Source organism: Solanum lycopersicum, chromosome 8 (assembly GCF_036512215.1).
Source record: "Solanum lycopersicum chromosome 8, SLM_r2.1".
Taxonomy (NCBI): domain Eukaryota; kingdom Viridiplantae; phylum Streptophyta; class Magnoliopsida; order Solanales; family Solanaceae; genus Solanum; species Solanum lycopersicum.
The window spans coordinates 32,869,035-32,941,123 of record NC_090807.1 but is presented as its reverse complement, the minus strand read 5'-3'; the positions used below and the strand labels follow the sequence as shown (position 1 = coordinate 32,941,123).

Sequence of the window (72,089 nt, the reverse complement as noted above, 5' to 3'; positions counted from 1 at the left end):
GGTTTAGATCAAGTAGGCCAATTGTTATGATTTTTCATTAATAAATCAATGTTGTTCTTAGCAACAAGAAGATAAGAAATTAATTTAGAATACTTTTTGAAGCCTTTCTCTTGATATTATTTCCGCAAAAGCACATTCGAGGCATAAAAGTGCAGAACGTCATTTCCATCATATGAATCTTACTAACCGTTTATCCACATAATTTCAACTGAGAAGTGATTCTGAACCTGACAATCACTCAATTCTTTTAGGTTATTCCACAAAACAAGTGGATCGTTAAATGTGAGATATTCTATTTTAAAAGCTCGTCAAAATGACAACGCAAGAATATCATAGCAAGCTCAATTCTACTTTGATGCTTTATTTTTTTATTTTATGATGTCTCCAAGACCCATTGCATCAAGGTGGATTTCAACATCCAACAGCCATGAAAGGTAGTTCTTGCCCGAACTATGAAGGGCAATGAACTCTAGTTCCGTAAGATTGACCGATAAAATTAAAAGAGAGAGAATAAATAATACTTTAGTAATTCTTCAAACTTAAAGCTTCACTTTTTTGAGACGGTAAAGTCTCGTGCAAATAACACGTTATGAAATATGAAGAAGAAAGTAGAGACAAGAGAAAACTTATCATTTCTCTTGACGGATGATTTTACAACGAAGAGGACCTCTCTATTTATAGGGAAAATCTAAATTGTTCTCCAAGTTGGATTTCTAACCATACCCTATAAAGACTCCACATAATTGATATTCAGTATAATATAAATTTGTTATAAACATATTTTTTTTATACTGAATGTCTAATTATGTGGAGTCATTTTAAGACATGGTTAGGAATCCAACTTGGGGACAAAATTAGGTTTCCCCTATAAATAAAGGGGTTTTCCTTCATTGTAAATACGATCGACGAATCCTGAATGTAAATTCAAGATGAATAAGAAGTCTTTTCTATTTCCCTACTTTGTTCTTCTACTTATTTATATAGTTTCATAACACGTTATCAAAACGATTATTCCATCCTTAAATAATTATGATAGAAGACAAGAAAAGTGCAAAAGAGATCTTGCATAATTATGCAATAAGGTTCCCATACATTTCTATAAGGTATGATTTATTTACTTTGTTAGCTATAATTATTTTTGTGACGGATCTGGAGTAAGTATTTAAAGAGAATTCTTTAGTTCATTTTAATAATAAAATGAGCAAAATTTAGTGAAAAGTATGTTTTCAACCTTCTATATCTATTAACTACTAAAGTTGATTATAATAAATCAATAATCTCAAATTTGTGTGTTGATATAATACACGATCATATTAAATATTAATGATCATTAAAAGTTATAAAATTACATTTATTTGAAGGCTTGAGGTTGAGCCTCATTGTGGGTAAGACGATGTAATTAAGTTTTACCGCACCAAATGAATAAGACAATGGATAGACTTAAAGTGCTGGTGCACCATGATGAGAAAGTACTAGGTTCAAGTTTCATTTATTTATAGCCTTAACACTTTATATGGACATGAATTTGCGTCTTAATGCACCATATTGATGAGAAGTCATGAAATTACTAATTTTGTTCATTACTTGAAACAAATGTGGTAATAGTACATAATATGTCTGAAAGAAGACAAGTTATTGAATAATACACATGAACATAGAATAAGGTACTAAAGCTATCATAAGATGATACACTCAGATGATTGTGTTCCATTCATGAAAAATGAAAACTTTTTATTAAAAATATGTACAAATCCATTCTACAAAGTGGATGAGGAGTAAGCCACCATTCTAGGGGTGATAAAGATCGCAACCTTTGGTTGTAGATATGGTATTAATTTTTTTTTGGTCGACATGTGTTATTTTTTTATTTGTATTGGACAAGAATTGTCGCAAAATTTTTAGTAAATCAAAAGTTTCCTACTTCCAACACTTTCGTACTTTGACATGATCGTCTTGGACATCATGAGTGTATATCCTCTTAGACATCATGGGTCTATAATGTAATTCAAATAGACATCTACTAAAGAACCTAAAGATTCTTATAAATGGTGAATTTTCTTGTACTATTTGTTATCAAGGCAAGTTAATTATGATACTATCATCAATGTAAGTTGAGATTAAAACCCCTGTATTATTAGAAGTATACGTAGGGATATTTGTGGACTTATTCACTCACCAAGTGAGTTGTTTAGATAATTCATGGTCCTAATAGATGATCCTTCTATATGGACTCATGTGTGCCTACTATTATGTCGCAACTTGATGTTTGCAAAAATTATTGGCTCAAAAATATGATTGTTGTTACAATATGAAAATGACTATGCTAAGTAATGCTTAAACGTACCTAGAATGCATGGATTAGACCGAGTTCACTCGGCTTGTTGCGCGTAGAACCAAAACTCAGAACCTATTCAATAGCCAAGACAAGCAACTTGGTGAGTTAGTTGAGCTATGCAAGGCGATAACCAACAATGCAGGGCACCAAAATTCAAGAAATTCACCCGGATAAGTTTTACTGGATTTAAAAGGGGTAATCTTAGGTTTGGAGGGTCTAGGGGTAAAATAGTCTTTATTAAGCTAGGGGTAGCATTGTAATTCCCCTAAATATTTAATTAATTAATTAATTAATTAATTCATTGAAAAAGGAGGGGCAATTCGGGTAGGGATTGGCCTAAATTGAGTTTTTTCACAAGTTAGGCTTCATTTGGGTTCGAGCCTTTGTGGAAGAGACATTTATGTGAATTAATTGATGATTATAATATGATTTTGTAGGGGATCGGTGGTCATATCTCTTACCCTTTAAAAAACATCAGATTTTTAAACAACTAAGAAAAAGTCCTAATTTGACTAAGTCTCCACCTAATCTTGTAATCCTAAGATAACTCATTCTCACGTCTCTCTCTACTCTCACCTTATTTACACGCTCAACTTTCTGTAAAACAAAAGAACAGAACAAAAAAATATATAAAGTTCATCAAGAACTTGAATTCTTAAACTCAAAAAGCAAAATAAGCTTCAAAACTAATAGCAAAAACCAAGTTCTCTACGGACTGTACTTGTGATTTCGGTGGTGAGACATTGGCTTAGTGGGTGGATTTTGACAGCTTGAAAGAACAATATGAACGGCTTCATGTATGGGTTTTCTTCCTTCTTGGTCCTTTCCCAAGAGACCCCTAAGGTTCAGACTATTCACAATCAAAAACTAAGGCTATCCCCGTTGCATGCCTGATATACCGTGGTGTCACGGTATTATTAATACTTTTTACTTAAGTTTAGTGTGTCCAAAAGACTTTTTGTGCTAATTTTTATATAAGTTTCTCCTTATTTGCAGGAAATCTGTCCAAAGATAAATGAGGAGGTTTTTGAGCGAAGAAATGCAGAAGAGACCACCTACGGAGCTTGTGACGATCCGTCATGCTTGTGACGGTCCGTAGGTGGCAACATAGTGCAGATGCTGAAGGAAGATGGGGAATTCTGACCAAGTGTGGGGTTATGGAAAACGTGACAGACCATTGTAGCCATGACGGTCCGTCCTGCAGGTTCATCATGAAGTTTAGAGAAGTAGTCCCAGTACCCATATTCCAAGAGTTCAAGTGTTTTGGAACGGAGATCCTCGACGGACCGTTGTGCCTGTTATGATCCGTCATACCTGCCGTCGAGGGTAATAAAGAGAGAACCAGAAGAAATTTCATCAAGTATGGGACGACGGAGTCCATGACGATCCGTCGTGCCCACGAAGATCTGTCGCGATGTCCGTCGATCCAGCCTCGTTTTGACAGATTTCCAGCAAATAGAGTTCTTGTTTAATTAGATTTTTATTTTTTATAAATAGTTCAAAAAACCTCATTTTTTAGGTTAGACTCAAGATTTCTAGTAGACTCTGGATTATTAGTTAGACTCTGGATCATTGTTAGACCTTTGAATATTGTGAGACTCTTGATTATTTTGTAGACTATTTGAGAGATTATTGATTATCTTGAGACTTTTATCATTGCTTGTTGGTGACTTTTGCTGATTAATCAAGTGAACTTTCGGATTTTACTCTTTCTCATCGAAGTAAGTGCATGAATTCTTATATCACATATTTGAATATTTAAATTATGACTATGGGTAACTAAACTCCATAACTAGGGTTGTGGGAACCATAGGCAAATAATGAGGTAAAACCTAACTAAAATAACAATTCTAGAATAGTGTCTTGCATGTATTGATAATTGTTTCACTTAGAAGTCTTTTTAACGGATGACCAACGTTAGAACTCGCCTTAATGCTACTTGCCGGACCAAGGAGGTAGATAACAGGAAAAGAATTATCAACATAAATTTAGTGTATACTATCTAATAGGCTAGTATTGATTGGTACGAGGTAATAACTGAGTCAAATATCGAATACAATGCTTAATATGAGGTAAAGATAAGGGTTAGTATAGCAACACACGTAGCCGGACCAAGGTGCGGAGTTAAATTTTCTAGATGCCGGACCAAGGATTTAGAAATACATAACTTATCACTTTGCATGCAAGATAATAGGAAAGAATTGTTATAGTTAGACTTATAAAGTTATGAACCTGTGGGGAACACGTAAACCCTAGTTACTTTGATTAATTGATTAAAATTCAACATTCGAAGCTGTTATTTGTCTTCTTTTATTTCGCTAGTTATTTTAATTTATTTAGGAATAGAAATCCCCCTTTTTATCATTTTTGCTTTCCAAGGAAGTAATTGACTAAACAATAGTAGTAATAACTTGAAGTTAAGTCTAAACTATTTTCCTTGTGGGAACGATCCCAACCTCACTAGTTGAGTTATTTACTTGACACGACCGCTTTACTTCTTATTTGAGAAGTAAGTTTGAGCGTATCAATGCCCCTATCATTAGATCCTTTGAAAGATTCAAGTATGCGTTGGTATGATTTCTGGTAGATGATTTTAGGTGTGGTTGTGATTACGTGTTTGAATGTGTATTCAGAATTATGTAGAAATGAGAGAAGTGTTTCCGAAAATGTGTGGTATGTTAACCTTTGGGTGCACGTGTTTACTGTGATTTTGGTCTCGGCTTGAAGCATGAAATTTGACATGTTAAATTTTTGTATTTTACGTGTATGAATATGTTAAAAACGTGATATTCATATGATTTTAAAGTTGGTGAATTGAATGAAAATTCTTGATTGAAAGTAACCTTGAAAAGGCACCTCAAGATCTCCGTAAAAACTACTCAAAATGTCACGACCCGGATTCTGGAATCCGGATCGCAACCGGCGTTATTGACCTCTAAGAGGTCGTAGACAAGCCTCATCTTACATTCATCACATTCATCTAGTTAAATATGCGGAAACTTTAAAACTTTTTATATTTATGAAGTATACATAGACTTCATATAATTATTAACTAGATACATCATAAACTAAGATCAACATAAGAGAACAACCATCTAATATAAATAATCAATTCGAAACTGAAGATGAATATATCATACATAGTTTGACAAACATAGCCTTATTACAAAGCTTCAAAATGAAGGTGTGAAAGAAACGCTAGGAACAAAATCTACTAGCTTTTTCTAAAACTAAGGCTAGACTAAAACTGAAGCATCCTCTAATCAAGAGGACATACCAAATGGTCTGGAGAAACGCTGATGTCCAAACAGTTACAAGAGTAGTCAATCTGTCCCTTAACCTGCATCCATAAAAAAGTAAATATTAGGGGTTAGTTCACCACTTGTACTAAGTATTGGTGTATGCGCACATACACATAAGGCTATGCATGATCAAAGAAAGCTCTTCCTAAACAACATGCTATTTCTGGAAAGCCTAGTGACTAGACTTTCCTAAATTGTTAGATGTGAATTGTGATATACATATGACGTATTTTAATACATTAAAATCACACAACTCATTTTCTATATGGTTACAAAACATTAGTATCATCCACATAATTTTAGAACAACTCGGGCAAAGATTTGAGATTTTGATCCTCTTAGGACGAGAGCTTCTGTTTATACACTTAGATTATTTTTAAGTCTTTTTATTCTTCTTGTTGTGTAGTTCAATAATTCTTTTGGTCCTATGTTTTACTTACAAGTGCAATGATTCATTGTAGACCCATACCCACAATGAATCGATGTAAGTAATCGAAGGACTAAGGAATGATTTCCCTATCTTATAGTGAGTCATTCTTTACTCTATATATTCCTTACTTTTTATAAGAAATTCTCTATTGATCATGCCATTGATTTCATTACTTTCATGTTTATTTTATAATACATGTAATATACACGAGACTTTGGAATCGTTGATGTAGCATAAGACATCTCAATTGAGGGCCCAACATATGGGACCTCAACCCAAGGGACTTCTTAGCAAACATTGAGTCTGCCTCATTCGTTCTTTTGTACTTCACATTATTCATTTTATTTATTCGTAGGCTGATGTAAATACCAGATATACCTAGGATGAAGTTTAAGACTCTCATCGGGATCATGAAGTGCAATGAAAAAGAATGACCTAATATCTTCACTTGAATCTTATTTCACCTCCTGATTGTATCGCACAAACACCTTCGATATCGTTAACTTCATTAATTTTCATACATTATGGAACTTCAACCTTAACCAACATAGATCATGTGAGCATCATGAAAGTCTACACCACATTGAAAAGAGGTGGAATCATCGGCAAAAGTGACCCAAAATATGCTAGCATACATGGGAATTGAACCCCGCCAAATCCCTATATTAGCAGTATAGGTTCAAAGACAAGGAGATATAAGGATAACCATACCTGGAAAGCCAGACAATCTCATCTCATGAGTGTTACGTGAATCTCCGCCCTTCCCGAAAGAAGGCATCACCGCTCATAGCTAGCCTATCGGTGCTCAGTATAAAGTTCAATTTCATTCAACTCATACGTCATGGAAGTTGGATTCTAGTATGAGGATATCATAGCTCAATAAATGATTTCTCATCTCATCATTAGTATTAAGTATACATCAGTCTCAATACTTTCATTAGAGTGTACATAGAGACTAGTCTCTTCATTAGCTTTATACTCTATAGATGAGTACGTTTTGGTAACATTTACTTACACTATTGATGACTTCTCATACTTTCCTTTACATTTATGAAATGTTAATTTCCCTTACATAACATCTTTGGTGTTAATGAGACTTGTCTCACACATTCTAACACCTTTATTCGTGAGTATTTTGACATAGTAGCTTTGGTGTAAGTGAGGCTTGTCTCACTTCTTTTAACACCTTATTCTTGTCACTTTCCTAACTTATACATCTTTAGTTATGTTATTAATCACGTTAGTTGCTTACTTTCATTTGATAGCTTCATATCATTGTTTATGGACTAGAACTTCACCCAATGAATTACATATATTCATAGTTCATTTGGTTAGGGCATGTTGGGAGTTGTCCCAATGATTGGCATGCTTTTGGATATGGATTCATTGAATTATCTTAGATGTTCTTATATTGTAAGTTGAATACTTTGGTTATATATGATTGGCACAAAATTAGTGTTGACCTAGAAAATTTGAAAACTGACTTCATAACCAATTTATTGGCACAAGCCAATGTTACACTAATTCATGTTTAGTTTGGTATACTTTAGCCATTAGCTAATCTTTTAATTATTTAAACATAACATTATAGAAAATTTCATTCATCACTCTTAGAGGATGTATTGTTAGCCATTTTATTGGCATAAGGTAGGCATTCATTCATGTATAATTTTATTGAATCATTCGCCAATTCTATTACATGTTTTGAAAATAATATTGTATAATAATTTATTGGCATAATCCAAACTTTCCCTACACTTGAACTTTTAATCTTTGATTAACTTACAAGAACAATTCAATGCTTGGTTTGGCCAAGCTACGAAGTTATTTTGGCATTATAGATTCATGAACTAGCTTTGATTCTTTATGAAAGTTATAACTACTTATTTAATGCTATTATGTTCACAAGTTCATGTGGATATGGTATGTTGGGACTTGTCTCATTGATTCTCATACCCTATGTTATGAGTTAACTGATGTAGAGATTGGTATCAAGTTTTTTAGTATAACTTCACACATTTTGGGAGATAATATTTTGGACATAGTTTTGCTAGCCAATTTGTTGGCATAAACAAAACTTTCAGATATGGTGGTCATTTAAACATCATTTGTTGTAAGCCAACCTTTTTACATTCAATTAAATTATAATTATCATTCAATGAACAGTCTATAACAATAGACTCAACTTCATAAACAACTCATAACAACTTCATCTTTCTCGAGCACAAAACTAAGCATTATGTGATTCCTTAATCTGTGTAACTTATCACTCAATCATCCGAATCCAATCTATAGAACTCATTTATCATTACTAAATCAAGAACCTATAAAATCAGTTAGAACCACATACCAAAAACATCATCTAGATTACATCTATATACTTAAAGAATCCAAAACAAGGATAACTAGGGAGATGGACGTTCAACAATATCATTGGGAAACAACCCTATTTTCGAAATTCATGAGTTTTAAACATTTGAAAAGACTCTTGGAGAAAGAATTCCATGAGATAAAACCCATAATTTAATTAGAACTTAATATACGAATAGAATATTTCTTACTGTTTTGTGTCCTTTTTTCCCCTATGAGTTTGAACGTGATTTTTAGGTTTAAGAACTGATCTTAAATTATAAAACTTAGGTTTAATAAGTTAATTTAATAAAATAGTTAACCAATACCAAAACGCCCCTCCCAAGTTGACTAAACATAGGAGAACATAACACTTAGTCAAATCTGAAAATTGCTGTTGACTATGGTTTTGGTCAACATTTTGACTATATATTAATCAATTTAATCCTTAATTTAATTAATTTAGGTACATAGGGTAAGTACTAAAGTACCCTCAAGTCATTGGAACCAAAATTAACCTTTTGGACCATCCTAGGTTAGGTACTTGGATGTTTCTTGAGTTGTACTAGGTTAGTGTAAGAATTTCGGTTTGACCCCTTCAATTTAATTAATTAAATGGATAATTTAATTAATTAAGTGACCTAAGCTAATTAATAAATTAACCTTAAGTATTTATAACCATAACTAATCCTTTGGACCATACTAGGTTAGGTACTAGATTGTCTATTTAACTAGTACTAGGTTAGTGTCAACCCGGTTTTGGTCCTAGGTTATCGGGTGAACAAAAGGTTCCAATTCGGTTTGTACTAGGTTACTTAGTTATTTGGGGAAGTAGGTTAGAGTCTAAAATTGGTTAGTAATTTAGGCTCCACTTGGAGTGGTCCCTTATGCACGTTTTTGTCCCCTTAATTACTGTAAACGAATTCGATTAGGGTGGTCCCTTCCTTTGGTGCTTCTTCACATGTCTTGCAGATGTGCTTTCAGATGGGTTGGTTGTACTTTCCTAACTAAATATTAATTTATGGTTCCTTTGGGAATGTTTAATTATTTTTCCAAGGATCCTCGCTATGTTCTTGGGCACTATTTAATCTACATGATCATTTTAAATGATCATGTGCTATAGTAATAGGCTTGACACTTTGATGCCTAGTACTTTGTGTGTAATATAAAGTAAAAAAAAATTAGCTTATGCTCTTCATTGCAGGTATATATCTTAAACAAGATCATTAATACTTAGAAAAATTGGCTAACACCCTTTAAGCCAATATTTTCTAATATGCTCAATATTTTGCTTATTTGGGTATTATATAGAAATTTGCTAATATCCCTTAGCCAATTTTCTATACTATGCCCGATATTTCTCTATACTAGGCATTGGAATTCCTATGTATCCCCAATATGCATTCTTAAAGACCTATTGAGCTCTTCACTAGACATGTATTTATCCGGAATGTTACATTATCCCCCCCTTAGGAGCATTACTCACTGAATGACAGTTACAATCATTTAAACAAAGAGGGTGATTTTCAAAAGTTACTTTATCATGCTTAAACTTTTCTCTTTTGTGAATATCTGATTCACACTTATTTGGATGATGCATAACATTCAAGCTTATTTGAAGCTTCATATTTGACATTGAGGAATTTCCTTCTCAACCGCACTTAACTTAATGCACACAACTCATGCAATACAAAAATCATGTCTATGCTACACAAAAATAGCAACATGAAATGCAAGCATGACTTAATTTTAACTCACATAGTGCTATTATAAGACATACGATTAGGGACTTTCAACCAAATCGACTAATGCACTAACACTTACAGTTTCTTAAACATAAAACTAGACTTAGGAAGATTATATCTAACCTCAAGAATTGAACAAATGAGGGTAACGGGATCTCATATCGTCCTCAGCCTTCCATCTTTCTCCCTTAACAAGGTGGTTCCCCCATAATACTTTTACAAAGGCAACCTTCTTGTTCCTCAATCGTTTCACTTGGAGATCTAAAATTTCAACGAAAAAATCTTCGTAAGAAAGGTTCTCATTGACTCCTAACCCCCTAGATAACATCTTGTTGGACTTAAGATTTGAAACTATTTGGCTTATTGGATTTGAACCACGCCCTTCTCATTTTATCCCAACTTATTTGGAAACTGAAGTCTTACTACCTTGTTTCTATAATCTATTATAGCATAACACTTATGAAGCAAATCCATGTCTAAGCCATATTCTTGAGTTGATATGCAACCAAAATAGCCTTATCCTCCTCATAAATACTCATAGCAGACTTTTAGGCATTACCATACATTCACCTCCATGCGAACAACCACACTCACCACACATCTTTCGTTCACGTTGGGCATTTCTATTATGACCCCTTCCTGGGAAGGCCAGATCTTGAGCCTGGTGCTTTAGACAACTTGGCCATCCTAATTATTGTGTGTATTATTCTACGCATTCACACAATAAGGAAGTTAGACACTTATATTGACACAAAGTGTCAAATCTCTAGATAGCACGATAAAGAGTACAAGAAAGGAGAAATTCCTATAATCGCATAGTCTCTAAGTCATGATTGTCGCACTTCACAACCATGAGCTAGAAACTACATAAGGTGGTTGTGTTGAGATATAGATCCTAGGTAATTTAACCTCATTCTCTGTTACCAAGTTTGTCACAACCCGGATTCTAGAATTTGGATTGCAACCGACGTCGTTGACCTCTCAGAGGCTGCAAACAAGCCTCATCTTGCATTTATCACATTCATCTAGTTAAATTTGCAGAAAATTTAAAACTTTTTATATGTATGAAGTACACATAGACTTCATATAACTATTAACTAGATACAAAATATACTAAGATCAACATAAGAGAACAACCATCTAACATTAAGAATCAATTCGAAACTGAAGATGAATATATCATAAATAGTTTGTCAATTATGGCCTTATTACAACGCTTCAAAATGAAGGTGCGAAAGAAACGCTAGGTACAACATCTACTAGCCTTTTCTAAAACTAAGGCTGGACTAAAATTGTAGCATCCTCGGATCAAGAGGACCTACCAAATGGTCTGGAGAAATGGTAATGTCCAAACCGTTACAAGAGTCGTCAATCTGTCCGTTAACCTCTATCTATAAAATAGTAAATAATAGGGGTTGGTACACCACTTTTACTAAGTGTGGGTGTATTCACACAAACATATAAGGCTATGCATGATCAAAGAAAGTTCTTCCTCAACAACATGCTATTTCTGGAAAGCGTAGTGACTAGACTTTCCTAAATAGTTAGATGTGAATTGTGGTATGAATATGATGTATTTTAATGCATTCAAATCAGATAACTCATTTTCTATATGATTACAAAATATTAGTATCATCCACATAATTTTAGAACAACTCGGGCGAAGATTTGAGATTTTGATCCTCTTAGGACGAGAGCTCCTCTTTGTACACAGATTATTTTTCAGTCTTTTTCTTCTTCTTGTTGTGTAGTTCAATAATTCATTTGATCCTATGTTTTATTTACAAGTGCAATGATTAATTTTAGTCCCAAACCCACAATGAATCGATGTAAGTTATCCAAGGATTAAGGAATGATTTCCCTATCTTATGGTGAGTCATTCTTTAGACAATATATTCATTACTTTTCATAAGCAATTCTCTATTGGTCCTGCCATTGATTTCATTACTTTCACATTTTTTTATATAATACATTTAATATACACGAGACTTTAGAATTGTTGATGTAGCATAAGACATCTCAAGTGAGGGCCCAACATATGGGACCTCAACCCGAGGGCCTTCTTTAGCGAACATTGAGTCTGCTTCATTCTTTCATTCGTACTTAACATTATTCATTTCATTCATTCATAGGATGATGTAAACACCAGCTATACATAGGATGAAGTTTAAGACTCTCATCGGAATCATGAAGTGCAATGACCAAGAATGACCTAATGTCATTATTTGAATATGATTTTACCTCCTGATTGTCCTGCACAAACACCTTCAGTATTGTTCATTTCATTATATTTCATACATTATGGAACTCCAACCTTAAACTATATACATCATGTGAGTATCATGAAATCCAGTGTCTACCGCACACTGAAAAGAGGTGGAATCATCGGCCAAAGTGACTTAAAACATGCTAACGTACATGGGAGTTGAACTCTGTCAGATCCCTATATTGTCAGTATAGGTTCATAGACTAGGATATATAAGGAGATCTATACCCAGCATGCCGGAGAGTCTCATCTCATGAGAGTTACGTGAACTTCCGCCCTTCCTGAAAGAAGGCATCACCGCTCATATCTAGACTATCGGTGCTCAGTATAAAGTTTCATTTCATTCAACTGGTACATCATGGAAGTTGGCTTCTAGTATGAGGAAATCATAGAATAATAGATGATTTATCATCTCATCATTAGTATTAAGTATACATCAGTCTCAATACTTTCATTAGAGTGTACATAGAGACTGATCTCTTTATTAGCTTTACACTCTCATAGGTGAGTACTTTTTGGTAACATTTACTTACACTATTGACTAATTGTCATCCTTTTATTTACATTAATGAAATGTAAATTTTCCTTGCATAATATGTTTGGTGTTAATGAGACTTGTGTCATACATTCTAACACCTTCATTCGTGAGTATTTTAACATATTAGTTTAGGTGTAAGTGAGGCTTGTCTCACTTCTTTTAAAACCTCATTTTGGTCACATTCTTAACTTAGACTTCTTTAGTTATGTTATTATTCACGTTACTTTCTTACTTTTATTTGATAGATTCATATCATCGTTTATGGACTATGAGAACTTCAACCAATGAATTACATATATTCATAGTTCATTTGGTTAGGGCATGTTGGGACTTAACCCAAAGATTGGCATGCCTTTTTATATGGATTCATTGAATTACCTTAGATGTTCTTATATTGGCAGTTTAATACTTTGGCTATATATGATTGGCACAAAATTAGTGTTGGCCTAGATAATTCGAAAACTTACTTTATTGCCAATATATTGGCACAAGCCAAAGTTACACTCATTCATGTTTAGACAATTAGCTAATCTTTTAATTATTTAAAGATAACATTATAAAAAATTTCATTCATCACTCTTAGACGATGTATTGTTAGCCATTTTATTGGCATAGGGCAGACAATTCATTCAAGTATAATTTCAAGCAATCATTAGCCAATTCCATTACATATTTGTAAAATAATGTTGTAGTTAAATCTATTGACATAAGCCAAACTTTCACTACACTTGAATTTTTAATCTTTGATTAGCTTACAAGAACAATTCAATGCTTGGTTTGGCCAAACTATGAAGTTATTTTGGCAGTATAGACTCATGAACTAGCTTGGATTCTTTGTGAAAGTTATACCTACTTATTCAATTCTGTTACGTTCACAAGTTCGTGTGGGAAGGGTATGTTGGGACTTGTCTCATTGACTGGCATAACCTATGTTATGAGTTAACTGATGTAGAGATTGGTATCAAGTTTTTTAGTATAACTTCACACATTTTGGGAGATAATATTTTTAGATAGTTTTGCTAGCCAATTTGTTGGCATAAACCAAACTTTCACATATGGTGGTCATTTAAACTTCATTTTTTGTAAGCCAACCTTTTTACATTAAATTAACTTATAATTATCATTCAATGAACAACCTATAATAGTAAACTAAACTTCATAAAAACTCATAACAACTTCATTTTTCTCGAACACAAAACTAAGCATTATGTCATTCCTTAATCTGTGTAACTAATCACTCAATCATCTTAGTCCAATCTATAGACCTCATTAATCATTAATAAATCAAGAACTTATAAAATCAGTTAGAAACACATACCAACAACATGATCTAGATTACATCTATATACTTAAATAATCGAAAACAAGGATAACTAGGGAGATGGACGTTCAACAATATCATTAGGAAACAAACCTAGTTTCGAAATTCATGTGTTTTAATCGTGTGAAAAACCTCTTGGAGAAAATTTTCAACTAAATAAAAAACATACCTAAAGTAACTTAATCTACGCAGACCATCCTGAACGAAAACTTAGAGGAACCTTGAAATCGCCTAGGAGAATCAATGGAATTTTCTATTTTTCTTTCCTTCGCTTGCTTACTGTTTAGCGTCCTTTTTTTTACTATGAGTTTGAACATGATTCTTAGGTTTAATAAATGATATTGAATAATACAACTTAGTTTTTATAAGTTAATTTAATAAAATAATTAACCAATTACCAAAACGCCCCTCCTAAGTTGACTAAACATTGGATAACATAACACTTAGTCAGATCTGGAAATTGGTGTTGACTACGGTTTTGGTCAATATTTTTAATTTATATTAATCAATTAAATCCTTAATTTAATTAATTTAGGTACCTAGGGTAAGTACTAAAGTACCTTCAAGTCAATGGAACCAAAATTAACCCTTTTGGACCATCCTAGGTTAGGTACTAGGATGTTTCTTGAGTTGTACTAGGTTAACGTATGAATTTCTGTTTGACCCCTTTAATTTGATAAATTAAATGGATAATTTAATTTATTAAGTGACCTGGGATAATTACTAAAGTACCCTTAAGTCGTTATAACCATAACTAATCCTTTTGACCATACTAGGTTAGGTACTAGGTTGTCTCATTAACTAGTCTTTGGTTAGTGTCAACCCGGTTTTGGTCCTAGGTTGTCGAGTGAACTAATGGGTCCAATTCGGTTTGTCCTAGGTCACTTATCTATTTGGGGAAGTAAGTTAGAGTTTAAAATTGGTTAGTAAGTTAGGCCCCACATGGAGTGGTCCCTTATGCACGTTTTTGTCCCTTTAATTACTGTTAACGAATTCGGTTAGGGTAGTCCCCTCCTTTTGTGCTTCTTCACATGTCTTGCACATGTGCTTTCACATGGGTTGGTTGTACTTTCCTAACTAACTATTAATTTATGGTTCATTTTGGAATGTTAACTTATTGTTCCATAGATCCTCACTATGATCTTGGGCACTATTTAATCTACATGATCATTTTAAATGATCATGTGCTATGGTACTAGGCTTGACACTTTGATGCCTAGTACTTTGTGTGTAATATAAAGTAAAAAAATTTAGCTCAGGGTCTTCATTGCAGCTATATTTCTTACAGAAGCTCATTAATACTTAGAAAAATTGGCCAACACCCTTTAAGCCAATATATTCTAATATGCCCAATATTTTGCTTATTTGGGTATTATATAGAAATTTGCTAAGACCCCTTAGCCAATTTTTATACTATGCCCGATATTTGTCAATAATGGTCATTGGAATGCCTATTTTTCACCAATATGCATTCTTAAAGACCTATTGGGCTCTTCACTAGACATGTAATTATTCGGAATGTTACACAAAATGTCTTAATGTTTAACTTAAGGAGGGTGAGAAAATGGACTGCAAAAAGGTGATTAAATTCCCGAAAGATACCATGAAAACTCACCTAAAGATGAACTGTATTCTACACGAAAATTTGTCCTAAATCTAACATTATAAAGTTGAGAAAATGGACTTCAAAAACGGTGAACAAATTTCCAGCATTCTGGAAATTTGTTTTTGGCATCTTACTGTTAAAAATGTTGCTTTTAAAAATAGTTTTTTAATGCATGAGGTCCGTGGGGATTAAACCCAAGACCTAACCATATACAAGTTATAAAAAAATTAAATAATAAAATGTGGTAATAGGGATTCGAAATGGGGTAAAGCTCAAGTGAAAAGTTAGGAGAAAAATGCAAGAAAACGAAATGGGGCGTGTGGGGTTCAAACCCACAACCTCTTCGACGGATGAAGGAGAGAGGAGAAGAATGTGATACAAAAATAATAAAAATGAGGTATGTGGCATTCAAACCCACAACCTCTTGCCCGAATGAGAAAGTAAGGAGAAATGCAATTAAAAATAAGGTGAGGCTGTGGGTTTTTGATCCCACACCTTCTTAGTCTAAATGAATGGATTAAGTAAAGAAAGAAAAAGAAAAGAAAGTGGGGTTGGGGATTCGATCTTGGGTCCCCTGGGCCGAAATGTTTAAGGAAAAAATCAAGAAAAGAAAGAAAGGAAGTGTAGGTGTGGGGAATTGATCTCGGGTTCCCTAGCCAAGATGTTTATGTCAACGAAAATCATAAAGAAAATTTACTAAGTGTATACAAGGGATTTGAAATCGGGTTCCTTTGCCCAATTTCGTATTGACACATAAGTCTTGCGTGATTAAATAATTAATGAATGCTTCCTATAGGAATCAAATTGAGACCTTGGCATACTTACAAGACGCATAAGTCTTGTACTACATAATCTTGGGCAATATGAATCACTTATATGAACAATGAATTAAGCCTCATGGCTTGTGTATGTGGACTCATAAATCCAACATACATTTATAAAATAAGTGAACCTAAGATGTAATGTGTGTCGCGCCCCATTTTCGCAGAAAACAGGTTTTGTGCACGACCTAACAACACTTTTGGGATTTTGAGTTTGGAGTCGCCACCTAACGAATTAAGGCGCGTTAGGGCACCTATCTAACCTAACTAAGTCTAACTAAGGTCAACAACTAGAGAATTTGGGTAAGGGTTCAAATTACCTCGAGGGGAAGGTGATAGGCATCCCTCGAGGTCCACAAGTGTGGGTCCCGGCCGTATCTCATGCAATCTATGTGGGGGTTACAATTAGCAAACAAAGTCACTTCATTTAATAGTTTATTTAATCTTGCTAAGTGATAACAAATACAAAATAATTAATACTATTTTTCATTAATTTAAGCATGCAAGGCTACGTGATAGCAATAAATAAATAATCAAGTTTTATTTATATTTAAGCATGTGAGACTATGCTATAAACAAAATTTTGTAAATATTAAACAATTAAAATGTGAGAAAGTAAGATTTTGAAAATTGAGCAAGTTTTGAATATGAATTTTTATAAAAAAAAATGTTTGTTTCTTTATAAGGATGATGCCACGATATTGTTGATCGCACTCCTCCACCATAGAAACAATTTTGATTTGAGGTCGGTCTAAAAAATAGTTTATGTTTTTGAAAAAATGATTTAAAAGATTTAGTTCACACGTAGGCACATAAACATTTACATATAAATGCACATAATTTCTGTTGAAATCCATGGGTAGGTGGTACTTCCGGGGATGCGTCGGGTTTAAAAAAAATTGGAACTAGACCTCGTAGTTCCTTTGACTTTCCCACTAACGATAGGTTAGGAGATAGTACTTATAAATATTTTTTCAAAATAAACAATGTCATAATCAATCCAAAGTTTTAAAGAAAGATTGAATAATGACTTTTTAAAGAAAATTATTTTGCAAGGTTTTGATATGAAATATTTTTTAAAGCCAAGTAATTTGCCAAATGCATGAAATGATTCTAATTTAGTGTTACTAAAAAAATTTGCATCATGAATGCGGAAGACAAATAAGATTATTAATACTATTAACCAATTTTGGGGGAAGGGAACAAATATCCACAAACAAATTTTATTTTTACGGATATGTTACAAGTTATTTTCAAGCCTATTGACATGAATTTCTAGGTGTTTTAAAGAAGGAGTAACACATATGCATGCTTTTGTGAATCTAAACGATATGAACAAATTAAACCTTAGGCATGGTTTCTACATGACAAGATGATGCTAAAAGATATAACATTGTTAAAGCACCTGATCAGCCTACTAAATTATTATGATTTGTTTTTAACATTAAAAATTAATGAAATCTAGTTTATTATTTTTTAGACTTATTAACAAAGCATCAAACAATTGATTGGATTATAATACCTACAAATAATAATTCTAGGTGGTTAAAGACAAACCTATAGGCATGATTTCTAAAAATTTATAATGAATTGGTAAGCATATAAATCCCCCTCCCTTAGACGACCCCCCAAATAAATTTATATATATGATCTTTAGAGTTAAAATTGTTACAACATTCGAATAAATAAAATAGGCGAAAATAAAATATATATACATTCAAATAAACAAATAAATCTTTCTTCAATTAATCTTCAACTTGAACTTCAAGTTTGAAACCTGTCAAAGTAATCAAATAACTACACAAGTAATCACACTTATTAGTCAAGGAGACAATATGCAATTGTTTAATGACGAATTCTGCATATAAAAAAACAGACAATAGCTTATACAAATGTGTGAATGTAGATAGTATAAATGTTAAGAATACTAACCAGTTAAGCAAAACAAATTGATTAGACTTTTACTCGAACAAAGTAGCAAAATAGCGAAGAAGAACACTTGAATATTTACCGGAATATTAATGTATTGTTAGAGTAGCAAGAGAGCAATGAGAGAAGAGAGAGTGATGAGAGAATTTTTTATTGAGAGTGAATGAGTGTCTCTGAGTTGATGAAGGGAGGGGTCTTATTTTTATAGCAAAGAGGGGGAAACAAATAAGGAAAAAAGATTTTTAAAAGAGACAATTAAATATATTATTTTCCTTATTAAAAAGGAGATTCAAATCAGCCAAAATAAAAATATATCACTTCCAAATATAAGCAAGAATAAATTAGGAAGAGAAATATTATTAATATTTATCTTAAATAAGGAGAGAATAATCAGATTTTTTTTATTTAATATTTCATTACTAAAAAAATTGATGAGTAAGAGTAAAGTAAGGAAGACAATACTCTTTTACTTTAATAAATAAGAGCCAAAACATTTTAATTGAGAAAATCATTTAAATTTTAAAACATTTGAAATTCATTAATAATTTTAAAATATTATAATATTTACGATAATTTTATAAAGTAAAACATACTAAAATATATAATTTTCAAGCAAAGTCGACTAAAAATTCTAAAATTTAAAATACGTATTTAATCGAATGATTTCTAAAAAAGTTCAAAGGTCGGTCAAAATTGGTTGTCAACAGCTGCCCCTTGGTTGATTGAGAATGAAGAATGAATTGTCCGGCAACCAAAGTTGACTTAGTAGCCGATTTTTGTTCGACCGACGAGAGATGTCAGTTGGATTAATTGAAACGATATAGAGTTGAAAAAGGGTACGACCGAGACTTTGGTTTTAAGTCGCGTACATATCTCTGGTTATACGAGAATCAGGTCGTGTGTAGTTCTAGATTCAAGAGCAAATGAAACTCTTAAAAGTTGAAAGAGCGCTAAGGTATTTGAAAGGCACGATATCGGCTTGAATGGATAAGATTAGAGTAGCGAGAAAAGAGAGATAGAGGCTAGAAGAGCGTGATAGAGAAGCAGCATGTCAGCATTTGAGCACGGTTCAAAGTATGAGTAGCAAAGGATTGATAGAGTCGTTGTTGTGATAGAGGACAACATGATAATTGTAATCAAGGGCGATCGATCATATCTGCAAATTCTAGATAAAATGTTAGCTTATAAATAGATAAAATATGACCAATACTGATAAAATATGAGTTCTAAATAGACAAGAGGTGATAAAAAGCGTATCTGTTTGAGACGTATCGCAAGCCTTGAGAGTCTTTAACTTCTTGAAGGATTGAAACCCATCTCTGAATAATGACGTCAAACTCTAATTGATTTGATACTATAAAGATATAATAATATAGACAAAATCTCTTGTTGTTAGGAAAGTCTAAACGTCATTTTAAGGCGGACGAGCCTAAGTATCATTTTAAGGCGGACAACCTAAATATCATATAAAGCGGACGAATAAATGTCCTATGAGGCGGACAAGCCTAAATGTACCTTTAAGGTGGACGACCTAAATGTCCTATAAGATGGACAAACCTAAATGTCGTTTTAAGGCGGACGAGCCTAAATGTCCTATTGTAAGGCGGACGAGCCTAGATGTCGTATTGTAAGGCAGACGAGCCTAGATGTCACATTGTAAGGAGGACGAGCCTAGATGTCACATTGTAAGGTGGACGAGCCTAGATGTGGTATTGTAAGGCGGACGATCCTAGCTGAAGAGATATAAAGTCACAGTGGCGAGTAAAATCTGAAGATATCTTCATGATAGCCTGAATGATAGATGAGTAGCGAAATGATAGTGCGAGTAGCCAAGAATTTGTCGGAGCCTTTGTTTTGTAAACAAGTAAACAGCCGTTCAAACGGTGACTTTGTCTATAATCTGCATAACTGTAACTTGTAATAGAGTAATTAGAGCAGAAAAAGCGGTAAATGTAAACATGATGCAATTTCCCATATTGACCATGAATGTTTGCCTTAAGACCATGCAAAATGACGTCTTAGGCTATGATGTCTAGGGCCATGATATGCAGGGTGTATCCTCAGGTCATGAAAATGTTGTCTGTAGGCCATGAAAATGACGCCTTTAGACTATGACACCTTAGGATCATGATAGACAGAAATTAAACCCTTAGGCCATGATATGATGTCCGTAGGCCATGAGGATGATGCCTTTAGACTATGACGCCTTAGGAACATGACATGCATAAAATAAGTCCTCAGGCCATGATATGAAGTCCGCAGGCCATGAAAGATGATGCCTTTGGAGGATGACGCCTTTGGGATATCAGTAATGAGTAAAGAGAGCGTATCTGTTTTTGACATCTGTTGATACTTATGACTTGATTTGATTCGGGCATATGTAAACTTCGAGCACGATGAAATCTTAAGCTTATGCAAATTTCGGGCACAATGCAGTCTCGAGCACAATGCGATGATGCATTTCTTCGGGCACATGCAATATCGAACACATCATATGATGCATTTCTTCGAACACATGCAATGATGCATTTCTTGGGGAACATGCAGTATTGAGCACGTGCAATAATGGATTTCTTTGGGCACAATGCAGTGATGCATTTCTTCGGGCGCAATGCAATGATGCATTTCTTCGGACACATGCATTGTCGAGCACATGCAATGATGCATTATTAGGCATATGCAATGATGCATTTCATCGGGCACATGCATTATCGGGCACATGCAATGATGTAATTCTTCGGGCACATGCAATGATGCATATCTTCAGGCACAATGCAATGATGCATTTCTTCGGGCACAATGCAATGATGCATTTTTTCGGGCACAATGCAATGATGCATTTTTGGGCACATGCATTATCGGGCACATGCTATGATGCATTTCTCGAGTATAGTGCGATCTCGGGCATAATGTAGTCATGCATACCTAGATCTCAGGCATAGTACAACTTCATATTGAATGATGAGGGTATGTAGTAGTTTGGACATTCGCCTTGTTGGAAGGGTCGAGTGTCATTTGTCAGGCTCAAAAGTAGTATGTTGATTGTTGAAACTGCCTTTGTATATGTACCTGTATTTTCTACATTCAAAGAAAAATAGTTAGTTTGAAGGGGAGGTTGATCTGTATCCATGATTTGGCACAGCGTGCTTCATTGGTGTCTAATAGAATGCTCTTTGGAGTATTGTTGAAAATTTTGAGATTTTCTCAAAATTTCTGCCCCAGTGTAGAACTTCTGTTATTCTGATCTGTTGTAATTGTAGCTCTATTGTTGGATTTTTCGAGATTCTCTTAAAAATTTCTACTCGGTCTTGATTTTTAGTAATTTTGAGATCCTCTCAAAATTCTGCCCCAGTTGTTGAGAAGATGTTTTTGATGGAATTTTTGAGTTTACTCAAAAATTCTTCCCAGTATGGAGATGCGCAAGAAGAAATCTTGATGGAATTTTTGAGAACCTCTCAAAAATTCTGCCCCAGTTATCAATAGAAGGGGAAAATAAAGGTTTTATTTATGATAAGACCGAACCCCATGGGAGCGCCTACGTATCCCCTCCTAAATGGGAATCAGGTCAGACGTAGTTCCAAAAGATATGGCATAGGAGGCCTTTGGTACAGAGACATTTGATATGGACGGTTTGGAAATGGCATGAGAGGTGCATGATGCCAAGGAACTTGGCGCAGAGGTGTTTCGTATTGAGGAGCTTGCATAGTGGGATTATGCGGGTGTAAAGTAAGATGTTGAGGTTTAAGAGCATATGCATGGTGTTTGCGGAGGATATGGGTGATTTGGAAAGTAGATGTTTTTAGAAGCATTTGAATGGAGCTCGGTTGACTTTGAGAGGTAGAGTAATACGGAGGAAGATTATTTTGGAGAGTGAATGTTCGTCTCCAAAGTTTGATTGGCAGAGAGTAAAAACTTTTCCCACTCACGCATGTCCAACAACTCTTCTTCTAACTTCTTTATTTTCTTCTCAAGGTTTGATACCAACTTGTCTGAAAGACACTTTTTCAATAGTTTTGCACATAACCTTAGCATTAGTCCCTTTCACTTTTTCCTTTGCAATTCTCAGTCGCAAAAAGAGGAAATGACCTTTGATCGCGTGTGCTAAACCATGGTCTACAGATCAACCATTGGGAAAGGGTAAAATAAATAAAAGCAAAATAAAGCCCAAGTTAGAACATTGCATAAATTGAGATATCAAACACGTTATTTAAGATAAACGACCTAAATGCAAAAAAGCCTCGTTGAGCCAGAGGTAGGCCTAAGCGACACATAAGTGATGCACAATAACTAATTCAAGCCTTATTTTTCAATTTGGAGTTTAGAGTTAGACAATAAAACAACTTTCAATTATTGAAATAATTTCTATTTATTACATCAATCTAGAGATAACTAAAGGGCTAGGGATAACACATGGGGAATAAAAAGAATAATAATAAAAAACTTCAATTATGTTGCTCTCCAATATTAGGCACAATCTGCTTCCTCATTTTTGGGATAATGTCATAATCGGTGTTGAGGAGGTTGCTAGCCCATCTTCTCTCTGCCTTGATTAAGTGACGATCTGAGTCTACGGAGATCAAAGCAGTGAGGCCGCCTAACGGTTCATTTGCTTCTAACTCTCGATTTTTTTGAATATCTTTCCACCAAGTCTTCAAAATGGGATTAACTTTGACCACCATTTGCATTTTTGGAAAGTGAGGGTGAGTTATGACTCTGCAAACAAAGTAACAAACGACTTCTAAACTCCATTTTGACAATGTTGGCTTGATTTAATTATCATGATCACGTTGACACATAAATATGCAATTTGTCTAAGGGTGTTGGGGCCCTTTAGACAATAGGGTGGCTACTAATTATGTGGATTGACACCAAGGGTCAAACCACCTAGGTTTTATGCAGCATGTATGACTTAACCAGGACTTCTAAGAGTGGCTTGACACGGACTTGAAAGGGATTCTATGCAAGAGGCTCGTGGCTTCGCGGTAGTAAAACTATCCACTACGTCCACGCATATGCCGACTCTCTATAATGGGTATTTGAATAAGATTGGAGTAGTTGTGAGAGGTGCAAAGACACAACATCATGAGAACAAAATAAAAAAAAGGAAGAGGGTCCCAATTGGGGGAAGTATGAGCGGGATGCCAATTATCAAAGCAATAAACATTTAGCATTTAAATTGGAAAGCGGTACCATATAGGCAGCTTATAAACAATAAATAAATAAATAAGCATGAATAAAGGAAATTAAACATATAAAGATATGAAAACTGCACAAATAAAGCAGGAGAATACGAGACTAAACATTTAAGCAAATAAGGGGAAAGGGAAAAGGTGAAACATGATAGATAATAAACAATTAAGGAAAAGGGAAAGGGTGGAACATGGAGAGAAGACAATAAATAAGAAAACAAAATAAGCTAAACATGGTAAGCACCTAACAAATAGTGAAATGACAAAAATAAAGTAAACCCCACATTAATAAGCAGTTAACACGTGATGGTAAGAACCTAATATCCCCAGCGGAGTCGCCATTCTGTCGCGCCCCATTTTTGCAGAAAACAGGTTTTGTGCACGACCTAACAACTCTTTTGGGATTTTGAGTTTGGAGTCGCCACCTAACGAATTAAGGCGCGTTAGGGCACCTATCTAACCTAACTAAGTCTAACTAAGGTCAACAACCAGAGAATTAGGGTAAGGGTTCAAATTACCTCGAGGGGAAGGTGTTAGGCATCCCTCGAGGTCCACAAGTGTGGGTCCCGGCCGTATCTCATGCAATCTATGTAGGGGTTACAATTAGCAAACAAAGTCATTTCATTTAATAGTTTATTTAATCTTGCTAAGTGATAACAAATACAAAACAATTAATACTATTTTTCATTAATTTAAGCATGCAAGGTTAGGTGATAGCAATAAATAAACAATCAAGTTTTTTTTATATTTAAGCATGTGAGACTATGCTATAAACAAAATTTTGTAAATATTAAACAATTAAAATGTCAGAAAGTAAGGTTTTGAAAATTGAGCAAGTTTTGAATATGAATTTTTATAAAAAAAAATGTTTGTTTCTTTATAGGGATGATGCCACGATATTGTTGATCACACGCCTCCACCATAGAAACAATTTTGATTTGAGGTCGGTCTAAAAAATAGTTTATGTTTTTGAAAAAATGATTTAAAAGATTTAGTTCACACGTAGGCACATAAACATTTACATATAAATGCACATAATTTCTGTTGAAATCCATGGGTAGGTGGTACTTCCGGGGATGCGTCGGGTTTAAAAAAAATTAGAACTAGACCTCGTAGTTCCTTTGACTTTCCCACTAATGATAGGTTAGGAGATAGTGCTTATAATTATTTTTTCAAAATAAACAATGTCATAATCAATCCAATGTTTTAAAGAAAGATTGAATAATGACTTTTTAAAGAAAATTATTTTGCAAGGTTTTGATATGAAATATTTTTTAAAGCCAAGTAATTTGCCAAATGCATGAAATGATTCTAATTTAGTGTTATTAAAAAAAAATTGCATCATGAATGCGGAAGACAAATAAGATTATTAATACTATTAACCAATTTTGGGGGAAGGGCACAAATATCCACAAACAAATTTTATTTTTACGGATATGTTAAAAGTTATTTTCAAGCCTATAGACATGAATTTCTAGGTGTTTTAAAGAAGGAGTAACACATATGCATGCATTTGTGAATCTAAATGATATGAACAAATTAAACCTTAGGCATGGTTTCTACATGACAAGATGATGCTAAAAGTTATAACATTGTTAAAACACCTGATCAGCCTACTAAATTATTATGATTTGTTTTTAACATTAAAAATTAATGAAATCTAGTTTATTATTTTTGAGACTTATTAACAAAGCATCAAACAATTGATTGGATTATAACACCTACAAATAAAAATTCTAGGTGGTTAAAGACAAACCTATAGACATGATTTCTAAAAATTTATAATGAACAGGTAAGCATATAAATCCCCCTCCCCTAGACGACCCCCAAAATAAATTTATATATATGATCTTTACAGTTACAATTGTTACAACACTCGAATAAATAAAATAGGCGAAAAATAAAATATATATACATTCAAATAAATAAATAAATTTATCTTCAATTAATCTTCAACTTGAACTTCAAGTTTGAAACCTGTCAAAGTAATCAAATAACTACACAAGTAATCACACTTATTAGTCAAGGAGACAATATGCAATTGTTTAATGACGAATTCTGCATATAAAAAAAACAGACAATAGCTTACACAAATGTGTGAATGTAGATAGTATAAATGTTAAGAATACTAACCAGTTAAGCAAAACAAATTGATTCAACTTTTACTCGAACAAAGTAGCAAAATAGAAAAGAAGAACACTTGAATATTTACCGGAATAATAATGTATTGTTAGAGTAGCAAGAGAGCAATGAGAGAAGATAGAGTGATGAGAGAATTTTTTATTGAGAGTGAATGAGTGTCTCTGAGTTGATGAAGGGATGAGTCTTATTTATATAGCAAAGAGGGGGAAACAAATAAGGAAAAAATATATTTAAAAGAGTCAATTAAATATATTATTTTCCTTATTAAAAAGGAGATTCAAATCAGCCAAAATAAAAATCTATCACTTCCAAATATAAGCAAGAATAAATTAGGAAGAGAAATAATATTATTATTTATCTTAAATAAGGAGAGACAAATCAGATTTTTTTAATTTAATATTTCATTACTAAAAAAATAGATGAGTAAGAGTAAAGTAAGGAAGACAATATTCTTTTACTTTAATAAATAAGAGCCAAAACGTTTTAATTGAGAAAATCATTTAAATTTCAAAACATTTGAAATTCATTAATAATTTTAAAATATTATAATATTTACGATAATTTTATAAAGTAAAACATACTAAAATATATAATTTTCAAGCAAAGTCGACTAAAAATTCTAAAATTTAAAATACGTATTTAATTGAATAGGATTTCTAAAAAAGTTCAAAGGTCGATCAAAATTGGGTGTCAACAATGTGATAAATGATGAGACCCCAGAAGGGTTAAGTAAGAGTGTGAAACACACTAAAAGTCCAAGTGCATTGACATATGATAAAGTTAAGATTCACATAAAAAGGTGTTAGTAATTATGAAGGGCAAGTTTGCTAATACAAATGAATGCGGTGACAACATGATAAGAGGCTAATGTGAAGTATGAGAGCAATCTCAAATGATCCTAAAAGTAAATGTTACCAAAATGTACTCACCTATGATAGTGTAAAGTTAATGAAGAGACCAGTCTCTATGAACACTCTACTGAAAGTATTAAAGTTAATGCATACTTAGGAATAATGATAAAAATGAGAAATCATCTAATGAGCAATGATGCCCTTATGCTAGAATCCAGCTTCTATGATGTATGAGATGAATGTAATGGAACTTTATAAGGAGCACCGATATGCTAGATATTTGTGGAGATTCCTTCTTTCGAGAAGGCAGAGGTTCGTGTAATTTTCATGAGATGAGACTGTCATTCCAAATGGGTATGTGTCTCCTTATATCTCTTAGTCTTTCAACCAATGCAGCCAACGTAGGGATCTAGAAGGGTGCAAATCCCCTATATACGCTAGCGTGTTTTTTGTTTCATTTTGGCCAGTGATTCCACCTCTTTTCGGTGTGGGGTAGGCACAAAATTTCATGGATCTCCCATGATATATGTCGGTTAAAGTTAAAGTTCCAAAGAAAGAATGAGGCCAGCCTCATGTGATGCACACAATGAAATGAACAATACCAAAGGTGTTTGGTTAGGATAATCAAGAGGTGAACTAGACTTGTGTAATGACACAAGGTCATCCTTAGTCATTGCACAGTGAACCTCATAAGAGTCTTAAACTACATCCTAGGGATAGCTGGTGTTTAGAGTAGCCTATGAATGAAATGAAATGAAGTACGTAGGAATGAATGAAGCGGACTCTCTATTTGCTAAAGAAGGCTCGCTAGTTGCGGTCTCATATGTTGAGGCCTTATTTTGGGAAGTCCTAATGTTAAGTTCATGATTTCAAGGTCTCATGACATATGAACGAATGAAATGAAATATGATATGTTCTCTATGCAATATGTTATGTGCTGTGTGCAATATGGTATGCATGATGATGCATGTTACTCTCATGGCATGACTTTCCTAATCCGATTTTGGCAAGTCCACTGACTTGACTTTTCATAACTCATATCATTAGGAGAGATCTTTTCTAAATCATGCATGTCTGTGGTGTTTGCTTGCATATACCCATACTTACTACAAGTGTGTACTAATTCCATACATATAAACCCATACTTACTACAAGTGCATACTAATTCCATATATTTATTTACTTTTAGGTGCAGGTGCAGCTGGCCGTTAGAGCTTATGAGTCAATGCAGAAGTTATTCGGAAGTGGAGCTTTCATCCAGATTAAGACATTATGCTTTCGAAGATGCTTACTGATTTATTCTAGCATAGACGTAGGCATGAGCTAGTGGAGTATGTTCCAATAGCATTTCTTTCTTATTTACTTTCTGACGTTGTATTGGTGCCATTTTGGAAACTCTATATTTATGATTATATCTTTCATTTGATTATCTTGATTTAGATAGTTGTTGTGAACGCTTATGAATTTTTACGTAGATGAAGTAATTATGACGTATGTAGGCTTGTCTGTGACCTCTGAGAGGTCAATGACACCGGTCTCGTCTAGGGTCTAGATTTTGGTTGTGACAATTTGATATACCATGGTTTCACGGTATTATTAATACTTTTTCCTTATGTTTAGTGTGTCCAAAAGCTTTTTTGTGCTAATTTTTATATAAGTTTCTTTTTATTTTGCAGGAAATCTGTCCAATGACGAATACATAGATTTTGAGCGAAAAAATGCAGAAGAGACCACCTACGGAGCTTATGACGGTCCGTAGGTGGGAGCGTAGTGTAGCTGCTGAAGGAAGATGGGGGAAGTCTGACCAAGTGTGGGGTTATGAAGCTTGTGACGGTCCGTCATGTATATGACGGTCCATCCTGCAGGTTCGTCATGAAGTTCAGAGAAGTGATCCCCAGTACCCATATTTCAAGAGTTGAAGTGTTTTGAAACGAAGGCCCTCGATGGACCGTTGTGCCTATGACGGTCTGTCATACTTGCCTTCGAGGGTAATGAAGAAGAGTAACTGAAGAAATTGCATAAGTATGGGACGACAGAGTCCATGACGGTCCGTCGTGACCATGACGAACCGTGGCGAGGTCCGTCGACCCAGCCGCGTTTTGGCAGATTTCCAGCAGATAAAGTCCTTGTTTAATTAGGTTTTTATTTTTTATAAATAGTTCGAAAAACCTCGTTTTTGAGGTTAGACTCTTAGACAGTTAGACTCTGGTAGGTTTGACATCATATTATTGTGAGCCCTTTGTATTAGTGTTAGATTATTGATAACTTTGAGATTTTGTGAGATTATTGATTACTTTGAGATTCTTGCAAGTGACTTTTGGTGATTAATCAAGCAAACTTTCGGATTTTACTCTTTCTCATTGAAGTAAGTACATGAATTCTTATTTAATATATTTGAATATTGTGATTATAACTATGAGCAACTAAACTCCATGACTAGGGTTGTGGGAACCATAGAAAAATAATGAGATAAAACTTAACTAAAATAACAATTCTATAATAGTCTTGCATTATTAATAATTCTTTCACTTAGAAGTCTTTTTAGCGGATGACCAACGTTAGAACTCGCCTTAATGCTACTTGCCAGACCAAGGAGGTAGATAATAGAAAAAGAATTATTAACATAGATTTAGAGTATACTATCTAATTGGCTAGTATTGATTGGTATGAGATAATAACTTAGTCAAATATCGAATACGATGCTTAATATGAGGTAAAGATAAGGGTTAGGAAAGCAACACACGTAGCCGGACCAAGGTGCGGAGTGCGATTTTCTAGATGCCGGACCAAGGATTTAGAAATACATAACTTATCACTTTGCATGCAAGATACTACGAAAGAATTGTTATAGTTAGAATTATCAAGTTATGAACCTGTGGGGAACACGTAAACCCTAGTTACTTTGATTAATAAATTAAAATCCAACATTCAAAGTTGTTAAGTGTCTCTTTCAATTGTGTTAGTTATTTTCATTCATTTAGAATTATAAACCCCCCTTTTATTGTTTTTTACTTTCCAAGGAAGTCATTGACCAAACAATAGTAATAACAGGTTGAAGTTAAGTCTAGACTATTTTCCTCGTGGGAACGATCCCAACCTCACTTGTTGGGTTATTTACTTGACACGACCGCTTTAATTCTTATTTGAGAAGTAAGTTTGATCGTATCATAATTGCAAGCTCAATTTTATTGGTAATCAGATTAATCTATTCAATTATGAGATCATGACTCACCTTTAGAATAGGTAAATTAATTGACAATTTTTTTTGAAATTTACTCTTGGGACCAAGTATTTTTCATCTGAATATTTTTATATGTAGTATATAAGCAGTGAATATACATTGATGCACAAAGACATATTATTCTTCAAAATATTGAGATATATGTTAGTTTGTTTAATATAAGGGGAAGATTAGAAGCTACAAAAGAGTAGTAAATACTCCTATTGAATGTCCATTATGGATAGAGTTTACGACATGCATGAATCACGATAGACTAATCAATTCTAAATAAAATAATCCTTGAAGGAGGATCAAAGATTCAAAATGATCATAATAAGGAGACAATGTGCTCTTAGAGATCCTATGACATAACACTTTATGAAACCTCATGAGACGGGTAGCTACTTAAAAATAATGAAGTAATGAGATCTCAATAAGTTAAGTCATATTTAAAAAGATGCAAAATGATATTCTGTTAACAGTATCTTTGATACAATAGCACGCAATATTATAAAATATTATGATGATATAAATTATACCACTATTAAATCATGTTGGTGTAGAAATAATTATTAACTGAAAGTGGAATGATGCATCTTGATAAGCGTCAAACTTATTTTACTTGCTATCTAGGCACTAGAAAATGTCATGCACTTAATATTGAATGTTGTCACTTGACAAAATTAATATGAAAATATCCGTTGGGTTCAAAACCTAAAGAATATACAAGGGTTTGGAAAACTTGTTTATCATTCTCATAAGGATTAAATAGATTCAAAATGAATAGAGCCTATACAGGTACTATTATTCAAGTTGATTACTAGAATTTAAAGTCTTGAAGAGTTTTGAAAAGACAAAAGATTATTTGTTTAAAGGAATTGATGTAAGGAACTTGCAAAAATCTTTGACCTTGAAGGGAAGATTAATAAAAGGAGATAGAAGGAAGTATATTTTGTTAAAATTTTTCTTCACTCATGAGCTCCCAAGAATGGTAATGTCAACATGCAACAGATGGCGCACAAGTTTGGAAAATGAAGATTCATGTCTATGTATTGATGTTCTCATTAGGGGGAGTTAATACATGATGTACTCTTTTTTCTTCATGAGGTTTTGTCCCGTTGGATTTTTCTTGAAAAATAAGGTTTTTAATGAGACATCCATAATATCATTATTTGATATATGCACTTTTTTTCCTTCACTAGATTATTTTCAACTGGGTTTTATCTAGTAAGGTTTTAATGAGGCACATAATCTGCTAAATTTTAAGGGGGAGTGTTATCAACATATTTGTATATAGTGAATGTCTATTTATGTGGAGTCTTTTAAGATATGGTTAGGAATTTTAATTTGGCACTATAAATAAAGGTAATTGATGAATCATGTTTATACTTCAAGATGAATAAGAAGTTTTTCCTCTTCCCGCACTTTGTTCTTCTACTAAATTTATATAGTTCCATAACAAAATTTATATAATTGCACATTTATTTTTAGTATTAAGATTCACTATCTGTAATTATGTTCAATTCGAAATTAATAATATTTTAAATTTATTTATTGAGTTACTTACAACTAACGTGATATAATAAACATCGACTCGTTCTAAAGAAACTGATGCAGTGATTTTTATCAAAAAACTGATAGGCCAAAAATTGCTCCTTTCTGCTTCAAAATAAAAATAATATAAAATAGGGGTTCTTGTAGTTTTGCGCATGAAATAATGATTATATTGCTATAACAACATCATTCTCGTTATCAAGTCACCACTGTAGAGACAACTTACATCGCTATACCGTTGGTAGCACCTGTATTGTATCGTGGTTTCGCAGTACATTCCTTTTTTTTTTAAGTTAAGTGTGTGTTTAAGGAATTTTTGTATTGATTTTTATGTAGTTTTCTCTTTGTTTGCAAGAAATCTGTCCAGAAGGAGAACATGGGAGAATTGTGCTGAAAATTGCAGAAGTGACAACCTACGGAGCCATCGACGGTCCGTAGGTGGCCACCGTTGTACGAAGAAAAAGGTTGCTAGAAGAAGTTGGGGAATTATGACTAAGTGTGGGGCTACACAGTCTCTTGACAGACCGTCATAGCCACGACAGACTGTCCGGCACATCCGTCAATGTTAATAGAAAGTAGCCCGGTACACATCTTTATAAGATTCTATGTATGGAGGAGCGAAAGCCATCGACAGACCATTGTGCACGCAATGGACCATCATCCATGTCCGTCGATGGTAACAAAAAGTTTGTGAAGAAAGCAATAGAAAAAGAAGTTAAGTATTTAACGACGGAGGGCCTCGATGGTCCATTGCTCCAGTCGTCGACTCAGACCCGTTTTTGGGCAGATTTCCTTAAATATATTTTCCTTTTATGCTAGGACTTGTCTATTGTAAATACTTGTAAAAACATCATTTTTGGGGTTAGACTCTTGGGTATTTTTCAGTTTTTATTGTTCTAGTTGTCAACTTGAGATTTTGGGAAATTATTCTATTTTCTGAAAATTATTTATTGCAAGCTTATTGATTAATTCAAGTTATTTTCTGGATTTTCTTCAATCTCATCAAAGTAAGTACATGAATTCTTATAAACTTAATATGAATTGTGTGATTATTAACATGGTTAACTAAATCCATAGCTAGGGTTGTGGAAACCTTGGGTAATTAACAAGGTAAACACTAGCTAAGATAATTATCTTAGAATCGTATTTTGTATGTATTGATAATTCTTTCGGTTAGAAGTCTTTTTAACGAGTGCACGCGTTAGAACTCGTTTTGTTGCTACTTGCCAGACCAAGGAGGTAGATAAAAAGAAAAGAATTGTCAACGTAGAATTAGTATATCTAGTGTCGATTGGTGTGAAGTAACAACTAATCCATATATCAATTATGATGCTTAATATGAGGTAAAAGTAAGGTTTAGTAAAGCATACACACGTAGCCGGACCAAGGTGCGGAGTGAAATTTCCTAGTTGTCGGACCAAGGAATTAGGGATATGTAACGTGACACTTTGCATGCAAGATACTATGAAAGGATTTTTATAGCTAGAATTACCACAGTATGAATTTGTGGGGAAGCCCTAGTTACTCTGATAACTTGATAAAAATCAAATCATTAAACCTGTCACTTGTTTATTTATATATAGTTAATTACATTTGTTGCTTTAAAACCCCCTGTTTGTTACATTTTTTAAAAGTCTTGACTAGATAGAAGTACTGATAGATTAATGTTAAGTCTAAATCATTTCCTCGTGGGAGCGACCCCAACCTCATAGTTGGATTCTTTACTTGATACAACCGCTTATACTTCTTTTTGAGAAGTAAATTTGAGCGTATTAAGTTTTTGGCGCCGCTGCCGGGAATATCGCTTTTAGATTAACTTTGAGCTTATTACAAAATTTTAGTCAACATTTTCCTAATATTACTTTTTTCTCTTTTTTTTGTCTCTTGAAGATCTAACTTCCGTGTATGCCAAGTACGCGAAGTGGATGAGTATTATGCCAAGATCTAACTGGAGCGTACACTGTGCAGAATGAACCAAAATTTGGGTATTCTGGATTATGATCACAACGCTGTACTTCCACCACCGATGTATGTTCATGATAAATTATTACCTGAAAATCGTGGGAAAGGTGAAATACGGAGGCAACCTCCCGCTGCACGCCCTGAAGAGTATTATAGGGGATATGATAATATTACTGACTCTGACGAGCCGCTTTTCTTTCCTCCCGTACCACTCGGCCATACTTTTGTGGTAACTACTAGTCTGATGCAAATGCTTACTGCTAGAGATTTATTTTCAAGGCTACCTTCTGAGGATCCACATGCTCACATCTTCAAGGTAAGGTCGGTTTGTAAGATTTGTGTAAGGAGGCCTAATTTGAATATGGACGTACTAGGGTTGAGAGTGTTTTCTCTCTCACTGATAGGAGAGGGCGCTATATGGTTTACCGAGTTCCCCTATAACTCAATCTACACTTGAAATCAATTGAGGGATGTGTTCTTAGCATATTACTACCAGTTCCAAAGATGCTAAACCACAATGATAGGGTGAACAACTTTGTGGCACTACCGGAGAATTAGTCAGTAGTTCTTGGGACATGTTCACTTCGTTCTTGAGAAGTGTACCTATCACCATATCGATGATGAGTCACTAAAAGAGTACTTTTATTGGGAAGAAGATGATAATAATAAAGCAGTACTGGATACGATAGCGGGTGGTGCTTATGGGGAGTGTCCTTATGCAGAGATTGCTGAGAAGATGGAGAAAATCGCACGAAATAATAAAGCTTGGAGCACTAGAAAGTGAGATACTGGGAGAAACACTTTTGTAGTGCAATCCGCACACAAACCAGTCACAAATGAGATTCATGAAGAAATGGCTCAAATGAGAACTGAGCATGGGTTGGTGTTGAAAGACGTCACTAAGGGGCGTAGAAAAGGTAAATACGGTGAACTACTTGTCTTAACCACCATCGCCGACTGATGAGTATTACTATAACGAGGACTCTTATGTGGTAAATGAGATAACAGGGGGTTTCAGACCAAACGCCCAAGGCTCCAATCAGGAGAATTTGCGCCAAGTTCAAAGAAATCAAGGTTGGAACTATGATAATTATAACCAAGAGGGTCATTATGTCCAAGATGGGAATTACAACCGCGACAACAACTTCAACTGGGGTAACTATGGTAACTAAAATGATAGTAGTGGGCCCTATGTTCCACCTCAAAATCATGAAGTTGCTCCTATGGATGGTGGAGGTAGTATGGCGGGAGTTGAGGATATGTTTCAGAAAATGATGAGGAAGTTTGATGCTAGTGATGAGCACACTAAAGAGTTGAGGAGTGACTTAGTGAGTGTTGGGCAAAAGTTCCATTCACATGCAATCTCGATCAAGCATCTTGAGTTGCTAATGGCCTTATTGTCTTCGACTCTGAACCCACGCCAACTGGGAACTCTTCCTAGCAATACTGTCCAAAATCTGGAAAATGATGGACATTGTATGGAAGTCACAACTCGAGGTGGTAAGCAAACGATTATCCCACCGATGTTTTCTGGTGTAGAAAATTTCATAAAAGGCGATGATAAGGTAGTGGATGTTAGTGGTGAGCTAAAAGGAAAAACGTGGAAAGAATATAAGGTACCCCAAAAGATAACCCCCATTCATAGACCACCACCTCTATTCCCAAAGAGGTTAGTCAAAAAGATCGAGAATGGTAAATACTGGCATTTTATCACTATTTTCAAACAACTTTCTATCAATGTCCCTTTAATAAAAGCTTTTGAAAAAATTCCTAGTTATTCCAAGTTCATGAAAGATATGGTCACTAAGAAAAGATCGGCCAGTTTTTAGGATGATGATAGAATGCAACATTGTAGTGCTATTGCTACAAGGTCTCTAGTGCAAAAGAAAGAAAATCCGGGTGCCTTCACTATTTTATGTATAATCGGGTTATTGCACTTTGCCAAAGCATTATGTGATCTTAGGGAAAGCATAAATATCATGCCTCTATTTATTTACAAGAAGTTGGATTTGAGTGACACAAAGCCCACTGTGATGCGGCTATTGATGGTCAATCGAACGATAAAGAGGCCTATTGTGATACTCCATGAAGTGTTAGTAAAGGTGGAGTCATTTATATTTCCGGTCGATTTTGTGATTCTAGATTTTGAGGTTGATTTTAGGTGCATATTATTTTTGGGAGGCCATTCCTTGGTACGGGTAAAGCCTTGGTTGTTATGGAGAAAGGAAAGATGAAATTTCGGCTGAATAATGAAGAAGTGACTTTCAACATTTGTAGGTCCATGAAACGGAGTGGTGAGATTTAATCGGTATCTTCCATATCTTACAGGGTTGAAAGGTCTTCTGAGGTACCAAAAGAAGAGCGTCTGGGTGTAGAAGCACTAGCGGCAGTGATCATGAATTTTAACAGTTATTGTATTGAAGAGTATTGGTCATTGGTCGTGACACTCGATTGAGGTGAGTTCTTGTTTAAACCAAAGAAGTTGGAGTTATATATGAAGCATCGTGAGAGGTGGCATTTAGGGGAGGCTCCAAAAGTAGAACTTAGGTCTCTACCACCTCATCTAGGGTATGTATTCTTTGGAAGAGGTGGCATTTTGCCGGTAATTATTACATCAGATTTTAATGTGCATCAAGTTGAGAGTTTGGTGCAGGAGTTAAAAAGGTTCAAAAGAGATATTGGGTAAACTATTGCAGACATTATTGGGATCCCTCCCGGGATTTGTTCACATAAAATCCAACTCATGCCCGATCATAAGACAAGTATTTAACATCAGAGACTTTTAATTCCACCCATGCAAGAGTTGGTGAAGAAGGAAATCATTAAGTGGTTGGATGCTGGAGTGATATATCCAATCGCCGATTGTAGTTGGGTATGCCCTATTCAGTTTGTACGTAAGAAAGGGGGAATGACTGTGGTCCCCAATAAGAAGAATGAGCTTGTTCCGATGAGGCCGGTGGCTGGATGAATGGTATGTATGGATTACCAGAAATTAAATGCATGGACCGAGAAAGACCATTTTCCTATGCCGTTCATGGAACAGATGTTGGATAGACTTGCAGGAAAGGGGTGGTACTATTTTCTTGATGGCTATTCGGGTTATAATCAGATTTCTATTGCAACGGAAGATCAAGAAAAAACCACCTTTACTTGTCCTTATTGGACCTTCGCGTTCAAGAGAATGCCATTTGGGTTATGTAATGCACCAACCACATTTCAGAGATATATGATGTCGATATTCCACGATATGGTGGAGGAAACTATTGAGATGTTTATGGATGATTTTTCAGTGGTTGGTGACTCCTTTGAGCGGTGTTTGAGTCATTTGTCCGATGTTCTTAAGAGGTGTGAAGATTGCAACCTTGTGCTAAATTGGGAAAAATGTCAATTCATGGTGAAATAAGGTATTGTATTGGGTCATCCCATTCCAGATAAGGGTATAGAGGTTGATCGAGCCAAAGTTGAGGTGATAGAGCGACTTCCTCCATCTCTGTAAAAGGTGTGAGAAGTTTTATTGGGCATGCAGGCTTTTACCGGTGGTTCATAAAGGATTTTACAAAGATTGCACTTCCTTTGTGCAAGTTGCTCGAGAAAGAGTGTAAGTTTCATGTTGATGAATCTTGTCTTAAGGCATTTGGTGAGTTGAAGGAAAATTTGGTGTCTGTACGTATCATCATTTCTCCGGATTGGAGCAAGCCTTTTGAGGTGATGTCTTATGCGAGTGGGGTTTATCTTGGTGTGGTAATGGGACAAGGAAGGGAAAAAATCCTTTATCCTTTTTACTATGCTAGTAAAGCCCTTAATGAATCCCAAAAGAACTACACCGTGACTGAACAAGAGCTCCTTGCAGTAGTCTTTGCTTTTGAGAAATTTTGCTCCTATTTACTTGGCCCTAGGGTTATAGTGCATACTGATCATTCTACTTTAAATATTTGATGAAAAAGAAGGATACAAAATTGCGGTTGATTTGTTGGGTATTACTATTGCAAGAATTTGACTTTCACGTAAAAGATAGAAAAGGGAATGAAAATCAAGTTGTTGATCACTTGTCCCTATTAAAAGATGAATCAATGAGCGAGTTGGGTGAAAAGGCTGAGATTGATGATACCTTACCTGATGATCATGTATTGGCTGCCTTCTACGACTTGATTCATAATTCACAAATTTTGCAAATTATTTGCCTAGTGATATTGTCCCAATAGACTTGTCCTTTCATCAAAGGAAAACATTCATGCATAATGTGAAAAAATTATTTTGGGATGAGATATACTTATATAGGAGTTTTGGTGATGGGCTTATTCAATGTTGTGTGCCGGAAGTTAAGATTTTGAGTGTTTTGGAGGCATGCCATTCTTCGCCTGTAGGTGGGCATCATAGTAGTATTCAGACTGCTCACAAGATCTTCCAATGTGGCTACTTTTGGCCAACCATCCACCAAGATGCTCATGAGTTTCCCAAGGCATGTGATAGATGCCAAAGAGATGGTGGCATTTGCAAAAGCAAGAGCTCCATCTAAATCCCATTCTTGTGATTAAGTTGTTTAATGTGTGGGGCATTGACTTTATGGGCCCTTTTTGTGAGTTTTCATTGGATGAAGTACATTCTTGTGGCAGTAGATTATGTGTCTAAATGGGTGAAAGCTATTGCACTCGCGAATAATGAAGGGAAGAGTGTCACCACGTTCTTGAAAAAGAACATATTTTCCATATTTGGCACCCCAAGGGATATTATTAGTGATGGGGAATCTCACATTTTCAACAAGCTGTTTGAGGGATTATTGAAAAAATATGGTGTTTTCCATAAGGTGTCCACTCCTTACTATCCTCAAACTAGTGGGAAAGTTGAGGTGTCAAACAGGGAGATTAAGCAGATTTTGGCAAAAATGGTGAATGCTAGTATAACGGATTGGCTAAGGAGTCTTTATGATGATCTTTGGGCATACGAGACAACATACAAGACTCCCATAGGTATGTCCACATACCAACTTGTATTTGGGAAGACTTGTCACTTACTTGTTTAATTAGAGCATAAGTCCATGTGGGAAATGAAGAAGATGAAAATGGATTGGAATGAGGTTTTGGAACAGAGGTTAAACGGGTTGAATGAGCTTGATGAATTTCTTTTGAAGGCATATGAAATTTCAGCCCTCTACAAAGAAAAGATGAAGAAGTAGCATGACCAAAAGATTGAGAAGCACAATTTTTTGGTTGGGAATTTGGTGTTTTTGTTCAATTCTAGGTTGCATTTGTTTCCGGGAAAACTCAAGTCCAAATGGAATGGTCCCTATTTTATCACCCAACTATTTCCTCATGGTGCGGTTGAGTTGGAGAACAAGGAGGGTGAGGTTCAAGGTTAACGGGCAGTAAATAAAAATCTATCTAGGGCATGCTGAAACAACGAAGGAAGTGATCCAGGAATACCATCTTGATGAAGTATGAGTAATCAAGAGTCCTACATCCTGCCGCGACGTTAAATCAATCGCTGATTGGGAGGCAACCCAATACGTATCCTCTAGACAACTATAGTTTTTTCATGATTTGCTAGGCATAGTAGCATTATTTTTGCTTTTATTTATATAATGTTTTGTCTGTCTGCTCTTTATGTTTCGTTAGTAGTTTTGGTTAGAGCATAAATTAGGATCTGTGTCCAAAAAAAGTGTCCAGAAAATACAAAAAGATTAGATTAATGGGTTTTAAATGTGCAGGTATCAAATCACCAGAAATCTGCAGAAAATTGGTCTGCTGCACCCATCGACGGACTGTCGTGTCATTGACGGACCGCCAGTGGGATCTGTTTTGCCCAGGTATGTCTTTCAAATTTTCCAAGTTAGGTCACCCTCGACGGACCCCCATAACAAACCGTCTACCTGTCACAGTCCATCAACGGGGAATTGTCGCGTCTTTACCTACCAACCTGACCCAACTCATTTGGCTGAATATTAAAAGTTTTAAACCTTTAAAGTTCCCACCTCTTCACATAACCCCTCATACCTGTTTCTCTCCTCATTTTCTACCATTTCTCCCTACTTCATCACCATTAACTCCCATTCTCTCTCCATCCTCTTATTTCCCACATTTCCCCCAAATTCCCACAGTCCCTTTCTCTCCCAATTCTCCCAGTTTCTTCATTCCATTGCCGGTCGATGTTCATGGTGTTTGTGCTGCTACTCAACTACCACTATCTTACTTCTTCTTCCTCTACTCCTATTATCATGTATGTTCTTCTGATTCGTGAATTAATTATCGTTAATTTTTTGATTTCTTCTTAAACTTTGATGTCTTACTGTGTGGGTCTCAAATTTTAGACAATTATTGCATGCTAGAACTCACCCCCATAGTCCTAAGTTCCCATAGAACACTGATATTGAAACGGAATTGGGGTGTTTTGTTGAAAAATGGCGTGTGTTTTTTGATTCTGTTTTTGACCTAGTGTTGAAAGGCTGTTGAAAATTGAATGCTAAAACTCGAAAAATTCTTGCCCTATGAATGATGGGATATTGGGTAGTTGCTTGGGAATCTTAGGTTTTAAGGATACTTCACATTAGTAAGTTAGGGGAACTAATTCAATGACAGTACGAGACTGCGTCGACGACCGTCATGCCCTTGACGAACTGTCATGGGGGTCCGTCACTCCCCACTTCTCATTCTTAGGCCAAGTGTACCTCAAAGGACCCCTATGATGGACCATCGTGCCTTCGATAGTCCGTTCTACACAACCATCGACCATGTCGGAACCTTTGTTTCTGATGTTTATAAATATTAATCTAAGTGTCCCTCGATGGATCCTTTTGACGAATTGTCGTTCCTTCGACGGTTCATCCTGCACAATCATCGAGATTATCAGAATTTTTGTTTCTAATGTTTAAATTTTTTAGTTAAGTGTCTCTCGATGGACCGATATGACAGATTGTCGTGCCTTTGACTGTCCGTCCTGCACGACCATCAATACTTTAAGAACCTTTTTTTTGATGTTCTCAAATTTTAGTCGAAGTGTCCCTTGACGGACCCCTATGACGGACCGTCGTGCCTATGACGATTCGTCCTGCAGAATCGTTTCGAGTATCAAAACCTTTGCTTCTGGTGATATACAAAAATTTCACTAAGTGTTCCTCGACGGACCCCCATGATGGAGTGTCGTGCCTCCGACAGACCGTCTATGGGTCTGTCATGAAGTGCTGCAACTGCAGCACTACGATTCCATTTATGTTTATGCTTTGTTGCTTTCTTCTATTGCATTTAGTAGTGCTAATTACTTTTCTTTGCAGTTACTAATGGCACAAAAACAAGACCACGTCTACTCACAAGGGCGTTCTAAGTTCATCGCCCCATTCTTTTGGATGGTCATAAGCTCAGATGATGATCGTGACTCGGAGTACGTGCCACCAGGAACTCTCACTCCCACCCGTGCTGTATGCACCACCAGAAACCGCCCAAGAATGTGGCGCCCGACAGAATCATTGCCTCCATGTCTGAAGATGAGCGCATACTTACCAGCACACTTTTTGGGTTTGCTGCACAGTCTGAGGGAGCATATGGCTCTGAGGATACTTCCAATTCTTTGGAGGTCTCTGGTTCTAAGGAGGCCTCTGCTCTCGCCACCGCATTCCAGTCTTACTTGTGTAATGAGGCTGATAGTGATGACTCTAATCTAGCACCCCAGACCGGCGTCCCCACCCCGGTTCCTGATTATCCCAATCGGTGGTGTGTTGAGGGGCAATATCAATTATACACCAACGCCAAGCTGCCGAATGACAAGGAGGTTATGACCCGGACCTTGACAGTAGAGCGGCGGGTTCTTACAGGGAGTCTACGCACCATGCCGGCTATTCATGAAATATTCACCAGGCATCGGCTGGAGTGGAAGGATGAGGATGTAGGCCGCTAAAGTGAGGAGATGATCTGAGAGTTTTATGCCTCCTATGTGGCGAATCTCCGATCTCAGCTAGAGAGGCGGGAAGCCCCATCCAAACATGCTTCTTTGAATTACGTATTAGTCCGCGGCAAGTGTTTTTACATTTCCTTGCCGGCCATCCGCAGGTTTCTACATGGCACGGATGTTGATTTCACCTGGACACCTCTCACCGTCGAGTTCGACTATCGGTGGAAGTTGATTAAAGACGGACGGTTCCAATGTGAGACAGAGTTTAGAGAGACCACTAAGCGGTGGATTTCAAAGTACCTTTCCATCGATGGTGAGGCTGCTGATTGGGTACTTGAGACCAAGGGAAGTATCAAGAAAGCTAACCTTACCTTCACAACTAAGTTTTTGTTGTTACTAGTCTGACATTGCCTTTCACCCATTGTAGTTGACAACATTGTCACTTGGGATCGTGCAATACTAATGGCAGCGATGATTGCGCGGTTCAAGTGGATATCACATGGCTACTACAAGAGGTGATGCACGAGAGGGCCTTCAAGCCACTACTACTTACCCTTTCCCGTGCATGGTTTTTGCTTTGTGAAGGTTAGCAGGAGTGTTTGTGTGGCACATTTATGTGCTCAAGACCCTGCCTTGTACAGTAGATATTGGCCTCATTCGTGATAAAGCCAATGAGTTGACTCCCCACAAAGGGCCCCGTCCGGAAGTACAACTGCTTGGTGAGAACCTAGCGGCAACGTTAATGCAAGACCAAGCGGTTAAACCGGCTACATCTACTCCTACCACACCACTCAGTTCGAGTCTATCCTGGGTGGTAGCACCACTCCAAGCTCCTCCAACTGGACTCCATCTGCTACTCTGGTCCCACTTGCTAGGGTCTAGAAACTTGAGGCTAAAATGGCCACACTTCTGCACCACATCAAGCCTTTGATGCAGAGGTATTTTGCTGAGGCAGAGGATCTCTTAGAGAGAAAGATGGCCCAACACAGTGAACGTTAGGTTATGGAGGCCAACCAGCGCTTGGAATCTTTTGAGCTGTGGGTTCTTGCCCGACCAGGCCCTGTAGTGGATGTGAAGGCTCTCCAGACTGCTATAGGGTCTTAGAGCAGACTTAGATACTATACTAGAGGCTCGGGTGCCAGAGTTTGAGGCCCTTTCTGCAGAGCCCGCTGAGAACACAGTGTTGGCAGCCTTGTTCTCCATTTCCACAGTTCCACCACCTCCCCCATGAGATCGTGCCAAGAGGCACAAATTTAGAGATGAAGAGGAATCTAGGGTGCGGAAGAAAGAGCGGCATGAGTTGGAGGCTGCAAGGAGAGGCACACTTATTGATGAGGAAGCCCACCAGTTGAGGGCTATATAGTTGGCTGCACGGGTGTCTATCTACAGAGTTGTTGAGGCTTAGAGGAGAACTACTGATGGTGCTGTTGTTGTTGAGGACACTATTGAGGGTGTCCCGACTAAAGAGGGAGCAGGTTCTAGGCAACCGGACTCGCCAACTTATTGATCGCCGGCGCTTTGCGCCTTAGGTTTGCTTCACCTGCCACCCTATTCTAAATACTCGTATGCATTAGGGACAATTGAATGTCTTTTTGTTGGGGGTGGGGTGAATGGAAAGTTAGTGCTAGGGTAAAGTCTGAGTAGCCTAACTCACGATCCTCTCTTGGGGTTTTCTTTCCTGTGTTCTTTTTCCCCAAGAGACTGATTATTTTTATTGTTGAACCGACATGTTGGTATCTTTCGTACATAGTATAAAAATGGACTCTGAAGCATGATGAATAAACATAAAGATATCCTGATTTAAAGAAAATGCTGTATGAATGGGCATAATAACTGATAAAAGTGAGGCTCTAAGAATGACATAGAGTTACACCACTGTATTACCTTAAATCTAAAACTCGAACTAGGTTTCTGATAATTTGGTAGAGTTATGAGATGTCAAGTGAGTGTGAGGAAAATTTGAATATTCCACCATTGGTACTGAGCTAGTACTTTCGTGGTTAGTCTTGCTAAAAGTGAGCCATAATAGACAATAAGGAATGAATATAGATTCTTATTCAATATAGCCAATCTTTAGCCTAAATAACAGAAAGCCGAATGAAATTAATCCCTTCTTGATCCAAATGATTTTAGATTAAAATAGACCTTTCTTTTTCACCCCAATTGATCTTTTCTGGGAATAATGTGTTGGCCCTAGTCCCTCCTTGGACATATGCACCTCTGCTTATGCCAAAAGCATAAGTTGACAGTGGCTAATGAAGAAAACAACCTTGTTGTGGCCCTGACCCAATTTTGGGTATTGTGTACTTTGACTCATGGCAAAGCCATGATTTGAGGGTGACAATTATGACGAATGCTCTGGAAAATTGGGGTTGAAAGAACAAAGAGAGAGAAAGAACAAAAGAAAAGTGACACAAGAAAAGTATGTTTTTTTTGAAAATGTGAAAATACAAGCAAGAAAAGAATAGAGTCATTTACACAAAAGAATAAAGAAGGGAGAATAGCAAGGTGAAAGAACACAAGAAAATTAAGAAATAGGGTAGAATAAAATGATGATAAGGTAGGAAGCTTAGACATTATGTCAAGGAGGGAAAGTCACTAAAATACATCCAAATGTACTCTACCTGATCCTGACCCTAAGTTACAAACTAAGAAAGTCCTATCGTGATCCTAAGAGTCTATTATGGTGAACTTGAAGAAGTGAAAATAAGGGCAAACCTATGAGAATAAGTATAAATGAAGTGTGAAGCTAAATGAGAGCGAGTGTTGAAAAATAATCCTTCTACTCAAACTGAAATCATTGTGTGAAAAATGAGGGTGTTGTTTTGAAAAAGGGTACTAGTTGTAATACCGGAAAATTAGCACCTTGGTGAGAGATCAAAGAGGATAGGTGTCGGTGTGTGGTGAGTCTGTGTCATGGTCTGATCCACATGATCAAGTTTAGTGCTAGCATGTATAAATCAATTTGAGAATAATTGGGATTGATAGCCAGATGATTTCAAAAAGCTAAAATAAGGATACTCATGTACAAAGATTTTGTGGTGAGTCATAGTGCGTTGCTTGAGGACAAACAACGAATTTAAGTTGAGGGTGTTGATGTACCGTGGTTTCACAGTACTTTCAATGATTTTTTCTTAAGTTTAGTATGTGTCTAAAACCTTTTTGTATTGGTTTTAATATAGTTTTCTCTTTGTTTGCAGGAAATCTGCCCAGAAGGAGAAAGTGGGAGAATTAAGCTGAAAATTGCAGAAGTGATGACCTACAGAGCCATCGACGGTCCATCGTGACCTCTACGGTCCATAGGTGGACACTGTTGTACGGAGAAAAAGGCTGCTAAAGGAAGTTGGAGAATTCTGTCTAAGTGTGGGGCTATGGAGGATCTCGATGGACTGTCGTAGCCACGACGAACCGTCTTGCACATCCGTCATTGTTAACAGAAAGTAGCCCCAGTACCTATCTTCAAAAGATTCTAAGTATGAAGGAACGGAAGCCATCGACGGAATGTTGCGCACGCAACGGAACGTCATCCATGTCCGTCAATCGTAAGAGAAAGTTGGTGAAAAAAGCAGCATAAAAAGAATTTAAATATGGAACAACAGAGGGACTCAACGGTCCGTCGTGACCTCGACGGTCCATCACTCCAGTCGTCGACTCAGACGGGTTTTTGGGCAGATTTTTCTTAAATTGGTTTCCCTTTTATGTTAGGACTTGTCTATTATAAATACTTGTAAAAACCTCATTTTTAGGGTAAGACTCTTAGGTATTTTTTAAATTTTATTGTTCTAATTGTGAACTTGTGAATTTGGGGAAATTATTCTATTTTCCGGAAATCATTTATTGCAAGCTTATTGATTAATTTAAAGTAATTTTCTTGCTTTTCTTCAATCTCATCAATGTAAGTACATGAATTCTTATCAACTTAATATGAATTGTGTGATTATTAACATGGGTAAATAAATCCATAGATAGGGTTGTGGGAACCATGAGTAATTAACAAGGTAAAAACTAGGTAAAATAATAATCTTAGAATAGTATTTTGCATGTATTGATCATTCTTTCGTTTAGAAGTCTTTTTAACGAGTGCAGGCATTAGAGCTCACCTTGTTGCTACTTGCCGGACCAAGAAGGTTGATAATAAGAAAAGTATTATCAACGTAGATTTAGTATATACTATTTAATAGGCTAGTGTCGATTGGTGTGAAGTAAAAACTTATCCATACATCGATTATGATGCTTACTATAAGGTAAAGGTAATGTTAAGTAAAACATACACACACGTAGCCGGACCATGGTGTGGAGTGAAATTTCCTAGTTGCCGGACCAAGAAATTAGGGATATATAACTTACCACTTTGCATGCAAGATACTAGCAAAAGGGTTGTTATAGCTAGAATTACCTCGTTATTAACCTGTGGGAACAGTTAAGCCCTAGTTACTCTCATTACTTGATAAAAATCAAATCTTTAAACCGGTCACTTGTTTTTTTTAGAAATACCGAATTACATTTATTGCCTAAAACCCCCCTGTTTGTTACTTGTTTTTGGAAAGGACTTGACTAAAGAGAAGTAATAATAGGTCAAAGTTAAGTCTAAATCATTTTCCTCGTGGGATCGATCCCAACCTCTCATAGGTGGGTTCTTTACTTGATATGACTGCTTATACTTCTTTTCGAGAAGTAAATTTGAGCGTATAAACATGTATAGAGATACTATTTTTACTATAGAAAGGTCTACACATTCTTCACGGATAAACCTCTGAAAATAGTCCCTCTTTAACACAAACTCTTTTTTTGTCAACCTCGCTCATATCTTTCGCACCAAATTAAGTTTTAGGAGTTCTACTAATCCGAATTTGATTCTGAAAGACCTTATGGATTTTAATTGTATACATCATTCAAATCTATTTAAAATTCCTCATACTTTCCCAGATGACCTTATATATCACCTGGCCAAGATTCCACCTAAGATTAGCCTAGACAAGAATTTTCAAGTTACTACCCGAAAAGTTTCCTGGCCCAAATTCCTTCCCTATGGACCTATTCTTAATGACCGGTTCATGTCATTACAATAAATACCAATTCAACCATCCGTTTCCCCCAGTTACAAAATGAGAAAACTAGGATAAAATAGAAGAAAGAGTAGTATATGAAATTCCGAACAAGTGAGGATACTTTTCTGTTTCTTTCTCCCAAGTAGCCTCCTCAAATACATGATGACTCCATTTAACCTTCATTTATTTTATCTTATTTTTTCTCAATTTCAGGAAATCCCAACCAAGAATTAACAACAACTAATTTCACTTCATACTGCATATATAAGACCTGAAAATGCTATAGGTGAAGTTAGAGACTAAAATGGTTGTAATGATGGTATAAGGTCCTAAAATATAAAATGTTGTATAGAGTCAGTGTCTAAGTGTTTAGGCGCATTGAAAGTAAAACGTCAAGGGACGACCAAGAAGTTCGACGACTAAGTCATGTATCTGCCTCATATGTGGTTTTATGTGTCTATTTGTGATTCATGAGATTATAAGGTCCTTAAATGATCTATTATGTTGTATATAGGCACTGTGTCAAGTTTCGTGAAGTTTGGAGGTCAAACATCCAAGAACGTCCATGTCGGTTAAAAGATTTGTCTTGAAACGACCTTGTCTATCTATACATGTTTGTAAGATTTTACGTGTTCGTGTTAGATGAAATTCATGTGGGAGGTCCTAAAATATTATATGAACATATTTTGGTTCTAAACGTATTCGTATGACTCCATGTAGTACCCACAAGGGGCCCCAAAGGAGGACCCCAACTTGGAGCTCAACAATGCCAGGCAGTGGCAATCGACTGACCAAAACGATGACCAGTCGACCAGGAGACGACCCTTCGATGGGTGTATTATATGGAGACACTTGTACTGTAGGTTGAGGAGTTTCAGGATCAACCAAAGAGACCCCATCAATAGAGCATGGGTGAGACCACGGACCATCGATGCTGGGTGTCGAAAACTGGTAGCTCTTCAGTTAAGACTTGGGGTTTTTCGAAATTTACCCCAAGTCTTATAAAAAAGGAGTACGGTTGTTTTGAGAGTTTATGGGTATTTTAAGAGTATATAAGTCATTAAAGTCTCATTTAAACCCTAAAACCTAACACATTCCCTCCCAAAGTTTCTTCAAAAACTCCATCAGAGCGCAAGGTGAAGATGGAGCTTGAAGATGGTTCTTCAATGGAGTTTATTCTTCAATTATTATTGAGTTCTTCTAATTAGGTATCAGAGTTCTTCATCTAAGGCTTGCTATCACTTTAGATTCAATTTCAAAGATGATTTTCAAAGATTTCAAAAAGATGAAAAAGTCAAATTTCTACTTTAAGTCTTGGGTTCTTACATGAAAGGTTTTAAAACATTAAGATATGATATTATTGATGTATAATTGATGTTTTCTGTTGAAATTCTCCATGAATCCTTGATCTTCACAAATCTCTCAATTTGACTAAAATATGGGTTATGTGATCCTGCTTTGATATTAATGAATTCACGTGTAGATTGTTATAGTATTTTGATTTATATGCAGATTATGATTGATTTGTTTAGAGGATGTTTCACTTTGATCAATTGAGTATTGTATATTCTTATATCTATTGAATATTAGGTTTATTGAATTGATATTGACTTCATCTTATGAATTCTAGTGTAATTTTCTATGGGCTGTCAATTGATGTAATAATTGTAGTAAATTGATATATAGGTTGTATTAGATTGATGAATATGTAGTGAATAGACCTAGTTGCATTACGTATTGGTATGATTCCATTGAATTATTGGTTATGGCCATGGGTAAGGGTCATACAGTATCGAATTGGACAATTTAGCTTTTGAATCGAAGTGGTAAGATGGATTTGGGGTATGCTGCCCTAATTCCCATTATTTAACGATAGTAAGACTTAATTTATATTTTTATTGGTGTGGTCCACTTATAGTGGCGGTGCTATGCGAATTGATGTTGCCTTGCCAATGTTAATTTATGCAATATGATAATCGTGGCCTTGTTGGATATACTTGAAGCATTATGAAGATCTATGTAGTTGATTTATGTGAAGTATGAGCATATATATCTACATGTGAAGTAATGTGAAAGTATGTGTTCTTTCTATGTATGTTAGGAGATTATGTAGACTATGGCTATGTTCTTATATGTGTAGTCTTAGGGTTGATGCATGGTTGTTCAAACTTGACTATATGAGTGTATGATGGATGCATTGATGATGATACGTTAGTGCATAGGATTACATAAATATGATAATTATTATTCCTAAGTTACTTAAAGGATGACATGTAATATGTGTTTAAGTTAAGTATGTTGTGTCTTGTCTTGGTTGTGTGTCCCTTACTTGATGCATTTATAAAAGTGAATATGTGATGCCTTGACTTAGGATGATAAAGCCTCTGAGACTTGAATGTATGAATGATATGTGAACTTAAATGATGTTAATAGGGTATTTATGTTAAACCTTGAACTTATTGGTAAGGTTATTAATGTTGAAGTCGAAAGCTGTAATGGTATCCTTCAAGTAAAGGAATGATAGACTTAAGGTTGATTGACTGGAATGGCATCTTATAAAACCGTAGGCATGATTAGCTTCTTATTACCATTGGAAGGTATCCCTAGAGGACCTCTTTGGTAGGGTAAATAGATTGGGTTATGAACTTGATATGGAACCCCTTTATATGAACCTTTAATGAAAATTACTCTATGAAAACAAAGGCTAGAACCGAGTGAGTATGATAAGGGAAGTAAGTCTACTTACAGGATGAGACTAGTGCAAAGTACACCTTTCATATTCCTTAACCACGTGCGCACATGGGATGTGTCCAAGTTCTACCATTGGCAAGTATAACACCCTTATCGGAGTAGGTTAGAACTCTGGATTCCATGCTTTGCTATCATGTTCTATGTCGGTTATTGCCTATTCTCATCATATGAGATACCTACTAGCATTAGAGAAGTTCTATGGAGTTGATGTGGTGGTATGATATGTTATATAGACATTGCACAATAGGCTTTGAAGGTGTTAGTGAGAGTCCCTAGGTCTTGTCCAATACCAATATTTGAATGTATTAAGGTGATGAATGAGTCTTAAATGAACTAATTGATGTAATGAATTAAGTTAAGGAAGTATGTTAAATTAATAAGTAATCATCTAGAGTAGTCAAGGGTTGTCTAGTTAAGATGTGAAGGGGGCATAGGAATGATTAGTTCGTATCTTACCTAGATAAGTCTTAGGAATGGCTCTAGTTAGGGAAGTTGTTTGAATTATATAGACATGATCCAAACTTAGGTATTCTTAAGGATTACTTAGGTAATCTTGAAGAGGTCAATCATGGACATTATCATCTTGATTTACTTAAGTAAGTCTTTCGATAAACTTTGTAGGGGAAAATGTCATGTTATATGTATATAAATGTGTTAATTGGGAATAATTCTATCTTACGTAGTCCATAGGATCTCTTAAGTGTGTGTTAAGGGATTTTATGGGTGTTCTCTTCACAACTCACTCAAGTGAACCTTAGAATCATCTTTGGTAGGAGGATATCATGTTCGCGTATCGCATTATGGGTGGTCTTAAGGATCATTTAGGTGTTCCTAGAGAGGGAGTATAGGCGGTCTCTCTTTGTCCTACTTAAGTGAGTCTTAGGAAAACTTTTAGTGAGGGGATTATATGCTAGAAGGTGTTTGAAGCGAAGTTGAGAAACTTCACTGTAACAATGAAGAAGTTCATTGTATAGTGAAGTGAGCTCACCATAATATTTCTTAAAAATGTGACTATTTGATTAAATGATTTCTTATGTGTTTCTAAGTTTTTAAATGTTGTGCTTACGATTATAATATGTCGTTTTAATAAAAATTTATGAAAAGAATGTGATTTTCTAAATGTCCCTTTTTCATGGTTTTTGCATGATTTCCATAGTGCATCTAATGTGCTAACCCCTTCATTTCCCTTTTTGACTAAAGTATAAGGAATTGGAACTTTTGATGTGCCATAGAGGATGGATAGCTTCTTCTAAGGGTTGAAGATGAAGTATTGGTGAGTGCTTATCGATTCAAGGACAATATCCACACGTGTTCCCTTATGTCTTAGTCTTTATTTTATTTTAATGTATGATCTTATATGTAAAGTATTGTATACTTTAAAGTTTAGATGATTGAAGGAGATGTTTTAAAGGTTTTAGTATTTTAAATGAAAGTCTTCCGCTTGTGTAATGATTATGGGAATAGTTCTTCGTGTGTTAAGAAAGTTTTAAATTCTTATTCATTTTAGTATGTTTATTAGGCAATGAATTATACGAGTGGATTAGATGATACCTCTTAAATTCTAATTTGCTGTTTGGCGACATAAGTACACTCTAACTTTTAGGGTGGAGTTGCGGGTCTTGACAAACTTGGTATCAGAGCATAAGGTTAGGGTGTGTATTATTTGTCTCAAGATTCACATCTAGTAGAGTCTTGTTTATAATGTGAAGCTCGCCACATTATAAATAGGAGGCTATTGGGTGCTAGGAAAAGTTTCACTTGTTCATTCATCTAATCTTGCCTAAGAACTTTGTATATGGTGTCTTTCCCTTGTTTCCCTTATATGTTGGTCCCTCGAAGGTGATTTTATAAATATTTGATTGAGTGAAAGAATAAATGAGATACGACTTGTTAGATGAGGTGTGGTAGATGGTGTTTTTGGCCTTAGGTTGGCTTGGTCCCCTTTTGAAGGTTATCTAGATTTGAAAAGAATGGTAAGATATATGGTATTAGAAATATGAAGGAGTGGTTGTTGAGATAGTTTGAAGTTGTTTTAAGACCCAATCATAGAAAGGAAGGTTATGAGATTTGAAAGAGTAAAGGTGAGTTCTCCTAGTAAGGGGGAAGTAATGGTTAGATGATTAGACATTTGAGAGTCTTTAGTTTTTATGAGATAGACCTTGGTAAGAAAGTGTTAGTAAGGTTTGAGGATCCTTAAGGGAGTTACTTGTAGTGGATGTAATGTTGACCTTAGAATAGGTTTCTCCTATGTGGGGGAGCATGATGAAGAGTATTGTTGTTTGGAGTGAGGTACCCTTAACTTTTCTTTATGTGTTTAATAAAGAGTTCTTAGTAGCTTGATTTTGTATGAGTCTTTGTGACAAGTGAGTTCCAAATATTCTCCTTATGATATGGATGTTTTGATTAAAGTTTGTTGAATGAGAAATGAGTTTCATGCATGGTATCTCCTCATGATTCATGTGCGTCTAGTGTAGGTTTCTAACTATTTCATGAAGAAGAATAGTGAGCATGTTTTAATTATTATATGAGGTTGATTTGTTGATAATATATAAGGAATTTCTTGAGTGTTGCATTGTTAGATTGTGAAGCATGTTCAATGTGAAGACTGCCTGCTCACTGTGACACTTTTTGAAAATTGATTAATTTATTATTTGCTCGAATATTATTGTAATGTGGTTATAATTGAATAATATAAGCATGATAATAAATATAAAATGAGTTTTTTCTAATTGGAATGAAGGATATGAGTTTTATAGCATGATGAGTTGTATAATTCATTCTAATTTCTTGTTGTTATGTGAATCTCTTGATCTTGTGAAATAAATGTTTTTCCTTGATTGTGCATTGTATAATGTGTTGTTTTGTAATTTCATGAGTTTTCAAGTTGAGTCTCTATTGTTGGAAGTTTTTGGAGAGTGGCAAGTGTCATTCGAGGATGAATGTTTTCCAAGTGGGGGAGAATGTAAGACCCCAAAAATGATTTAGGTTAAGTAGAGCCTAACGTGGTTGTAATAATCGTATAAATTCCTAAAATGGTCTAAAATGTGATATAGAGTAAGTGTCTAAGAGTTTAGGTGCATTGGAAGTCAAACATCAAGGGATGACCAAGACGTTTGACCACTAAGTCACCTATGTGCCTCATATATTTAATGTGTTTAAATGTGATTAATGAGGTTATAATGTCCTTAAATAATTTATTACGGTGTATATAGGTAGTGTGTCAAGTTTCATAAAGTTTGGAGGTCAAACGTCTAAGAACGTCCATGAGGTTCGAAAGGTTTCCTTTAAAACAACCTTGTGTGTCTATGCATGTTTTGTTGAGTTTTACGTGTTTGTTTTGGATGAAATTCATGTGGGAGGTCCTAAAATTTTATACAAACATATTTGGGTTGGAAACGTCTGGGTAGAACTCCATGTAGGACCCACAAGGGGCCCTAAAAGAGGACCCTAACTTAGAGATTAACACTGCAACGCAACGGCAATCGACTAATCAAAACGACGGCCAGTCATCCAGGCAACGGCCCATTGATGGGTATATTCAATGGAGACACTTGTCCTGCAGGTTGAGGAGTTTAAGGATCTACCAAAGAGACCCCATCGACGGAGCGTGGGTGAAACCACGAACCATCAATACTGGGTGTCGATGGTGTCAAAAACTGGTAGCTTTTCTGTTAAGACTTGGGTTTTTGGAAATTCACCCCAAGTCTTATAAAATAGGAGGACAGTTGTTTTGAGATTTTATGGGTATTTTAAGAGTATATATGTCATTAAAGTCTCATTTAAACCCTAAAACCTAAATAAGAACACATTCCCTCCCAAAGTTTCTTCAAAAACTCTATGCGATCTCAAGGTGAAGATGGAGCTTGAAGATGGTTCTTCAATGGAGTTTCTTCTTCAATTATCATTACGTTCTTCTAATAAGGTAGCGGAGTTCTTCACCTAAGGCTTTCTAACACCTTATAGCCAATTTCAAAGATGATTGCCAAAGATTTCAAAAAGATGAAAAAATCCATTTTCTACCCTAAGTCTTGGGTTCTTACATGAAAGGTTTTCAAACATTAAGATATGATATTATTGATGTATAGTTGATGTTTTATAATTAAATTCTCCATGAACCCTTGATCTTCACAAATCTCTAAGTTTGACTAAAATATGGGTTATGTGATCTTGCTTTGATATTAATGAATTCAAGTGTAGATTGTTATAGGATTTTGATTGATATATAGATTATGATTGATTTGTTTTTAGGCTGTTTAAATTTGATTAATTGAGTATTGTATATTCTTATATCTATTTAATATTAAGTTTATTGAATTGATATTGACTTAAGGCTTATGAATTCTATCGATTGATGTCATAATTGTATTAAATTGATATATAGGTTGTATTAGATTGATGAATATGTAGTGAATTGACCTAGTTTCATTGAGTATTGTTATGATTGCATTGAATTATTGGTTATGGCCATGGGTAAGGGCCGTATGGTATCGAATTAGATGATTTAGCTTTGGAATCAAAGTGGTAAGATGGATTGGGAGTATGCTGCCCTAATTACATTTATTTTATGTTAGTTAGACTTAAATTATGTTGTGATTGGTATGGTCTACTTATGGTGGTTGTGCTATGTGAATTTATGTGTCCTTGTCGGCACTATTGGAAGTATTATGACGATTGTGTAGTTGATTTATGTGAAGTATGTGTGAAGTATGCGCATACCTATTTATATGTGAAGTAATGTTAAAATATATGTTCTTTCTATATATGTTAGGAGATCATGTAGACTATGACTATGTGCTGATTAATCTTAGGGTTGATGAATGGTTGTTCCTACTTGACTATATGAGTCTATGATGGTTGCATTAATGATGATATGGTAGTTCATAGGATGACGTTAAGATGATAATTGTTATTCCTAAGTGACTTAAAGGATGACATGCAATATGTGTTAAAGGGAAGTATGTTATGTCTTGTCTTGGTTGACTTGTGTCCCTTACTTGATGCATGTATGAAAGTGAATATGTGATGCCTTGAATTAGGATACTAAAGCCTATTATCCTTGAATCTATGAATGATATGTGTCCTTGAATGATGTTAAGAGGGTCTTTATGTGAAATCTTGAACTTAGTGGTAATGTTTGAATGTTGAAGTCGAAAGTCGTAGTGTTATCCTTCAAGTAAAGTAAGGATAGACTTAAGGTTGATATGCTGGAACGACATCATATCAAACCTTAGGAAAGTCATGATGATCTTTTGGTTTCGATTGGAAGGTATCCCTAGAGGACCTCTTTGGTAGGGCAAATGTGATTTGGTTTTGAACTTGATGTGTAACCCTTTATATGAACCTTTAATGAAAATTACTCTATGAGAACAAAGGCTTTGAACTTGATGTGGAACCACTTTATATGAACCTTTAATGAAAATTAATCTATGAGAACAAAGGCTAGAACCGAGTGAGTTTGATAAGGGAAGTAGTTATAGTTAAAGGATGAGACAAGGATACAAATCACACCCTTCATATTCATTAATAATGTTCCTACATGGGATTTGTACAAGTTCTACCATTGGCAAGTAGAACAGTCTTATCGGAGTAGGTCAGAACTCCGGATTACATGCTTTGCTAGATGGTCTATGCATGTGATTTTGTATTCTCATAATATGGGATACTTACTAGCATTAGTGAAGTTCTATAGAGTTTAGGTGGTGGTATGGGAAGATATCTAGACATTGCACAATAGGTTTTGAAGGTATTATTGAGAGTCCCTATGTCTTGTCCAAGACCATTACTTTAATGTCTTTATGTGATGAATCGGTCTTAAATGAAGTAACGTAATGACTTAATTTAAGGAAGTATGCCAAATTAATAAATACTTATCTTGAGTAGTTAAGGGTTGTCTAGTTATGATGTGAAGAAGTCATAAGAATGGTCACTTCGTATCTTACCTAGATAAGTCTTAAGAATGACTCTAGTTAAGAAGTTGATTGAATTATGTAGACAAGATCCAAACTTAGGTATTCTAAAGGATTACTTAGGCAATCTGGAAGAGGTCTATAATGAACATTATCTTCTTGATTTACTTAAGTAAGTCTTTTGATAACCTTTGTAGGGGAGAATGTCATGTTATATGTAGGTTAATGTGTTAAGTGAGAATTAATCTATCTTAGGTAGTCTATAGGATCTCTTAAGTGTGTGTATAAGGGATTGTATAGACGTTCACTTCACAACTAACTAAAGTGAACCTTAGAATCACCTTTGGTAGGAGGATTTCATGTTCATGTGATTGATGTATTTGTAAGTATGCGTATTTCTTTATGGGTGGTCTTAAGGATCATTTAGGTGTGCCTAGTGAGGGTGTATGAGCGATCTATCTTTTTCCTATTTAAGTGAGTCTTAGCATAGCTTTTATTGAGGGGATTATATGCTAGAAGGTGTTTGAAGCGAAGTTGAGAAACTTCACTGTAACAGTGAAGAAGTTCACTGTATAGTGAAGTGAGCTCACTGTAATATTTCCTAAAAATGTGACTATTCGCTCAAATGACTTCTTATGTGTTTATAAGTTGTTAAAGGTTGTTCTTTTGATTATAGTTATGATGTTTTAATCAAAATTCATGAAAAGCATGTTATTTACTAAATGTCCCTTTTTAATGGTTTTTACATGGCTTCCATACTAAGTTTATCTAATAAGCTACACCCTTCTTTTGAATTTTTAATTAAAGTGTAGTGAATTGGAAGTATTGATTTGCCATGGAGGATGGATAGATTTCTAAGGGTTGAATATGAAGAATTGGTGAGTCCTCATCGATTCTAGGACAATATCCACGCATGTTCCCTTATGTCTTAGTCTTTATTTTATTTTCATGTATGGTTCAAGGAGATGTTGTAAAGGTTTTGATTTTTTAAATGAAAGTCTACCGCTTGTGTAATGATTATGGAAAAAGTTCTTCGTGTGTGAAAAAACTTTTAAATTCTTACTCATTTTTGTATGTTTATTCAGCAATAAATGATACGAGTTGATTAGATGAGACTTCTTGAAGTCTCATTTGCCGTGTGGTGACACAAGGACGCTCTAACTTTTAGGGTTTACTTGTAGGTCGTGACGTTGCAATTCCTTTTCGAACACCATTGAATCTGATTTAATGATGTAACTTCCATCCCTATAGTACTTCTTCAACATAGAAACATGAATTAATAGGTGAACCTAGACAGGTTGGGTAGATATGATTACTTGTAAGCCACTAGCCTCAATAAGAACCTCAAATAAGCTAATATAACGGGGGCTAGTTTACCCTTCTTACCAAACGGAGTGACTCATAACAAAGGTGACACCTTCAATAGAACTTGTTTCCATACCTGAAAAGTCACGTTTCTTATCTTGCTATCCACACTCTGTTTTTTTCTACTCTAGTCTGCCAACAATTTAGCTTGAATTTGCCTCACTTTTTTTGATATTTCCTAACAAAATACACATAAAAATATTCCATATATCCATCCTCAAACTAATCTATGGGAGATCTGTATCCCTACCATAATGTTCCTCAAATGGTTTCATATCAATATTGGAGTGATAACTATTGTTATAGAACAACTCACAGATGGATATTAATTGGTCTCACGGGCCTCCAAGATCAATTAAACAGACCCTCAACTTGTTTTTATTTACTTCAGTAGGTCTCTCTGACAGTCCAGTAGTTTGCAGATGAAGAGTTATACCAAAAGTGACTTGCGTATTCATCACCTTAAGTAACTTGCCCCAATAATTAGTAGTAAATAGAGTACAATGGTCCGAAATAATTAAAAGGGGCACCCGATGTAAATGTACTATCTCTGTCACTCCCCGAGCCTAAACCTTGGATGTGGTCGGTACCCAATGATCATTGCTGGCCTTGAGAGAACCCTTGACCTGGCATACTTAACTTAGTGAAAGACTTATGTAAATAATAAAACAAAAAATATTTATCATTAATAACTTAAATTAACGTCTTAGCCAAAATGGCACTTAAGTCTCAAAATATAATATGTGAATGCAAAATAAAGAGAGACTGAACTCAGACTATCTGACTAACTATCTGTCTATGAAGCCTCTGTAATACTAAGATGAATGTTAGGACATACCCCAAAATATTCTAATAAAGAAGAGGTTGGAAAACATAAAAAAGATCCTCCTAAATGTAAGGAGGATCACCACTGACTCTCAGTGCTCAAACTGGATCAACGAGGCACTAGATGCTGATCCTGGTTACATGCGTCTAGATCATAAGACGATGTAAACAAAATTGCATTAGTACATTGAATGTATGAGTATGCGAGTTGGAATGCTAAACAACAACTTAAACTTGATGAGAATAAAATGAAATTACATTGTCTTTGCATAACTCAAGAATTACTCAACTCAATCTATGTATAGAAAGCAATTTACAATGCATGCATATATGGATATATAAAGCTTGTAAAATAGTATAATAATGTAGTCCATTAAATAAAATGCAATAGAAAACTTAACTTTACTTATATATGAAAGTAATATAGTTCTGTGTGAGGTTTTAAACCGACAATCACCAGTATTAGACTAACTGGTGATACAACGTATCGCCCACGCTGCCAGAACAATCCTATACTTTGCCTTCGCATAGACCTCCTTAACATAGTGGATACACTAGCTTAACTTATGTGATCATCTAAAAAGTCTGACCCGTTAATACCAATGATGGCTATATGGTTTACATGGAGACTTGAGTTAAAATGAATTTTCATACCCACATCGGTTCTCAATACTACTCTCAAAATATACTTTAGCTCATGCTTTTAAAATAACTTCCTTCCTTTGGGTTAAGATCCTTTTAGATTTTAAAATCCCTCTTGGAATCAATGTTCCCTTTTTTTGTTCAAAAATCTGTTGGGAAATCTTAGTTTTCTCTTAACCTAAATGTAAAAACTTTATAAACTTTCTAGGGAATACTTAGTTCCCTAATATCTTTTTTAGAAATGAACTCAACTCTTTACTCTTTGCTTGACTTGAAACTTTTGATCTTAATCAACTCTTTAGGGAATACTTAGTTCCCTTATACTTCTTTGAAGGAAAAACTTCAACTTTTACTCTTTGTTTAACTCGAAACGTGAGCCTTAAGATGAAGTTAGAACATTTGAATAAGACTCCTAGAAACTTTAAGAAACTTTAACATACTTAATATCTTTAGACTTTACTTCTTAACTTTTTGGACGTTGATCCTAACATTCCTTGAATTGAATTATGGAGTCAAGTTCATGATTCATGGTTATGGATGATTTTATAATGTATAGATATACCTTGGAGTATTGCAATCGACTAGGAGTTTTAGGCACAACACTTAGGAACTAGTACGAAAAGATGGGGTCTCAAAGAAATCCTTACGCTCTGATAGGCGTGGGGAGCCAGAGCCCGATATATAGAGGTTGTTCTGAGGGACTTTGGCTGGCACGACACCCCAGGGCCTATCAGACGGGAATTTCGACTTTTCTTCTCTGTTTTTCATCTCTAAAACTATCTAAACTTCCATGGATATCACCTCAATCAATTAACATCACTAATAACCTCAATACCTAATAGATTAGACCCAAAAACAAACTTGAAACGCGGATCCAATCAACTAATACTTCTACAACTCAACCAACAAGAATATAACAACTATTCTTCATAAAATTTCAATGTTCATCATTCAATCTATCAAACTTCGCTGAATTAAACAAATTGTTGTTTGGGTGGAATACACCAAAATAAAAAGATCTTATATACCTTAATAGGGATCATCCCTGACGAATTCCACTCAACGATCTTTGCGTTCTTCATGATTTCTTGGTCCTTTTTCCCTTCTCCTTATACTCTTCTCTTTTCTCCCAAGCCCTAAGCATGGACAATTTTTCTAAGATAGACTTATGCATTAGTTTTACCCTAATAAACCCTTAAAATGAATTAGGAAATACTTAGGTGAAAAGACCACCTTACCCTCACTAAAATCCGATTGGGACCTCCCTAAATCTAACAACCCAACTTCTCATAGGCATATCTCTGTCATACGATATCGAAAATGCGCAAACTCGGCGATATTGGAATGATATCTCCAAGTGATTTCAAACCATATAAAGAACTGAATCTAACTCATCATGAATTAGAAGTAATGACCGTTTGGAAATGGTTAACAACTCACTTTTTACACTTGGGAAAATTTTCTTGTCTATTAAGAGCTATGGATGTTACAATATCTGTTACACCCTCAAAATGAACTAAGGTAGATAGAGCCTCACCTGTGCCTAAAAATGTTAATAACATGTTAACAAACTGTTTTTCCGCTTGTATAATTAATTTGAACAGGTGTGGAGGTTAAACGTCAAAGACGTTCAAAACATAGTTTTTAGACGTCCTAGTGTGTCCTTGTATGTTTGCCTTGTTTTTAGGTGTTGTTTAAATTCTAAAAACAGTAGATGTGACCCTATAATCTTAATAGTAATTTTAAAGGTCAAAATGTCTGGGTATGACTCCCCGAGGACAACCATAAGGCCCCCCGGTGAGGACCCAAAGGTTGGACAAAGAGGCTGCCCAAGGCAGCGTGCAGCAGCTAGATTTGGTGCTGCCCTTGCGTCACGCGCATGGCGCTGAATCTGACTGTGAGCTGTTCACCCAACACGCATCCTTTTTCCTAAAAAATTATTAGGGGCAAGAATAAGAGGCTGCCTCTGCGACGCGCAACCATCTCCTAGATCCGGTTGCGTCGTTATAAAATTAATTTTGACATGTCTAAAAGTTCCAATAAGTATGGTGGTGTTTTGGTAACATAGGGAGACAATTATAAATTGTGTTAGGACCTATTAAGCACATTTCCCAAGAATAAATCCCAACACCCATTAAGAAATCAAAATCCCCAAAACACTCTCTTCTTTCGAAAACCCCAAAACCTCAATTGAAGACAAAGCTCAAAAACAAACTATAGAGGTGGATTCTTGGAGATTTTTTCTCAGATTTTCGTGGGATTTCTAATGTAGAAGGTGTGGTAATCGTTCATCCCTAGATAACCATTCATCTGCGGAGTCCTTTCAATGCTTTTTCAAAACATGATTCTAAGTAAAAAATTTTATCTTTCAATATCGCCATAGGTTCTTTGTTTATGTGATTTCAAAAGCATTCTAATGATGAATATATGTTTAATTACTGATTTTATAATGAATTTATATCCAATTTCATGAAGAACCCATGATCCTCCTAATTTCTCAAATTGGCCTATATTATGGGTCTTGTGATCTTCATTTCATGTTTATAGAATTGTGCTTAGATTGTATTGAATTGCTCTATTTCTATTACTATCAATACCAATTGAATATGAATTGTGGAGGAATGATATAAGATGATAATTAGCTTGGAGAGTGGGCAAGTTGACCTATTTCCTCTAATTAGCTTAGAAAGTATATTGAATTGTGTTGATTGGTATGATCCACTTAAGGTGGCGGTATTTACATTCTTGTAAATGTTTATGTGTTATGTTGACGACCTTGAGGCATTAGTTAAAGATGAATTTATATGATGATTTCCATCTTTAGGAAGTTGAAGTATATGACCTTGATTCTAATATTATGTTTTAAGTGAATAGATGTTATGTGAATTTATATGAGTAGTCTTCTGTAGCACTTCAAAAATCCAGTACATTTTCTTAGCCTAACATAAGTGTCATAAAGTCTACACACTTTTTAAGGTCCACTCTAATTAATATAAGTCATTTATGAAGTCTAGAAAACCAAATGTCCAAGAACGTCTGGAAACCAGTTCAAGCAGGTACTATCGTGCCTTAGCCTATTTGATTGGCTTTTAGAAGTTGGAAAATGATGAAAATTGATTGAAGGGTGTATAATATGTGTTTAAGTTAATTCATTTTCAAAATGTCCGGGTACGACTCCCCAAGGTCCCTTGAGGAGTACCCTTGCAAGAGTGGGCAAAAGTTGCCAAAAGATAGAGTCACAAACGGATGCCACAGATGGGCCATTGGTGAATCGACGGACCATCGATGCCACCATCGGTGGTCACTTAACAAAAATCCAGAAGGGGTCATTTTTTTATAGTCTCTTAAATTACCTACGGATGTGCATCACGGATGGACTGGCCGTCGATGGACAACGGTTTGTCAATCGGGGTCTCGTCGAAGGGGTGTGTGTTTTGCTGCATGTTTTGACGTGTTAATTTTAATTAGTTGACCTAGTTAGAAAGTTAATTAGGGGTTATTTAAAGACTAATTAAGTGAACTAAACCTCTATATAATGTCCTAACCTAAGTAAGACTTACTAAACTCTCATAACTCACAAACCCAAAACATACTTCATTCTCTCTTCTTTCTCTCTCTAGTGGAAAACACCATTGAATACCAATCTAGGGGAAGGTGTAAGGGATGAAAAGGTTAAATTTACTCCATCAGTATTCATAAATTAACAAGGAATGTGATCTAATTCAACCTTGAGACCTCTTTCCTCAAAGGGTTCCATCAAATTGATTTCCAAAGTTGAGTTTTCAAGTAGGTTTTCATTCAATACGATATTGAAGTTACGAATTGATTTGTTTCTGATTTCTTTTGTATATTATGAATCTATTAATATGTATTATAACCTAATTATGATACATATGGATGGTTTGGTCTAATTTGTAGAAGATGACCTCTGCATCTTAATTCTAAGTTATGATGTTGATATGACTTAGGTTATATTTGTTCAATTTAGTTGGTTATTGGTTGAATTACTATTAGATGATGTTTTCATACAAATCATGTATGAATTATGGTTTATTATTGTCTTGTTATGCAATTTCTTGATAATATTCTAGGTTTTGAAGTATGTTTTGAATTTACATCAGTATCTTGTCTTAAAGTATGATCTAGCTTTGAATTGTGATGTAATGATACTTATAACCTTGTGATCATATTGGTTATTGACTTGTGATGATGTGTACCCAAATTGGGTTGAACTGAGGGTTTGTGGTAAGAACTTGATGATGAACTATGAAGGAGACTTGGTAAGTCTTATGATCCCTATCCTTTACTTCAAATTGTGGTTGATTGTGATTAAGTCATGATGTTGTATAGTATGACTTTTATTCGGATTTAAAGGGTGGTATGGTGCTGAATTTAAATTTCTTGATTGTCATTGTGAGGTGTTGGCTTAAGATGTAAATGTTATAAGGATTGTGAATGAATTACCAATGTGCCTTCTCATGATATGAAAATGTCAATGTGCTAACCTCACCTATATGAATTGTAATGAAAGGACAATGCTGATGCAATTCTTATTGAGATATGATGATGATGAATTTATAAGGGATAGACCCTATGACCTGAAATAAGTTATGATGATTAATAAATACATTAAAGACATTTCAAAAAGGGACTCCAGCTTAACACCAAGTGAATTAGAGTGAGGATTGTCCCTTCCCACATAGGGAAGGTAGTATCACTAATTTACTCTTGAAATTGGAGACAAAAATGCATGTCGCATAAAGATGGTCCCAACTATATCTCCTAGTTCTTGAACTATCTTGTCTCTCATAGGAATACTAGCTAGTGGATCCATGTAGTTGCTATGTTCATGTTTTGATACTACCTTGGTAAATAGTTTGACTTGTTTCATTGTAGGGTTCCATGACACCGGATTCCATATTATCTCATGTGGTCTATGACGGTTAGGGAAAGATGTCCCAAAAGTAAAATGAACTAAAGTATTGAACTCTCACTAAGATGATATAAGGGGTATAGCTTAGTCTAGGTAGGGGTATGAGACTCTACTAATGAGGTTGAGATCGTTTCCACGAGGAAAATCGTTCAGACTTAACTTTAATCTATTATTACTACTATTTAGTCAATTATTTCCTTGGAAAGCAAAGACAATAAAAAGGGTTTTTTTTACTTCTAAATGAATTACAATAACTAGCTAAATTAAAGGAGACAACTAACAGCTTTAAATGTTGGAGTTTAATCAATTAATAAAAGTAACTAGGGTTTACGTGTTCCCCACAGGTTCATAACTTAATAATTCTAACTATAACAATCCTTTACTAGTATCTTGCATGCAAAGTGATAAGTTATGTATTTCTAAATCCTTGGTCCGGCATCTAGAAAATTTCACTCCGCACCCTGGTTCGGATACAGGTATTGCTATACTAACCCTTACCTTTACTCATATTAAGAATCGTATTCGATATTTGACTACGTTATTACCTCATACAAATCAATACTAGACTATTTGATAGTATAGACTAAATCTATGTTGACAATTCTTTTCCTATTATCTACCTCCTTGGTCCGACAAGTAGCATTAAGGCGAGTTCTAGGTTTACCATCCGTTTAAAAGACTTCGAAGTGAAAAAATTATCAATACATGCAAGACACTATTCTAAAATTGTTATTAGTTAGGTTTTACTTCATTATTCGCCTATGGTTCCCACAACCCTAGTTATGGAGTTTAGTTACCCATAGTCATAATCACAATATTAAAATATGTAATACAAGAATTCATGCACTTACTTCAATGAGAAAGAATAAAATCCAAAACAACACTTCATTAATCAACAAAAATCACGAACAATCAATTACTGCAATTAATTGAAGAGTAAAGATTCTCCAAAAGTGTAATATTAATCACCAAATGTAATCCACAAAAGAAGCTCAAATAACTAAGAGTCTAACAAAAAGTCTAAAAATAATCAAGTGTCTAACTCCAAAAATGAGGTTTTTTGAACTATTTATAAAAAAATGAAAACCTAATTAAATAAGGACTCTATTTGTTGTAAATATATCAAAACGCAGCCGGGTCGACGGACCTCGCGACGGATTATCATGGTCACGACGGGCCATCATGGATTTAATCGTCCCATAATTGTGCAAATTTTTCTGCTTCTCTCTTCATTACCCTCGACGGCAGGTATGGCGGATTGTCAGAGGCACAACGGTCCGTCAATGGTCTCCGTTCCATAACTCTTGAACTCTTGGAATTTGGGTACAGGGACCACTTCTCTGATTTTCATGACGAATCAGCGGGATGGACCCTCATGGCTACGCCGGTCCATCACACATTCTGTTGAAAAACGATGCCACCTACGGACCGTCACTGGCACGACGGACCGTCACAAACTCCGTAGGTGGTACTTTTCTGCATTTCTTGCTCAAAAACCTCCGCATTCATCTTTTAGACAGATTTTCTGCAAAAAAAATAACTTACATAAAAATTAGTACAAAAAGGCTTTTGGTCACACTAAACTTAAGGAAAAAGCATTAAAAATACCGTGCAGCCATGGTATATCAACACCCTCAACATAAATTCATTGTTTGTCCTCAAGCGACACACTATGACTCAATACAAAATCTTGTACAATAGTATCCATGTTTTATCCTTCGCAATCATTTGGCTATCAATCCCGATCAATCTCATCATATTTATGCTGACTATCACTATTAGGCTTGAATTATGTGGAGTCAGACCATGACACAGAATCACCATGCACAAACACCTATCCTCTTTAATTTCTCACCGAGGTGCTAATATTTCCGGTATTGCAACTAGTGTCCTCACTTTAAAAAAAATCCTCATTTTTCACACAATGATTTCAATTTGAATACAAGGATTACTTTTCAACACTCACTCTAAGAACAAATTCACACTCATTCATACATATTGCCATAAGCTTGTCCTTATTTTCACTGCTTTATGTTTGCTATACAACTCTTAGGATCATGATAGGACTTTCTTAGCTTGTAACATAGGCTCAGGGTCAGGTAGGGTATATTTAGGTATATTTTAGTGACTTTATGCCCTCCTTGACATATCGTCTAAACATACCATTTTTTATCATTTTATTTTGCCCAGTTTCTCATATTTTTTCACCTTGCTATTTTCCCTTCTTTCTTCATTTGTGTAAGTGACTCTCTTCTTTTCTTGCTTGTATTTGTTGTATTTTTTATTTTTTCTTTTTTATTTTCTTTCAACTGATTCTTGAGTCACTTTACTTTTGTTCTGTCTCTCTTTGTTCTTTCAACCCACTATCCAGAGCATTCCTCATAATAGCAACCCTCAACTCATGGCTTTTCCATGAGTTGAAGTACACAATACCCAAAGTTGGGTCAGGGCCACAAAAAGGGTTTTTTACTACATTATCCACCCTCAACTTATGCATTTGGCATGAGTTGAGGTGCACATGTTTAAGGAGGGACCAGAGCCAACACATTATTCTCAAAAAAGATCAGTTGAGGTGAAAAAGAAAGGTCTAGTTTAAGCTCAAATCATTTGGATTAAAGAAGGATTAATTTCATTAGGTTTTATTTTATTTATGCTAAAAATGGGCTACATTGAACAAGAGCTTATGATCCTTTCCTAATTATCTATTACAACATACTTTTAGCAGGACTAACAAGGCAAGTTCTAGCTATGTACAAATAGTGGACTATTCAAATCTTCCTCATTCTCACTTAACATCTCATTATTCTACAATATTATTAAACAACTAGTTCGAATTATAGACTTAGGGTCTTCCAATGGCGTACCTCTATGTCATGCTTAGAGACACATATTTATTAATTACTATGCCTAGTCATGCATCATTTTCATTTTATCAGGATATCATTTTAGCCATCATGCTTCAGAATTAAACTATGTACAAAAGATATAGACATGCCGGTTCAACAGAAAAAATAATCAGTCTCTTGGGGAAATAGAACACAGGCAAGAAAATCCCAAAAGCGGATAGTGAATTGGGTTACTCAGTCTTCACCCTAGTACTCACTTTCCATTAACCCCACCCCTCAAAAAAAGACATGCAATTGTACCCAATGCATAAAAAAATTGATATACAAGAGTGGTAGGTGAAGCAAACCTTTGGCGCAAAGTGCCGACGATCAGCAAGCTAGTGGGTCTGGTTCCCCAGAACCCACTACCTCTGTAATCTGGACACCCTCAGTAGTGTCCACAGCATTGAGAGCACTATCAGCGTGCCTCCCGCTATCTCCACATTTCTGGAGCTAGATGCCCCAGTAGCTAACTCTACTTCCCTCATCTGATGCGCCTCCTCATCAGCAAGTGAGGCTTTCCTCGCAGCCTCCATCTCACGACGCACCTTATTCCGTGCTCGAGCCTCATCCTTCTCTTGACCCCTACGCCTCTTGGCATTCTCTCAAAGGGGAGGTGGTGGAATCTCAGAAGTGGCAATAAGGCCGCCATCACTGTGTTTTTAGCAGGCTCTGCAGAAGGGGCCTCAGACTCAGGCACCCTAGACTCTAAGATCATATCGATGTCTGTATAAAGACTTTCGACCATAGACTGAAGGGTCGACACATCCACCTGAGGGGCTGGTCGGGTTAATACTCGCAACCCAAAAGCGTCCAAGCGCTAATGAACCTCAACAATCATCCGCTCTGTGTGATGGACCATTCTCCGCTCCAAGCGCTCTTCTTCCTCAGCAATAGACCTCTGCATCTAGGGATGGATGTGATGCATAAGTGTAGCAATCTGTGCCTCTAATTTCTGGACCCTAGTAAGCAGGACTTGAGCGCGGAAAGGGGCTGAGCGAGAGGAGCTCAAGGAAGTTCTATTACCCAGAATAGACGCGACCGGGGTAGTGTCAGTGGAAGCTGCTTGCGTAGCCGTGTGGGCCTGTGCTACCGTATAGGCCAGATTGTCACCAAGTAGAGGCAACTCTGGACGGGGACCACTATGTTGAACAAACTCAATGGCCTCATCCCTGATAAGGTCAATATCAACAGTGCCCAGCGGGGTCTTGAGCTGATCAACGTCCCATACAGGCACACCTGCGGACATGCATAGAGAAATATCATGCACGGGAAAGGGTAACTAGTTATGACCTTAAGTGCCCTCTCGTGTATGACCGCCTGTAGAAGCCAAGCAGAATCAACCTCAAACAAAGCTAACATCGCCGCCATCAGTACTGCATGATCCCATGTGACTATATTATCAGCGGCAGTGGGGGAAAGGCAGTGGCGGACAATCAACCACAAAAACATCACCGTGAAGGTCAGGTTAGCCTTTTTGATTGCTCCCTTCAACTCGGTCACCCAGTCAGCACCCTCTCCATCAATGGACAAGTGCAGAGCCATCCATCTCTTGGTGATCTCTCTTAGCGATGGCTCACGCTGGAATTGGCAATTTTTTGACAATTTGCCACCGGTAGTCAAACTCGACGATAAGAGGGATCCGGTTAGCATCAACATTCTCACTATATAGATACCGGCGGATGGAAGGTAGGGAGATATCAACCTGAATACCACGTACTCGTACATGCTCCAGTAGGGTCTATTTGGCGGGAGCAGCACGCCTATCAATCTGTGATCTTAGAGTAGCTACGTAGGAGGCGTAGAACTCTCAGACCAACTCTTCCCTATAACATACCAATGAATGCGCTGTTCACTCCAGTCGATGTCAGATGAAGAGATTCTGGATCTTTGGCATAGTCGGAAGACTTCCCGTATGGATCCGCTGCTCCAATGTAAGTGTCCATGTCATGACTCCTCTATCATTCAGAACCTTTACGTTGGAATAGACTTGATAATGCCCGTCGACACACCACTGGTTGTCTTAGTTGGAAACCAGGGTTAGAGCACGAGTCGGTGAAACGGGTGAGGATTTCGAACTGTCAGACTCATCAGACGAGGAAAACTGTGCAGCGGTGGCGGGTGTAGGGATCTCAACATATCGGGAGGCTTCCTACGACCACAACACTCCTAAGGAGCCAAATGCTCCTTCTTCATTAGTAGCTGACAAAGAAGGTGTGCCAGTAAGTGTGCGCTCCTCATCAGACTGGGATGCAGTGACTACGCCGGACGCCACCTTTTCGGTGTGGCCCTGGCAGCACGTGCCGCTCGGGTTGGGGTTGAAGTGCCTGGGGGCGCGTACTTGGGGTCACACTCATCACCAGAGCCAATGACCAGCGGGCAGACGGGGCGACTGACTTTGATCGACCGCGTGCGTAGACTCGTTCTTGTTTTGGAGCCATAATAGATAGTACCTATAAAGAATCAATATTAGTACTAGAAGGATCAAACAAGACAAGAAAAACCACACAAAATAAATAAAAGAGTTAAGATGTAATGATGTTTCTATAGTAACAGCGAAACACGACGGACCAGGTGACAGCTTATCGTGAGTACGACGGACCGTCATGGGGTCCGTCATCTATTACTTTAAACTATGTTTATGTTGAGACCCCTAAAGGAATGTCTCTGACAAGTATGACAGATAGTGTAGGACGGACCATTGTGGTTATGACGGTTTCTCTTCATTGTCCATCGTGGGACACTTAGAAATGGAGACCCTTGGGAGAGAGGTCTCTGACCGTCATGACAGTTATGAAGGACGAACCGTCGAGGGTATCATGGTCTGTCATAGATGTCCGTTGAAGGACACTAAGAAAAAGTGAGAGACCCTTAGTAATAGGGTCTCTAACCGTCATAACGGTATGTGCAGGATGGACCGTCATGGGAATGAAGGCCCGTCGCATGATTAATCAACAATAATCACTAACAATCAATTACTGCAATTAATTGAATACTAAAGGTTCTCCAAAAGTGTAATACTAATCACCAAGTCTAATCCACAAAAAAGCTCAAAATACCAAGAGTCTAACAAAGAGTATAAAAATACTGAAGATCTAACCCCAAAAATGAGGTTTTTTGAACTTTTTATAAAAAAAACAAAAACCTAATCAAATAAGGAATCTATTTGCTGGAAATCTGTCAAAATGAGGCTGGGTCGATAGACCTCGCGATGGATCATCGTCGTTACAACGGGCTGTCATGGATTCTGTTGTCCCATACTCGTGCAATTGCTTCTACTACTCTCTTCATTACCCTCGACGGCAGGTATGATGGATCGTCACAGGCACAACGGTCCATCGAGGGTCTCCGTTCCAAAACACTTGAACTCTTGGAATTTGGGTACTAGAACTACTTCTCTGGTCTTCATGAAGAACCAGCAAGACGGACCGTCATATATACGACGGTCTGTCTGGCATTCTATAACCCCATACTTGGTCAGATTTCCCCATCTTCCTTCAGCATCTGCACTACAATGCCACCTACGGACCGTCATGGGCACGACGGACCGTCACAAACTCCGTAGGTGGTACTTTTGTGCATTTCTTGCTCAAAAATTTCCGCATTCATCTTTTAGACAGATTTCCTACAAATAAAAGAAACTTACATAAAAATTAGTACAAAAATGCTTTTGGACACACTAAACTTAATGAAAAAGCATTAAAAATACCGTGATTCCAGGGTATATAAGGACTCTATCTAAACATTGCATTAGTTAGCCTTGAAGGGAGTGTTAGGAGGATGCTCATATGCAGGAAAATATTTATAATGCTATATGACATGCATATGATGAACTTGCAAATTGTTGATAATATATGTGATTGGTATCACTTATGAATATGTGTTTGTTTATATTGTTAAAGTATGATGCTAAGTTGTGTTAAATGTTATGATATGTGAAGTCGGATGTTAGTCATGATTCTTGTTGGGTTATTTGATTAAGTAAGGTTACGGGGCTTTGCTTTGTCATTGCACTTATTTACTTTATAGGGGTTCATGGGTAATGGTATTGCTTTGGTTATGTTGAAAGATGCTCTTATTCATGCTTAGTTATCATTCATCGCATTGTCATGGTAAATTTAATAGAAATTTTAAAACTTTTCATAGCATATCATATGGTAGAAAAATCACTTCCTATATATTTAAAATATAAGTCATAATACATATATAGACTCTAAGTCTCTTTTCAATTTTAGACTCAACAACATTATAGTACATTGGGTACACGACCTTTAAGACATAAAACATAAGTACAAATTTATACATTTTACAGTAAAGTCTTTACATAGGAAATCTCTGGACTTAAGGATTCCTTTATTTGAGCTTGGGAATTACATATCAAGCTCCTTAATCATATAGACATCCTTTGAGCATCCATAACCTAAACTTTATTTAAAAAGTAGAGAAGAATAGGATTACTACATGAGTGCACCAAGTATTGCAACCATGCAAAAACATGCATTTAAAAGGGACATTTACTTGAAATCATACTTCATCCCTTTTTAAGTAAATTTTCATAGAACCTTTAGACAATTACATTTATATCATTCACGTACTTCATATAGACATATTTAAAGCCCAAACTATAAGATCACAGATAGAATTTATGGCACTTTCAAGTCATATTACAGTGAGCTAACTCCCCTTAACAGTGAGTATTCCTTTATTTTACTCATTAGCCTCCCATGTAACCCTCTAGTAATACTTAGTGCAATACATCACCTTAAGGACACAAGGAAAACATACATATAACCCACATAGGCCAACACATATCATCACACAATCATAATATATCAAATACACATTTAAGTCAAGGTTCCTTTGGCTTCACAATAAGCTACTCCAATTCACACACATATTTACTTCTCTTCATATACATCATTTTGACACCTTGTTCATAACCCCAATCTTAGTTTACTAGTGCAATGAACATATGAAGCCCCAGATTCCCATACATTCTTAGTAAACCCGTCATGAGACCAAAAATCTTAGTATTCAATTAATACCTCAACATAACACATACGGACAACTCCATTCATATCAACAACCTTCGTCGTATAGTCATTAAGACTCACACAGTGCATATAAGAATAAGACCATATCAGATAGACTCATACTATTAACATCCTCATAACAGGTAGACAAATACTACCATGCCATGCATAAATACATACTCATAAACATACACATTAGGTCATTTTCCTAGGACGTTCTAAGGAGCTACTTGTGCAATGTCTAGATGGGTTCATTACTTCGACCTATCCTAAGTAACCTCCCTTAGTTCCTCCTAGTTACGATCCTATTCATTTACTTCCATTGTCCATTTTACTTCAGAGAAACTATAGCCTTAACCGATAGTAATACCATGGGTACTAAACATGAAATTTGGTATTGTGTAGAATTACACCAATGGAAGGTGTTCTTACCTATCCAAGGTAGAACATTAACACATGCTAGCATACTAAGTGCTATCACATTGGTAGATCCTATGTGGAAGCATTGTTATGGATCTTAGGGGTACATGTGAAGACCCTCTTTATGCCAAGATGGGGCATTATGGTTATGGAACTTAGGGGTACATGTGAAGACCCTCTAACACCCTTTTGGGTCATGAGGGTTTCCACCCCGTGAGGTTTATGGTGACCTACCTTCCCAACATTGGTAAGGAACACACACTCATATTTAAGTTCACTCGGTGCTAATATAAGTTCACTTTATTGAAAACCCATTATTACATTACTTTATAAAATATCAGCTTATTAGATTCATCCCCTTATATGCTTAACTCATAGGTCATAGATGAAATTTCATCAACCTAAATCATGTGAGAATATCCTTTCACATAGATATATCATAGGTATTAGCACTATCTAGTTTAGGATACACTTGAGCACACCTTTCAAGGCTTTCATGTGTATGTGAGTAAACCTTTCACATAACACATAATGTCACACATGTTCATAAATCAATGAATAAGTCTATATGTGTACCTAAATGGGCAATACATTCATATCAACACTATAAGACACTATTCACAATCATACTTCATCGTATCATATACTTAACATCATAGCATATAAGTCATATTCATAACATGTTCATACAATTATATTCATGTCCTATGAAGACCAACCTAGGAACTATCCTATCAAGGTGCACATGTGCAATGCTTAGTCAAAGTCCCATGCCCTTTCCTAGTTTAGTACATCTATCAAGTAAACTTAGTGAATGATACATCACACAACATCATATAATGG

General features: G+C 35.8%; 1 protein-coding gene across 1 annotated transcript; it reads left to right on the top strand.

The window, feature by feature from the left end:
* The first annotated feature begins 36,594 nt into the window (after positions 1-36,594).
* LOC138337913 (uncharacterized) lies at positions 36,595-41,444 on the top strand. The gene is made up of 7 exons (XM_069288351.1): positions 36,595-36,943; positions 37,087-37,457; positions 38,158-38,527; positions 38,585-38,729; positions 38,799-38,904; positions 40,825-40,968; positions 41,079-41,444. The coding sequence occupies exons 1-7, from the start codon at positions 36,595-36,597 to the stop codon at positions 41,442-41,444; spliced, it is 1,851 nt and encodes a 616-aa protein (XP_069144452.1).
* The last annotated feature ends 30,645 nt before the right edge of the window (positions 41,445-72,089 follow it).

Excerpts from the sequence above, each read along its gene's own strand:
- LOC138337913 (XM_069288351.1), top strand. The coding sequence starts at position 36,595 with ATGGAACAGATGTTGGATAGACTTGCAGGAAAGGGGTGGTACTATTTT. Across the intron at positions 37,458-38,157 it reads CCTATTTACTTGGCCCTAGG|TACATTCTTGTGGCAGTAGA; the intron begins GTTATAGTGCAT and ends CATTGGATGAAG. Across the intron at positions 38,730-38,798 it reads TACAAAGAAAAGATGAAGAA|GTTGCATTTGTTTCCGGGAA; the intron begins GTAGCATGACCA and ends GTTCAATTCTAG.